Here is a 71,098-nt window from a genome sequence, read left to right on the forward strand (position 1 = left end):
CTTTTGTGATCAAGACAAGGTATAGAGAGTGATCGAACACACAGGCCTATACCTCTGCCACTTTTTGCTCATGCCCTTGGGCCCTGACGGGACCCACAAGGAATTCACCCTGGTCAGCTGTGGTCTCTAGACATAACTACAGATTCAAGAAAAATTAAAAGAATTATAAGAGCTAGGCTGGGCGTGGTGGCTCACGCCTATAATCCCAGCACTTTGGGAGGCTGAGGTGGGTGGATCACAAGGTCAGGAGTTCAAGACCAGCCTGGCCAACATAGTGAAACCCCATCTCTACAAAAAATACAAAAAAATTAGCTGGGCATGGTGGCGGGCGCCTGTAATCTCAGCTAGTCAGGAGGCTGAGGCAGAGAATTGCTCGAACCTGGGAGGCAGAAGTTGCAGTGAGCCGAGATCACACCACTGCACTCTAGCCTGGGCAACAGAGCAAGGCTCTGCCTCAAAAAAAAAAAAAAAAAAAAAGAATTTTAAGAGCTTACATGAATGCTACGGCAAAAAGAAAATCCTTCTTTAAAAAGGGGTATTTTTCTTCTCTCGCCAGGCGTCCTCGTGGAAGTGACATCGTCTTTAACCCCTGTGTGGCAATCCCTGACACACTGCCGTGATGCCCAGGGAAGACAGGGCGATCTGGAAGTCCATCTACTTCCTTAAGATCATCCAACTGTTGGATGATTATCTGAAATGTTTCATCGTGGGAGCAGACAATGTGGGCTCCAAGCAGATGCAGCAGATCCGCATGTCCCTTCGCGGGAAGGCCGTGGTGCTGATGGGCAAGAAGACCATGATGCGCAAGGCTATCCGAGGGCACCTGGAAAACAACCCAGCTCTGGAGAAACTGCTGCCTCATATCCAGGGGAATGTGGGCTTTGTGTTCACCAAGGAGGGCCTCACTGAGATCAGGGACATGTTGCTGGCCAATAAGGTGCCAGCTGCTGCCCGTGCTGGTGCCATTGCCCCATGTGAAGTCACTGTGCCAGCCCAGAACACTGGTCTCGGGCCCTAGAAGACCTCCTTTTTCCAGGCTTTAGGTATCACCACTAAAGTCTCCAGGGGCACCATTGAAATCCTGAGTGATGTGCAGCTGATCAAGACTGGAGACAAAGTGGGAGCCAGCGAAGCCACACTACTGAACATGCTCAACATCTCCCCCTTCTCCTTTGGGCTGGTTGTCCAGCAGGTGTTCGACAATGGCAGCATCTACAACCCTGAAGTGCTTGACATCACAGAGGAAACTGCATTCTCGCTTCCTGGAGGGTGTCCGCAATGTTGCCAGTGTCTGTCTGCAGATTGGCTATCCAACTGTTGCATCAGTACCCCATTCTATCATCAGCAGGTACAAATGAGTCCTGGCCTTGTCTGTGGAGACGGATTACACCTTCCCACTTGCTGAAAAGGTCAAGGCCTTCTTGGCTGATCCATCTGCCTTTGTGTCTGCTGCCCCTGTGGCTGCTGCCACCACGGCTGCTCCTGCTGTTGCTGCAGCCCCAGCTAAGGTTGAAGCCAAGGAAGAGTCGGAGGAGTCGAACGAGGATATGGGATTTGGGCTCTTTGACTAATCACCAAAAAGCAACCAACTTAGCCAACTTTATTTGTGAAACAAGGAAATAAAGGCTTACTTCTTTAAAAAAAAAAAAAGGGGGGTATTTTCCTTTCAAAATATAAATGATAACTAATGGATATCAAGATGTTGCAGGCTGAATAGACCAACTAAATGATAGAGACTGAAAAGGTGATTAAAGATTTAACAATGGAAGGGGACACAACCAGATAGATTCAGCTATATTCTATCTAATCTTTTAAGGCCAGATAATTTTGATGTTATTGAAACTATTTTGGCTCATAGAAAAAAATGGACATCTCTGTGATTCATTTTGTGAAGCCAATATGATTTTAATCTAAACCTATGACTAAAAGGAAGGGGCATATACCAGGCTTGGCTTAGAATATGAGAAAAAATTCTAAAATACTAGTAAATAAAATATAATATTTATCAAAAGAATAATAAGCGATGATCTAAAAAGTTTATTTCAGGAATACAGCTGTGTTCAATATCAGGAAATCTAGCCATATAATCTATGACAACAACAGGTTAAATAAAAAATAATATAATCATATCAATAGATGCTAAAAAGTATCTGATAAAATTTGGCAGCTATTCTTAATTTAAAATAGAGATAGATTTTTAAATTAATTACTTTTTAACTAATTTTAATTAATTTTTAAACTAATTTTAATTTTTTTAACTAATTACCAAATATACTAATAAAACTAATTGAAATATGGTTTAATTAAAATTAGGAACCAGATAAGGATGCTTACTATCAACACTGTTATTTGACAGTGTTAGAAAGTCTTCTAGACTTTCTAGCAAATTATAACATCACAAAATTAAGTAGGTGGTTGAGTCATCGAAAGATAACATATACCTTCCAGTTGGCAATATAATTGTATAAAATTTGAGAGATTTAGTAAGATACCTCTAGAATTAATAAGGAAATAAGCAAATGGGGAAAATAATGTATTCACAATGGAATGATAGCAGTAAGAACTGTAAAATGTTTGTGTATAAGTGTAACAAGAAAGATAACATCTTTACAAATAGCAGATTTATTTATTTATTTATTTATATGAGACAAGGTCTTGCTCTGTTACCCAGGCTGCAGTGCAGTGGCACAATTATGGCTCACTAGAGCCTCAACCTCCTAGGCTTAGTTGATACTCCCACCTCAGCCTCCCAAAGTGCTGGGATTATAGGCATGAGCCACCACTCCCAGCTAAGAACAGAATTTGACACAAAAACTGAACAAAACAGACATACCTCTTTTAAAAAAGTCTTACTATTAAAAAATTGATTATTTCAAAAGTAAATCCAATGCAATTACAAATAGAATAGTAACCTGTGTCTGTGTATGTGTGTGTGTGTGTGTGTATGTATAGAACAAACACAGTTTAAATAAAAGGTAAGTGCTTCAAAGTAGTCAAGGATTTTGTGTGTGTGTGTGTGTGCGTGCATGTGTGTGTGTGTGTGTGTGTGGACAAATTAACAAATAGCAATGATGTGCTTGCCACGTATCAAAAACTACATAGCAAATCAGGATGATATTGACACAAAAATAGCAAGTAAATTGGTAGAGTAGAATGGAGGATCCACAATGGATCCCATTATGGGCCACGTGCAGTGGCTCACACCTGTAATCCCAGCACTTTGGGGGGCTGAGGCGGGTGGATCACCTGAGGTCAGGAGTTCGAGATCAGCCTAGCCAACATGGTGAAACCTCGTCTCTACTAAAAATACAAAAATTAGCCGGGCATGGTGGCGGGTGCCTGTAATCCCAGCTACTCAGGAGGCTGAGGCAGGAGAATCACTTGAACCCGGGAGGTGGAGGTTGCAGTGAGCTGAGATCACATCACTGCAATCCAGCCTGGGCGACAAGAGCGAGACTCCATCTCAAAAAAAATTAAAATAAAATAAAATAAAATAAAATAAACAATATGCCTCGAAAGAAAGGGGATTGACATAGATGCTTTTAGAAAAGAAAGTCCGAAACCAATCATTTCATATTATTAGGTAGATAAGGACAGTCAGCACAAACATTTACGTATCAGTTACTCAAAAATTTAAATCTATGTTTTATTTTGTATGCTGTGCTTAAAGAATTGAGCATTTGTCTAAATCAGCCAACTAAAAGGTCAAAGAGCTTTCCTACAATATTAAAATATATTTTTTAATAGTCCCAAGGATAGTTGTAACCCTGTGCTATGGTTTGAATATTCGTGCCCCCTCCAAAATTCAAGTTGAAACTCAATCCCCAGTGCAACAGTATTAAGTGGTAGGGCCTTTAGGAGGTGATTAAATAATGAGAACAGAGCCCTCATGAATGGAATTAGCAACCTTATAAAAGGGTTGGAGGGAACTAACTAGTCCCTTTTTGCTCTTTCATCCCTTCTGCCATGTGAGAACACAACCTTTCAAGGTGCCATCTTGGAAGCAGAGACTGGGCCCTCACCAGACACGAACGCTGCTAGCACCTTGATCTTGGACTTCCCAGCCTAATAAACTAATATTGAGTCTCACACATAATGGGATCTATTTTTTTGTTTTTATTTTTGTTTTTTGAGATGGAGTCTTGCTCTTGTCATCTAGGCTGGAGCGCAGTGGCCCAATCTCAGCTCACTGCAACCTCCACCTCCAGGGTTCAAGCCATTCTCCTGCTTCAGCCTCCCGAGTAGCTGGGAATTAGACACCTGCCATCACGCCCTGCTAATTTTGGTATTTTTAGTAGAAACGGGGTTTCACCATGTTGGCTAGGCTGGTCTCGAACTCCTGATCTCAGGTGATCCACCTGCCTTGGCCTCCCAAAGTGCTGGGATTACAGATGTGAGCCACTGCGCCTGCCGAATGTTGTTTAATTGTTAACTAAGGCTTATAGCTTTTCTCTTCAGTTACAGTTTCTAACCAAGATGAAATGAACAAATATGGAGCTTATATTTTTCTGATTTTGTAGTTAGAATTATTTTAATATTTCAACATTGAGTATAATTATTAATTAGGCTTCTTATGAATGTTTGAAATTTCTTCCTATCCTTAGCTTACTAACAGTTTTATTTGTTTATTTTTGAGGCAGCGTCTCTGTTGCCCAGGCTGGAATGCAGTGGCATGATCATGGCTCACTGCAGCCTTGATCTCCCTGGCTCAAGCAAATCCACTCACCCCCACCTCAGCCTCCTAAGTAGCTGGGACTATAGGCATGAGCCAACACCCCCCACCTCAGCCTCCTGAGTAGCTAGGACTATAGGCATGAGCTAATTTTTGTATTTTTTTGTAGAGACAACGTCTCATTATGTTGTCCAGGCTGGTCTCGAACTCCCAGGCTTGAGAGATCCTCCCGCTTCAGCCTCCCAAAATGCCGGGACTACAGGTGTGAGCCACCATGCCCCATCCTTAGCTTACTTAAAATTTTAAAATGGAATTAGGTGATGGGCCTTGGTTGTTCATTGTACTATTTTTAAAGATTTTCTGTACATCTGAATATTTTGCAATTAAAAGCTGGAGAAAATTAGATTTATATAATTACAAAGGACATCAAGAAATGCTACAAAAACGCAATTTGATTTTTTGGTGCTGTCAGGAGTCTAGAGCCCCACAATTTGTTTTGGTTACAGTTTGTCACTGTGGGATAAATGATCCATTTAACTATTAAAGAAAAACAAATGTTACAAAAATGTTAAGAGAAGGCAGGGGGCCTGCCATGCCTGTTTGGGTTATAAGCAAACAGTCATTACCATCTGTTGTTTTTCCTTAGGGAGAGCAGAGATGCTGGAGGGGTTGGAGATGGCAGGAAATAGTTAGCTTAGATAAGGAATGTCCTTCTGTAGGAGACCATGCATCTTCTTGTCCTTGATTGTGCTTAAGAGCTCCATAGGTGCTCTCTGTCTAGGATGGTGGAGGCCACCTATGGAGGGTGGCTATTCCTTTGATTGGAGAGAGGAGGCAGCAGAATGGTTCCTCAGATAGACCCAGGGCAACTGCAACTCACAAGACCCTATAGAGTTAGCTGGACAGTGTCCAGCTGCCCTGAAAACAACAGACGGTGCCATGTGGGGATGTAGATTAAGTTCTGTTTGCAGTGGACCTGTTGGCCTCCACAGTTTCTCTCCGTGGATTAGTCTTTGCCTTGCATCTCACCCAGAGCCATTCCATCAGGACTCCGAGCACAAGGCAGGGAGGGACTCTGGAGTTTACAGAGCCCAGCTCTTTATTCTTCTGGGAATGAAGAGTTCATACCAATCTGGCACTTACAAAAGCATGGGCTTGGCCGGGCGCAGTGGCTCACGCCTGTAATCCCAGCATTTTTGGAGGCTGAGGCAGGTGGATAACCTGAGGTCGGGAGTTTGAGACCAGCCTGACCAACATGGAGAAACCCCGTCTCTACTAAAAATACAAAAAATTAGCTGCGGGGGTGCATGACTGTAATCCCGGCTACTTGGGAGGCTGAGGCAGAATTGCTTGAACCCGGGAGGTGAAGGTTGCGGTGAGCTGAGATTGTGTCATTGACCTCCAGCCTGGGCAACAAGAGCGAAACTCCGTCTCAAAACAAACAAACAAACAAACAAACAAAACAAAACAAAAACATGGGCTTTTCCAAGAGATGCAGTCTTTAAGACATAGGGCAGGCACATTTCCATGACACTGAAAAATAATTTGTGCAAAAGATTAGTTGTTGCTGACTATATCCAGGATATTTAGGCAATGGGATAGTTTCCAGAGTGCCACACGCACAGCACCTATGGATACCACCTCCGGATTCTGACCTTAATTTAAATCCTGACTCTCCCATTAATCAGTTGTATAAGTTTGGAAGCAAGTACCTTAATGTCTCGGTGCCTCAGCTTCCTTCTTGGTGGACTGGGTATTACAATAGCACCACCTAGCTCATAGAGTTTGCTTGGAGGTTGAAATAACATATGTAAAACACTTGGAATGGTACACGGTAAGTGTTTAGTAAGTGTTGACTGTTATTATTTTTCTTTTTGCTTTTTGTTTTTATTTTTAGAGATGGAGTCTTTCTTTGTTGCCCAGGCTGGCCTCAAACTCCTGTGCTCAAGTGATCTGCCTGCCTCAGCCTCCTAAGTAGCTGGGATTACAAGTGTGAGCCACCATTCCAGGGTATTATTATTTATTAGCATGATTATATTGTATCCTCTTTGATATGCCCCACACGCTCCTTATTTTCCAATAGCTCAGATACCTTAAACAGGCCCCAACTTACCTCGGGGCTGAGAAGCAGTTACTTACTCTTGGATTTTCCTGGTCACCCAGCTGGAGGGGGTTTCCAGGCTCCCAGGAGCTTCCTGCTTCTCTAGCCCCACCAAAATATTAAATTCTTAGATGAGAGGACTCTGACCCTTGCTTTTGGGTTGTGTTGGTGAGGTAGCAGCTAGTGAATCATCCCATGGATGTGGCCTTGGAGTCTCTCTTCCCGTCCTTTCCTCTTGAGGTAAAGGTGTAACTGTGGATAATGAGATTCATCAAGCGCAGCCACAGGCAGCCCCAGGGGGCCTGCTGGATTATTAGAGCAACATCCCTAACAAAGCCTTGGTACAAGCCATTCTGGGGAGACTTTGTGACTCTGTGTGCATCTAGTGCAGGCCTGGTGTATTTGGATCGCTTCCCAGTTTCTATGGAATTTTGAAACTTGGAATCCCGAGTATGGATCTGCTGAGGGAAGCTCCCCCTCTCTGGAGCGAAGTTGTGGGGATTCTCACGAGGCTCATTACAACCTTAAGATAACAAGGCCCCAGCCACTTCCAAATCCCTTGGCTGTTGATTGCTCTAACTTTAGGACTGGAAGTTTGCCCTTTTTCCCCCAGCTGCAGAGCACAGTAACTTTAGATGAAGTTTAATGAGTCTTGTTGAGGGCCTGAGGAAAATATGGCAGGCAAGGGCTGGGGCCACTGGGCTTATGGCCATGAGCAGGAGCCATGTGCACTGTGCGGTCAAGCTGGGCCAGGAGCTGCAGGGTAATTCCTCCTCTGCCCCTCCACCTCTTTATCCCCTGTGCTCATTGAGCTTGCTCCAGCCATAGAGGCCTTCTTGTTCTTCAAGCACATCACTAGTGCCCATCTCAGAGCCTGGGCCCCCAGCCCTGTGGCCTCTGCTCAGTGTCACCTCCATAGATGAGCTTTTCCTGTCTTCTGTTAAAAAGACCCCCCTCCTTGTTATTCTCTCTTCCCTTACTTTGCTCTACTTTATTCATAGCACTACCTGACGTTTTATTTACATATTTATATTTGTCTTCCCTACTAGAAAGAAAACTCCTTGAGGGCAGAGACTTTGATCTATTTATTGCGGTGCTGTTGTGCCCAGAAAAGTGCTTGGCATAAAATAGGTGCTGAATGAATATTTTTTGATCGGGTTAAAAAAGCAACATGCCTCTTGCCCCGTGGAGTCTGTCACAAATCAAGTAGCCTGTGGGGTAGGGCTGATAAAGACATGGGCACTTTTTGCAGCACTTTGAAGGGGGTTGGGGCATTCTAAACAGGAGAGCCTTCTAAAAATGGAGGCATGAGAAAACCAACGGTGAATTCTAGGCCAATTCCTGTCCTTCTGGGATGACTGGCCTCTCTCTGAGTGCTAGCACCAGCTAACTTAAGATGTTGTCAACAACTTTGATTGTTCCATGAAGACTAGCTTAATATGTTTCCATCCCTGGGCCTCAAGAATGGGCCCTAAATGCCTGGTGTGGTGGCTCACGTCTGTAATCCCAGCACTTTGGGAGGCCAAGGTGGGTGGGTCACCTGATGTCAGGAGTTTAAGACCAGCTTGGCCAACATGGCCACTGATCTTTATTAAAAATAGAAAAATTCCAGCTTACAAGGGATGTGAAGGACCTCTTCAAGGAGAACTACAAACCACTGCTCAATGAAATAAAAGAGGATACAAACAAATGGAAGAACATTCCATGCTCATGGGTTGGAAGAATCAATATCGTGAAAATGGCCATACTGCCCAAGGTAATTTATAGATTCAATGCCATCCCCATCAAGCTACCAATGACTTTCTTCACAGAATTGGAAAAAACTACTTTAAAGTTCATATGGAACCAAAAAAGAGCCCGCATCGCCAAGTCAATCCTAAGCCAAAAGAACAAAGCTGGAGGCATCACGCTACCTGACTTTAAACTATACTACAAGGCTACAGTAACCAAAACAGCATGGTACTGGTACCACAACAGAGACATAGATCAATGGAACAGAACAGAGCCCTCAGAAATGATGCCGCATAGCTACAACTATCTGATCTTTGACAAACCTGACAAAAACAAGAAATGGGGAAAGGATTCTCTATTTAATAAATGGTGCTGGGAAAACTGGCTAGCCATATGTAGAAAGCTGCAACTGGATCCCTTCCTTACACCTTATACAAAAATTAATTCAAGATGGATTAAAGACTTATATGTTAGACCTAAAACCATTAAAATCCTACAAGAAAACCTAGGCAATACCATTCAGGTCATAGGCGTGGGCAAGGACTTCATGTCTAAAACACCAAAAGCAATGGCAACAAAAGCCAAAATCGACAAATGGGATCTCATTAAACTAAAGAGCTTCTGCACAGCAAAAGAAACTATCATCAGAGTGAACAGGCAACCTACACAATGGGAGAAAATTTTTGCAACCTACTCATCTGACAAAGGGCTAATATCCAGAATCTACAATGAACTCAAACAAATTTACAAGAAAAAAACAAACAACCCCATCAAAAAGTGGGCAGAGGACATGAACAGACACTTCTCAAAAGAAGACATTTATGCAGCCAAAAAACACATGAAGAAATGCTCCTCATCACTGGCCATCAGAGAAATGCAAATCAAAACCACAGTGAGATACCATCTCACACCAGTTAGAATGGCCATCATTAAAAAAACAGGAAACAACAGGTGCTGGAGAGGATGTGGAGAAATAGGAACACTTTTACACTGTTGGTGGGACTGTAAACTAGTTCAACCATTGTGGAAGTCAGTGTGGCGATTCCTCAGGGATCTCGAACTAGAAATACCATTTGACCCAGCCATCCCATTACTGGGTATATACCCAAAGGACTATAAATCATGCTGCTATAAAGACACATGCACACGTATGTTTATTGCGGCACTATTCACAATAGCAAAGAGTTGGAACCAACCCAAATGTCCAACAACGATAGACTGGATTAAGAAAATGTGGCACATATACACCATGGAATACTATGCAGCCATAAAAAATGATGAGTTCGTGTCCTTTGTAGGGACATGGATGAAACTGGAAAACATCATTCTCAGTAAACTATCGCAAGGACAAAAAACCAAACACCGCATGTTCTCACTCATAGGTGGGAATTGAACAATGAGAACTCATGGACACAGGAAGGGGAACATCACACTCCGGGGACTGTTGTGGGGTGGGGGGAGGGGGGAGGGACAGCATTAGGAGATATACCTAATGCTAAATGACGAGTTAATGGGTGCAGGAAATCAACATGGCACATGGATACATATGTAACAAAACTGCACATTGTGCACATGTACCCTAAAACCCTAAAGTATAATAAAAAAAAAAAGAAAAAAAAAAAAAAAATAGAAAAATTAGCTGGGCGTGGTGGCGGGGCGCCTGTAATCCCAGCTACTCAGGAAGCTGAGACAGGAGAATCACTTGAACCTGGAAGGCAGAGTTTGCAGTGAGCTGAGATCATGCCACTGCACTCTAGCCTGAGTGACAAGATCGAGACTCTGTCTCAAAAAAAAAAAAAGAAAGAAAGAAAAAGAAAAAGAACGAGCCAGGTGTGGTGGCTCATGCTTATAATACTAGCACTTTGGGAGGCCGAGGCCGATGGATCACCTGAGGTCAGGAGTTCAAGACGAGCCTGGCCAACATGGTAAAACCCCGTCTCTACTAAAAATACAAAAATTAGCTGGGCGTGATGGCAGGTGCCTGTAATCCCAGCTACTTGGGAGACTGAGAAGGGAGAATCGCCTGGACACAGGAGACAGTGATTGCAGTGAGCTGAGACTGCACCAATGCACTCCAGCCTGGGTGGCTGAAAGAGACCCTGTCTCAAAAAAAAAAAAAAAAAAAAAGAGAATGGGTCCTAAGGTGAGATTGTTACCGGAAAGGAGCCCCGATTCAGACCCCCAAGCGAGGGTTTTTAGATCTCACCAAGAAAGAATTCAGGGCAAGTCCATAGAGTAAAGTGAAGACAAGTTTATTAGGAAAGTAAAGGAATAAAAGAATGGCTACTCCATAGACGGGGCCAAGGGCTGCTGGTTGCCCATTTTTATGGTGATTTCTTGATTATATGCTAAACAACAGGAGGATCTCATGCCTCCCCTTTTTAGGCCGCTTAGGGTAACTTCCTGACGTTGCCATCTCATTTGTAAACTGTCATGGCACTGGTAGGAGTGTAATAGTGAGGATGATCAGAGGTCACTCTCATTGCCTTCTTGGTTTTGGTGGGTTTTGGCCGGCGTCTTTACTGCAACCTATTTTATCAGCAAGGTCTTTATGACTGGTATCTTGTGCTGACCTCCTCTAATCCTGTGACTAAGAATGCCTTAACCTACTGGGAATGCAGCCCAGCAGATCTCAGCCTTATTTTATCCAGGCCCTACTCAAGGTGGAGTGGCTCTGGTTCAAACACCTCTGACAAGATGAAGTATGAAGGATGGATGCTCAAGAATATAGATTTGACTTCAGTCAGACAGGGCCAATCCCTGCTTAAAGCACACCTTCCACTTGGGCATCTTCATGCTTTAGCTCTTCCCATTTCTCCTAAAAGGAGTCCTCTTCTCCTCCTCCCCCTTTCTAAGATCCCCCTTTTCAAGATCTAGTTCAAATTCTTCTTTTGTGAAGCCTTCCCAGCCATCATGGGGAAGAACTCCTTTAAGTCTCCCTCCTTCTTCTAAACTCCTTTGCATCTTACTGTTCACAACATTCACAACATTTGGCCACGAATTGTTTTGATACAATTTAAGAAACTAACTCCAAAGTCTGATTTATTTGGTCTACAAAAGTCACCCTTTCCTTTAGTGCGTACAATTACTAGACTCTAAGCCCTCATCATGATCAGCCACTGCAACTTTAGCAGTCTTCTGGTTTCCCTCACATGTAACCATCAGCGAATGCTTACATTTCCTGCAGATCCCTGCTGCTTCTGGGGTTCTGCTGGTCACTTCTGGCTACCTTGTGGTGAGTTTCTCCAACTGCTCCTGTTTTCCCCGCCCCTCGCCATACCAAGTGCGGACCCACCAAAACCAAGATGGCAATGAGAGTGACCTCTGATCATCCTCATGACTACACTCTTACCAATGCCATGACATTATCTGCCGAGTATGTCAGGCCCACTGTAACGCCTGTTTCGTTGAAAGCTTTGGAATAACAGGAGGGGATTGTGTAGGAAAGAGGGAAAAAATCCATTGAAGGAGATATAGGAGATTATTGTTCTTAAAGTCCACCAGCCATTCATCTGGACAGGGTATTTCGTTTTTTCTCTCCCACTGCTCATTCCTCCTTCTGCTGCCACATTATCATGAGACTTATCTTCTGCCATGGAGTGTCTTTGCTCATGTCTGTCACTGTTCCATTTGCTACGACCCCCCTGCCAGGTGCTGGACCCTGATCAGGAGGCCCAGTGAGAAGGGAAAACCCCATGGCGGCCCCAGACTCACTTCTCAAGACACATCCTAACCTGTAGAGATGGATCTCTTCCCACAGTGCAAGCCATCTCAATGTCATGAAGGTGAGCTGTGTAGCTCAGCATGGTCTTTAGCTACTGAGAATATGATTTTGGCTTTACTGCCATAAAGCCATTGAAGTGTTTCTCAAAAACAAACAAACAAACAAATAAACAAAGTCTCCTCCAAAAGTGGAATCAGAAAATTGCTGGTAATTTAAAAAACAACTTTCCCTGGCTTCTTGACATTACATTTTCAAAAATATAGATGCTCAAGCTCATTAAAACAGTCTAGTACATTTTTTTCTCCCTTAAATATGTTGTATTACATCTTACAAAAATTAGCAGGCTCATAAAACATCTGGGAGGAGAATGGTAGTGCCATCCAAGGGAAGGCCGGGGACCTGCCTTTGTCTCTGAAGGCTCACAGTCTGGGGCTGGGTGGGTTGTGTTTTGAGGAGTCATTAACAAAAATATTCTCAAGAGTGACATGTTATTAATTTGGATGAGAAATAAGACTGTTAGACTAAAATGCTCTTCCCAGTGTATTCACAACTCAGCCCTCTTTTCCTTAGTCTGAACCTTGCTGAGATCCCTTTGAGCCTTTGGAAAAGAAAAGTGTCATATTTCATCTCAGTCAGTGGATGTTTAGTCTGGAGAAGTCTCGGGAAACAAGCAGTACTTTGGCAGGGAAAAAACGTCCCCCAGTCAGTCTGCCTGTCAGGGAATAGGCAGTGGTTTGTCCGCTGGATGAGCCCAAAGTTATCCAAAAGAGAGGGACAGCCACTCCCTGGATAAATTCCTTCCTGGAATGGAGCTCCCCCAGGAACTAGGAGGCAATGTCAACAATGAGGTGTGCTTCCCTCCTCTTCCACCAGGAGTCTGCTACCAGCTGAGGAAGGCACCGTAAACATTGCAGAAGGTTACAGATGCCCAAGAGGTGCTGTCAGTAAGTGCTGGGGTACTTGCTAAGAATTTAGAAATGAGGGATATGGATGGTCCCAACTAGGAGGCTCTTAACCTTTTCTGGGTCACAAAGCCGTCTGAAAATTTGACTCTTCCCACCTCCCTCTCAATCTATGTAGACACACAATTTTTTGTATAATTTTGTTTGTTTGTTTGTTTGTTTGTTTATTTATTTATTTATTTATTTAGATGGAGTTTTGCTCTTCTTGCCCAGGCTGGAGTGCAACGGCGCGATCTCAGCTCACTGCAACCTCCACCTCCCGGATTCAAGCGATTGTCCTGCCTCAGCCTCCTGAGTAGCTGGGATTACAGGCATGTGCCACCAAGCCAGGCTAATTTTGTATTTTTAGTAGACATGGGGTTTCTCCATGTTGGTCAGGCTGGTCTCAAACTCCCGACCTCAGGTGATCCGCCCGCCTCGGCCTCCCATTACAGGCATGAGCCACTGTGCCCGGCCTTTTTTGTATAATCGAAGAACAATTCTGAAGCTAGAACACTCTGAAGCTTCTGCTCTAGACTATAAATGCCTGGAGGGCAAGGACTGGATTTGTTCTCTAATGTGTTCCAGCATCTACCAAAAGTGCCTAAGATATAGGAGGTGTCAATGAATGTTTATTAAGTGATAAGATGCAGACGTGCCCGTCAGCCGCTGCAGAGTCCAGGCTGAGGTGTGCAAATGCCAGTGGCATCAGTGTCTCGAGGTGCTTTGAGGCTGGCAGTACTTGCATCCCTGGCACTATTTTTCTTTTTCTTTTGAATTTTTTAATTTTTTTTTTTTTTTTTTTTTTTTGAGATGACGTTTCGCTGTTGTTGCCCAGGCTGGAGAGCAATGGCGTGATATCGGCTCACTGCAACCTCTGCCTCCCAGGTTCAAGGGATTCTCTTGTATCAGCCTCCCGAGTAGCTGGGATTACAGGCACCCACCAACATGCCTGGCTAATTTTTGTGTTTTTAGTAGTGACGGAGTTTCACCATGTTGGCCAGGCTGTTCTTGAACTTCTGACCTCAAGTGATCCACCCTCCTCAGCCTCCCAAAGTGCTGGGATTACAGGCACGAGCCACTGCACCCAGCCCGGCACTATTCTTCTTGACATTTAGGGCCAGGGCTGATGGAATGTGAAACCTTCACTCTCCTAACCCACTGGTCCTGACCTAATCTAGTGAACTGAGATCCAGGACACAGGTGTCGACCTAAAGGACAAAAACTGAGACAAAATTAATATAAGTAGGGAGTTTACTTGGGTCAGATTTCAGGACTACAATTTGGGTGCATAGATTCAGGTTGCCCTGACTATATGCTGAGATTAGTTAGCAGCAGTTACATGTGAGTTTTTAAAGAGGCAGTTCCTAAGTCGTTTGCCAAGAAGTTACATCAAAATATCATAAGCTATTAATTAGCTATACATTGTTCTTTATTTCACAAATGCCAGGAACATGAAGATAATAGGCAAGGCAGCTAGTCAAGACCAAAACACCTTTAAACACTTGCCCCTGGTCATGGAGATGGTGGGGGACAGTGGGCGTGACCGAGGTCCCACACTCATGTCTCCCTGGGCCTGATAAATTTTGCATGCCTCACAGAGCTCAGGCTGCTTTCAGCTGTTTTTCTTTTCTCACAGGGAAGAGATGAGGAATGACACTTTGAAGGTTCTTGCATTGCTACTCAATATTTGCAGTGACTTTGATATCAATTGCGCCTAAATGCCTCTCTGAATTCAGTCATTCAGCTGTGCTGCTTTTACTGAGCATCTTTGGTCTACCGTGTTCCAGAAGGGTGCTTGATGGATGTTGGGGGCTGAGACACCACAACAGCTGGTCTTGGTCACCTCAAGGGTCTCAGCCACCACTAGTCAAGGAGCCAGGGGCCACTGTTGCCATTGGCACTTCTAGAAACCACAAGCCTGCTACTATGCTGTGAGTTCAGACAGGTATGTGACCTTAGAGTAAAATGGACTATATCCCAAAGTATTACAGACATTCATGAAAAAGATCCTCCAATCCACCAATATCACAAGCCCACATGCTCACTGATTTTCCACCCTACCAGGATGGCAGACACACATTGCGCTTAAGGAACTTTGTCTGAGCACAGCTCACCAGTTCAGAGTCCTTCAGCCCTTGTGGTGAGTTCCCTCTTGGGGGCTCCATAATCTTTTCCTGCAACCTAACCTCAGACTACAGGCACTTGCATACATCCGACCTATTTTTATGTCCTTGAATCTAAATGAGGATCAAAGTTCCAGTCCCTTTTTACCCCTGGGAGAATCCTAATTTTTAACCTAATTTGGTATATGCAAATAGATATAAAGGGACTCTTCTTATCTCTATTCACTATGGAAATGGAGGCACTAATGTAAGCAGATGTTCTGATGGGTGGGTTCAGGAAGCATGCCAGTGGTGCCAGGCTGGGGATGGATGTTTTCTGCTCTTCTCAGCCACACTGGAACCCCAATTCTTGCCTAGCCAAAATATGCTGCTAGTCTTGCTTAGTAATAGACACTTAGCCTTAAAAATTTTTTTCCAATGACTTTTCCTTCACTCTCGTGTTTCATAACCTTTTCCTAGTTTTTGGCACTGCTGACATACCTACATCTTGGATTTCTCCTCCCCTGCTTGCTAATCCTGTACCATTGGCTTTCTGTTGGTTTGCTTTCTTACTACTCTTTCTCTTGTTCCCAGTGGTGCCTCCTTCTCCTGCCTTTTAACTGAAGGCTTTCACTGAGGCTCTATTCCCATTTTCTGAGATGAGGGCTCAGCATGTTGCCCAGGCTGGTCTCAAACTCCTGGGCTCAAGGGATCCTCCGGGCACAGTCTCCCCAGTAGCTGGGATTACAGGCATGAACCACAGCACCCGGCCCTTTTTTTCCCTTTTCTACATAGACTTCTCCAGAGCATTAGGTTTCCTACCTGTTTGCTTACTTACTCACCCACTCCTTATTCAGTTTTTTATTGAGTTTCTCTTATGTCTCTGTTATGATATTGGGCACAGGGAATACCACGATGAATAAAATCTAGTTTCTACTTTCAGGGAGTCATATAAATGGATAAGGCATAGCCTGACCCAGTACCTGGCTCTTTCTACTCATGGTCTGGTGGTACTCATTGCCCTCTCTCGAAAGGCTAAGGCTTGATTTTAATCTCACATCTTCCATGAATCCTGTGCCTGTGCCACTAGCTTTCATTGATTTTCTTCTCTATACTGTTCTGGTCAAGACAGCTGGAGTTTTTACCTTCAAAGTTTTGTTACCTTGGGTGATTCATTTGACCTGTGTTGGACTTAACATCCTTCTGTGACATGAGGAGGTTATAGCACTAGGGTCCTTCCATCTTCGAAATTCTATTTCTATGATCATATACAATTGTGGGGAGGGGGACATGGCTAATATAGAACATCAATTATATAGTGGAACTAGTACTTAAAAAAAAGCCAACTTATGAGTGACATCCTCATGAGAGTTGCTAGTACATCATAAAATTGTTGGTTGGGCCTAGAAAATATTCGTCCTTGTTGCCTATTATAATTAGCCAGTTGCCAGACCCATTACCACACTCAATTAAGGGAAGGCAGACATGGGAGTAGCTGGAGTTATAGCAGAATAAGGTTGACAGCCTTAAACTTTCTGGCAGTGTTGTCCTTGTACAGAAATTGTCCAAAGGTCATTGACCTTTATAGTGAATTTGTGCCTTAATCTATAAATTTATGAATGTCACTTATGTTAAATAAATTTCTGTAGAGCTAAAGTTTGTTTGGATCTTAAAAATAACTTTCTGATTAGAAATGAAGCAGGCAGATCACAAACTCAGGAGATCGAGACCATCCTGGCTAACACGGTGAAACCCTGTCTCTACTAAAAATATAAAAAATTAGCCAGGCGTGGTGGCAGGCGCCTGTAGTCCCAGCTGCTCAGGAGGCTGAGGCAGGAGAATGGCATAAACCTGGGAGGCGGAGCTTACAATGAGCCGAGATCGTGCCACTGCACTCCAGCCTGGGCGACAGAGCGAGACTCCATCTCAAAAAAAAAAAAAAAAACACAACAAAACAAAAAACTGAGGCTTACTCAAACTAGTTGACTAAAGTGGTGTGTGTGTGTGTGTGTGTGTGTGTGTGTACGATTGTAGGACGAATGCATCAGGCAGTCTCTCATGGGCATCCAAGAGCAGGAACAAGGCACACAAGAATTGAAACAAGAAAGTCAGCAGCTCAGGCTGCCACCACACTTTCCAGTGGGCCCGTGTTCCCTCAGTCATTACTTGTCTCTGAGTCTAAGTTACTGTTACACTTTTCTTTGAAACAAGGTCTCTCCTATCACTGATGGTTTATTTGCTCCCCTATAACTTCAGCTTAGGAATCACTTTGGTTTGCTATGGCACCTACTTCAGCCCCAACTCTACACAACTTTTCAGAAAAGTACCCACCAGCATCTTACTAATTAGTCTCTGTGTTTGTTAGAGTTCTTATGACTGCAGAAGACCATAATTCAAATGAACTTAAGAAAAACAGAATTTTTTGGCTTGTCCAATCAGAAAGGATATTGTTGGCAGGCCTCAGGCATGACTGAACCAGTCATACACAACACTGTCCAAATTCTATCTCTGTCTCTTAGCTGCATTTCCGTTGGTGTGTTGTCCTCATGAATCCAGACAGCAGAAAGTCTCTCTCCGTGCAGCAGTGGAAGGGCGAGGCTGGGTATGGCTACTGGCAGCTCAGGGTTACATTATGACAGCTTTTGAGCCCAGAGGAGAGAGATTTTCCTAACTCTGCTCCAGCATATGGATTCTAAAGGAGGGATTCCTGGCCTGACTTGGGTTGGATGGTCACTCTTTGGATCAGTCACTGTGGTTGGGTGATGGATATTATAATAGATCGTGTTCCTTTTTGTGAACTTTGACTTTATATTGTGATACTATATAGTTCCATTAGAATCACATGGTTTGTGTAATGGGGAAGGAGCTGCTTCCCAAAAGGGAATGAGGTAGTGGTTAGTAGAAGAAAATAAGAAAGAATGTTTCAAACAACAGGTGTCTACCATAGTTTCTGTGCCTCTTGGTTCAATTTCTTGAGGAAATCTGCTGCGTTTATCCCTGCCTTTGGCTTAGTTTCTCCTGGGTTGTTTGCCTACTGTGACCCAATCAGATGGGTGGCCAACTCATATGTAGGAACGCTGCACTTAAGGATCTGGGTGGGGAACACAATGATTGACCTATCTACCACAATAATATAAAAATAAGAAAGTATAGGCCAGGCGCAGTGGCTCACGCCTGTAATCCCAGCACTTTGGGAGGCCGAGGCGGGTGGATCACAAGGTCAGGAGATCGAGACAATCCTGGCCAAAAGGCTAAACCTCCTCTCTACTAAAAATACAAAAATTAGCTGGGTATGGTGGTGCATGCCTGTGCTCCCAGCAACTCAAGAGGCTGAGGTATGAGAATCACTTGACCCTGGGAGGCAGAGATTACCGTGAGCTGAGATGGCGCCACTGCACTCCAGCCTGGGTGACAGAACGAGACTTGGTCTCAAAAAAAAGAGAAGCTGGGCGTGGTGGCTCACACCTGTAATCCCAGCACTTTGGGAGGCCAAGGTGGGCAGATCGCCTGAGGTTGGGAGTTCGAGACCAGTTCTCCAGAGATGGAGAACCCCATCTCTACTAAAAATACAAAATTAGTCAGGCGTGGTGGTGCATTCCTGTAATTCCACTACTCAGGAGGCTGAGGCAGAAGAATCACTTTGACCCAGGAGGCGGAGATTGTGGTGAGCCGCGATCATGCCATTGCACTCCAGCCTGGGCAACAAGAGTTAAACTCTGTCTCAAAAAAAAAAAAAAAAAAAAGGATGATGTCATGTATACTATTTTGCAACACTCGCTTTTTACTTCATTGTCTATTCTTCTACAACGTTTGTGACTTGAACTAGGGTAATGGGGATGGTGATAAGTGGTTGGATTTGACATATATATAAAGGTAGAGCCAGTGGGATTTGCTAATGAATTGGGTATGAGATGTGAGAAAAAGAAATTGCTGAAATTGTTAGATACTATTGCCTATTCATGGGGGTATATGATGTGAGATTGAAATTAGAAGCTTTTTGGACTAAAATTCATATATACTGAGCAACTTTTGCTTTTCCAGTTAGGCAGTATGGGGATTCCAAAATAATTTTATGAAAAAAATCCCTGTTCCCAAGGAACTTAAAAATCTGCCGAGAAGCTAAATAACCACAAATGAAATGATGAAATATATGGCAATAAAAATGAGTCACACACCACAGCATGACTGAATTTCAAAACTATGAAGTTGAGAAAAAGATGTCAGACACAAAACAAAACCTATTAGATGATTTCATTTATATAAATTTCCAAAACAGGCAAAACTAATCCATGGTGTTAGAAATCAAGATAATGGTTACCGCTGGGATGTGGAGAGGGAGCTTGAGAAGGATTTCTGGGGTACTAGTACCATTCTATTTCTTCACCTGGGTGGTGGTTACATGAGTGTGTTCACTTTATTGATAATTCATTGAGCTTATGATTTGTATACTTTTCTGTACATGTGTTATATTTAAATTTAAAAAGGTTAAAAACCCTCCAGTTCTACCCTGTGGATTCCTGACTCCAAGTGCAAGAAAAGGATATCTAAAGAGGGAGAGCTTAGCTTAGGCTTGAGGAAAAGGGACAAGAGTAGGGCCTAGAGACTAGGTGGTGGAGAAGATGGTCCCAATGATAGGACACTTCAGGCCCGAGTGTGAAGTAAGAAAGTGAGGGCCAGCGTGGGGCGCAGTGAATAGAGTGGCTCAGCTGAAGTGAGAGATGCTCAAGGTGATGTGTAAGACGGAAGCTGAGGCTGGGCGGTAATTCGGGGGAGACTGGGATTAGGGGGTCTTGAGTGCCAGGCTATGCAGTGTGGGACCTTTTGTTTCACATAGTGCAAGGTTACTGAAGCTTTGGCATATTGATCACAGTGTATTAGGATGTTGAAGAGGAGGGTCCTGGGTAAATGGAGTGGTAGGGGTGGATGGAACTGTCACAGTGGGGCTGGAGAGGGGGTGGATGGAGGACTGTATGCTGTGAGGCTGTCTGAGATAGGCCTGGGGGTGTTGATCTTGGCTAGTGTTCTGCCCCCAGTTCTTGTTAGTGTAGATGTTTAGGTTTGCATCCTTTCCTAAGTGGGCCTCAGAGGCATCAGACTCAGGCTTGGTGTTCAGGGACAGCTTTGTAATGTACCCCTGAGGATTGCGCCATGTTTGGATCTTTCTCAGAAAGTGCATGCTCTCACCAGAGCCAATCCCACCCCACCCCTCCCAAGTGGGGTCCAAACATGGGACCCTTCTAGAGTATGCCCCCTTCAGCCCTGACAGTGCAGAGTCTGTTGGCAGCAACGCAAGCCTCAGCGCCCAGCATGGAAGCCTGGGGCAGCTGTGTGGGCAGGATATGCTGGGAGCCAGCCCCCTCTACCTTATTTAGGCAAATGTGAGTATTTCTGAATCCTCCCGCTGAACCCCTTCCAGCTTACTGACTCCTCTGTAGAGTGCAGATGGTGGAGGACAGGAAGTAGTTTCTTCATTTCCAAGAATCCTGGGCAACCGAAATTCCCATGTAGAGAAGCATCTTCCCTTTGTCTTCACACTTTGTAGCCAACCAGATATGCTGTCCAAGGAGAGAATAGTTGATTAAGGCAGAAGCATGGGCCTGATGAGATGTATTCCAGAGCCAGAAGGGACAGTATTCTTCCCTCTAGGGTGGATGATCAATATCTCAGTAGGGACAGGGAAGATAAGGTTTGTTTTTTTCCAGTATTGCAGAGTAGGAGGGGTTCTAGAAAATAAAGCAATATGGTGTTTTATGATTTCACACATCATATGAATTATCATACATTGGTTCTTCACGATCCTTGGCAATGATCCATCATATGAATTATCTTATTTTCCATTTTGTGCTTCTTAACCTCATGAGAAAGATGAGGAAAAGAGCATTATGTGCAGATAGTATGAAAAGGGAGGCAATTTTTTCCAGTCTCAAGAATGGTAAAAGGCACATGTGGGACTTGAACCCAGACTCTTGGCTTCAAGTCCAGAGTTTTCTGTATGCACCAGCTACCTCTCAACAGGATTTGACTATCCTGCAGTAACCCTAGAGGAAGTTTAGTCCTTGGGATGCTTGGCCTGCCAGTCTCTGAAAAAAATATGATGGGGATGGCGGTGGTGGTTGTGCATGTTGGGTTGAGGGGACAGAGGAAGAGGCAGGTTGATGGTTGTTGTCCATCAGGTAACACAGTGTTTCTTTTCCCATTTTCTCTGGAATCGAGAAGCAACCAGAGGACTGGGCTGAGCAGAAGACTGGAGAGGGTGCAGGAAAGATGGTAGCAGGAGAGGGGAACAAAGCACCGTCCAGGAGCTTGGTGGAGAGTGCCCCTTTTCTCTCCCCAACTGGATCAGATTGTGTAGACAGTGTGAGAGGTACAGCTGGTCAATGCTTAACCGAAGGTGACTTCCTCACACACTCAGGATTAGGGCCAGAGGATTTGTAGACCTCTCTATGCTGGAATCGATGTCATACCTTGTAACTTCCTCAGCAGTGTAAAACATCCAACAGGTACCTTCCAGCTGTTTACAACATGAGTGTATGCTCATCGAGCAAGAGGTCACAGCTAGGGCAGCAATCCCTTCCCACACGAGTTGGGAAGGGCTCATTTCACCTGTCAAACACTGCTGCTCTCATGTGGAATGCACTGTGGCTTTTTGGTCAGGATAATTACCGTGGAAGATCCTAGGTGGCAGCAAATCCCAGGTGAACAGACTGAGCTGTGGAGGTGGCACAAGGCAACCCCAGCCAAGGTGAGTGCAGACCAACCGTTTGGCATTTGGGGGCTGGCTGGGAGCAGCAGTTCCTGTTACAATCTCAGATGTGTATCTTTGCCTTCATTAAGCTTCTTGATATTTCTGATGTAAGGAAATGATTTTCCAGTGGGTGCAGTGGCACCTTATGCAAAGATATATTTTGAGAATTAAATGAATTAAGTCTTGATCCCTCATCTTACCATTTCCAGATTTGGTGACCATGTCCAAATTCATCCTCCATACTATTCTTCTAGATTTTACAGACTCTGCATATATCTACATTTAGTAATTGCTCTCTCTCTCTCTCTCCCTCTGTGTGTGTGTGTGTGTGTTTCTGCCATGCCAGGGGTCAGGGCTTCTTCTTGGGGCTGTGGCCTTTCCTCCTGCTCCTTGGCAATGATCCATGCTACAGCATAGATGAACCTTAAAAAATATTATAGTAAGTGGCCTACACCTGTAATCTCAGCACTTTGGGATGCTAAGACAGGAAGATCACTTGAGCCCAGGAGTTCAAGACCAGCCTGGGCAACATGGCAAAACCCCTATCACTACAAAAAATACAAAAATTGGCCGGGCATGGTGGCGTGTGCCTGTAGTCCCAGCTACTTGGGAGTCCGAGGTGGGAGGATCACTTGAGCCTGGGAGGTCGAGGATGTAGTGCATTATGATTGCACCACTGCACTCCAGCCTGGGTGACAGAGTGAGACCCTGTCTCAAAAAATAAGAAAAGTAAAATTATTTTCTAATTAAAAAAAAAATTAGGCTAGGCGAGGTAGCTCACGCCTGTAATCCCAGCACTTTGGGAGGCCGAGGTGGATGGATCACTTGAGGTCAAGAGTTCGAGACCAGCCTGGCCAATGTGGGGAAACCCTGTCTCTACTAAAAATACAAAAATCTGTTGGGTGTGGTGGCAGATGCCTGTAATCCCAGCTACTTGGGAGGCTGAGGCTGGAGAATCTCTTAAACTGGGGAGGCAGAGGTTGCAGTGACCAGAGATTGCGCCATTGTACTCCAGCCTGGGTGACAAGGGTGAAACACCCTCTCAAAAAAAAAAAATCATCCAGGTGTGGTGGTGTGCACCTGTAGTCCTAGCTACCTGAGAGGCTGAGGCAGGAGGATCCCTTGAGCCCAGGAGTTTGGGGCTGCAGTGAGCCATCTTCACGCCACTGCATTCCAGCCTTGCTGACAGAGCAGGACCCTGTTTCTAAAAAAAATTTAAAAATAAAAATAAAGAAAATATTATAGTTAGTGAAAGAAGCTAGACACAAAGGACCACATATGGTATGATGATTCATTTATATGAAATGTCCAGAGTAGGCAAATCTGTAGTCAGAAAGTAGAAAACCAGTTTCCAGGGAATGGAGGAGGGATCATTAAAATATCCTTAAATCTGCCGGGCATGGTGGCTCGCACCTGTAACCCCAGCACTTTGGGAGGTCAAGGTGGGCAGATCACGAGGTCAGGAGTTTGAGACCAGCCTGACCAACACGGTGAAACCCCATCTCTACTAAAAACACAAAAATTAGCCAGGCATGGTGGCACACGCTTGTAATCCCAGCTTACTCAGGAGACTGAGGCAGGAGAATCGCTTGAACCCTGGAGGTGGAGGTTGAAGTGAGCTGAGATCGTGCCACTGCACTCCAGCCTGGGTGACAGAGTGAGACTCCATCTCAAAAAATATATATATATATTCTTAAGTTGATTGTGGGGATGGACACACAGTTTAGTGAATACACTAAAAGCTATTGAATTGTATACTTTAAATGGGTGGAATGTATGATACTTGAGTTATATATCAATAAAGCTGTTAAAAAAGAAAAGATCCTTGGCAATGCAAATGTGGTGAGTTGTCTGGAGAGACTGTCCGTGTGCCAAGGCTACAGGAAGGTAGGGCAGGTCGTGAGGACAGGTTCTGTGCAGGAGTGGCTGATATTCTGACTCAGCTTAGGTGGGCAGAGGTCAACTCAGTCCTCAGGATTTCTGCAGTCCTCTTCCTATTATTATTCTTGTTTTCCCTAGCCCAATCTGTATTCTTCTTAGTCACTGGTAATTATGTGGCCTCTGCTATCCAGAGTCCCTCCTAGGTATTGAAGCCCTATTTGACCTTGTCCTGGAATCTATCAGTTTTCCTGGTAGTTGGTTTGCTTTCCAGGCTAATGGCCCAGGACAAATATCCATGAAAAAACTTTGCCATCCCTTAATTTTTCCTCTGTTTCTGTGATTTCCCTGAAATCAGGTTTCTTCACATCTCTTTTAGACTGAAAGCTGTGCAAGGGCATGCAATTTTTTGCCATCTCTGCAACCTTTAATCAATCGCAGGCCCCACAACATAGTTGGTACTCAATATGTGTTTGCTAATACACATTTTCAATCCAACTATATATATATATATATATCCTTTTAGGATAAGTTTCTTTCTTTCTCTTTCTTTCTTTCTCTTTCTTTCTTCCTTCCTTCCTTCTTCCTTCCTTTTTCCTTCCTTCCTTCCTTCTTTCCTTCCTTCCTTCTTTCTCTTTCTTTCTTTCTCTTTCTTTCTTCTTTCTTTCTTTCTTTTCTTTCTTTCTCTTTCTTTCTTTCTTTCTTTCTTTCTTTCTTTCTTTCTTTCTTTCTTTCTTTCTTTCTTTCTTTCTTCTTTCTTCCCTCCCTCCTTTCTTTCCTCCTTTCTTTCTTTCTTTCTTCCTCCCTCCCTTCCTTCCTTCCTTTCTCTCTTTCTTTCTTCTCTCCCTCCTTTCTTTCTTCCCTCCCTCCCTCCTCTCTTCCTTCCTTCCTTCCTCTTTCTTTCTCTTTCTTTCTTTCTTTCTTTCTTTCTTTCTTTCTTTTCTTTCTCTTTCTTTCTTTCTTTCTTTCTTTCTTTCTTTCTTTCTTTCTTTCTCTTTCCTCTCTCTCTTTCTTCCCTTTCTTTCTTTCTTTCTTTCTTTCTTTCTTTCTTTCTTTATCTTTCTCTCTCTCTCTGTCTCTCTTTCTCTCTCTCTGTCTTTCTTTCTTTAGAGTCTCACTCTGTCACCTACGCTGGAGTGCAGTGCTGTGTGATCATGGCTCACTGAAGCTCCTGGGCTCAGGTGATTCTCCTACCTTCGCTTCACAAGTAGCTGGGACAACAGCTGCATGGCACCATGCCTGGCTAATTTTTGTATTTTTCATAGAGGCAGGGTTTCACCATGTTGCCCAGGCTAGTCTCAAACTCCTGACTTTAAGTCATCCTCCCACCTCGGCCTTCCATAGTGCTGGTTACATGCGTTAGCCACCATGCCCAGCCTAACTTCTTTTATATAAAAGGAATATTTGTTCAGTGTAAAAAAAAATACTGAAAATATCAAGAAGAGGCCAAGTGTGGTGGTTCATGCCTATGATCCCAACACTTTGGGAAGTAGAGGCAGGAGAATCACTTGAGCCCAGGAGTTTGAGACCAGCCTGGGCAACATAGCAAGATCCCATAGCTATGAAAAGTAATGGCAAAACTGCAATTACTTTCGCACCAACCTAATAGCTGGGCATGGTGGCATGCACCTGTGATCCCAGATTCTTGGGAGGCTGAGGTGGGAGGATCATTTGATCCAGGGAGGTTGAGTCTGAAGTGGGCTGTATGCTACCACTACTGCACTCCAGCCTGGGTGACAGAGTAAGACCTTGTCTCCAAAAAAAAAAAAATTCATTCTCACTGTTGGTTGAGCTGCAGTTTATTCATTACTTTATTGTATAATATTCAACTCTGTGAGCATATCATGATTTACTCTCCTGTCTTTGGACATTGTTCCCTCCTTCCCTTTTTCCCCCTTCCTTCCTCCTTTCCTCCCAACCCCTCTTCTCTCCTCTCCTCTCCTCTCCTCTCCTTTCCTCCTCTCTCCTCCCCTTCCTTCCTTCCTTCCTTCCTTCCTTCCTTCCTTCCTTCCTTCCTTCCTTCCCTCCCTCCCTCTCTCTTTTCCCTCCCTCCCCCTCTCCCCCTTCCCTGTACATATTCTTGTTTGTCTCCTCGGGCATATGTGCAAGTTTCTCTACCTAGGAGTAGAATTATTGGGTCACAGAGTATGTGAATGTTCATCTTTACAAGGTCATGACAAATTATTTTCCAAAGCAATTATATAAATTTACACTCCCACTAGCAATGTAATTTTTTTAAGTCTCCACATCCTCGTCAACACTTGTTATTGTCATATTTTTGCTTCTTGACAATATAGTGGATATAAAATGGTATCTCGCTAGTGTCTTAATTTATATTTACTTAATTACTAATGAGATCAAGCATCCTTTTGTACATTTATTTTTCCTCTTTAATGGAGTTCAGGTAGCATGTTTGGCCCATCTTTCTATTGGATTGCTTATCTATTTCTTACTGCTTTGTATGACTCAAAATGTTAATTACTTGAGTACTAAAGTTTGTCCATTATCTATGGCATAAATATGTTCTTCCTGTTTGTGATTTGCCTTTAACTTTATTTGAAGGATCTTTTAATAAACAGAAATTCTTCATTTTAATGTAGCTTAATTTGTTAATATTTTCTTTTCTGTTTAGCACTTTTTTGGGTCTTATTTAGTAGGTTCTTTTCTACTCTGAGGCCAAAAACAACATTCTTCTATCTTTTCTTCTAAAAGTTTGGATTTTTACACAAAAGTTTTTTGTCCATCTGGAGTGGATGTTAGTGTCTGATATGAGACTGGGAATCAATTTTACTTTTTCCCCTATGGACAAGCAGCAGTACCAGCTTCTTTCACTTCTGACACATATCACTGCTCCACATCTGTGTGGGTCTGTTTCTTGGCGCTGTATTTTGTTCCATTGGTCATTTTTATGTATATTTGTGCCAATGCCATCTTGCCTTAATCATTCCAGTTTTATAAGTCTCGATATCTGCCAACACAAGCCCCTTCCCTGACTTTCTTCTTCAGCAATGTCTTCTTGGCTACTCCAGGACCTTTGCTAATTTATATCTCTCCCCCAAAATGGCATCACAATGTCATTACAAGTTTATAACTTGCTTTAAAAACACTTTTAAAACCTAATAATAATAAATACTTAAATAATGCTTAAAATAATGCTTTAAAACTTAATAATACATTTTGAATGTTTTGTCATTTATATGTTACTGTAAAATATAATTTTTAATGGCTACATAATGTGTGATTTCTTAAAGGTACCATAATTTGTTTCTTTCATCCCCCGTTTCTGGATATTAAAGTTGTTGCCAAATTTTCATTATTGTAAAACATTCTGTGGTGAATATTCTTGTGGCAAAATCTTTTTAACATATCCATGACTGCTTCCTCAGGATGGAAGTACAATTTCTGAATCTAAGAATTTGCTTAATTTTAAGGTTTTTGATACACATCACTAAATTATCTTTTAGAAAGTTAATATGAACTATATGACAGTGTAGGTCTCAGGACACCCACCCTTGCTAACAATGTACATTATTATTTTCAAAAACCTTGTCCATTTTGATAGGCAAATAATTGAAAGCCAAGCTAAACTTGGATTACGTGTCTAGCTGGCAGTCATCATGTTCTATGTTCATATTTTTCTAGTGAGCAGCCATGGGGTTTCATCCACTGAACACTCTCTTAAGTGTTATATCCCTTTGTTCTGTTAGAAGAATTGAGCCAGGCCCACCAGGCCCATGGGTAACTGGACTGCAGCGGTGACTGAGTTTGTTCTGCTGGGGTTTTCCCTGAGCAGGGAGGCGGAGCTGCTGCTCCTGGTGCTCCTGCTGCCCATGTTCCTGCTGACTCTTCTGGGGAACCTGCTCATCATCTCCACCATGCTGTCCTGCTCCCGCCTCCACACCCCCATGTACTTCTTCTTGTGCAACCTCTCTATCCTGGACATCCTCTTCACCTCAGTCATCTCTCCAAAAGTGTTGGCCAACTTAGGATCTAGGGATAAAACCATCTCCTTTGCCGGATATATCACCCAGTGCTATTTCTACTTTTTCTTGGGCACAGTTGAGTTCCTCTTGCTGACAGTCATGTCCTATGACCGCTATGCCGCCATCTGCTGCCCCCTGCGTTACACCACCATCATGAGACCTCCTGTTTGCATTGGGACCGTTGTGTTCTCTTGGGTGGGAGGCTTCCTGTCTGTGCTCTTTCCAACCATCCTCATCTCCCAGCTGCCCTTCTGTGGCTCCAATATCATTAACCACTTCTTCTGTGACAGTGGACCCTTGCTGGCCCTGGCCTGTGCAGACACCACTGCCATCGAGCTGATGGATTTTATGCTTTCTTCCATGGTCATCCTCTGCTGCATAGTCCTTGTGGCCTATTCCTATACATACATCATCTTGACAATAGTGCACATTCCTTCTGCAAGTGGAAGGAAGAAGGCCTTTAATACCTGTGCTTCCCACCTGACCATAGTCATCATTTCTAGTGGCATCACTGTGTTTATCTATGTGACTCCCTCCCAGAAAGAATATCTGGAGATCAACAAGATCCCTTCGGTTCTGAGCAGTGTGGTGACTCCATTCCTCAATCCCTTTATATATACTCTGAGGAATGACACAGTGCAGGGAGTCCTCAGGGATGTGTGGGTCAGGGTTCGAGGAGTTTTAGAAAAGAGGATGAGGGCAGTGCTGAGAAGCAGATTGTCCTCCAACAAAGACCACCAAGGAAGGGCTTGCTCTTCTCCACCATGTATCTATTCTGTAAAGCTCCAGGGTTAGAAAGAGAGGAGCTGCCTTAGTGAAAGAGTGAGCTAGCTAAGGAACTCTGAATGGTCTATAGTGGAAAGACTGACTGTGGAGACCGAGACTTGAACTCTGGCCTTGGTTTTAACTTTAATCTGTGACCGCAGCTGTGTCACCAGCCATTCTGACTCTCAGTACTCTCAGCTGAAGTGCAACAGGGCTGGACTTGATGATCTCTAAGCCCCATCCACACTGAAGATTGTAAGAATTGAAGGGCTGTGCAGCCTATTTCCTCCTAAAGTCCTAACATGTTTGGCCCCATTTCTTTATGGATCCCGAACACAACTGTTCTATCAGCTTGACACGAAGTCCTTCCTGAACTTCTCTGCGTGGACCCTCTTTCTTTCCATACTCTGCAGGATCTTTTTAGAAATAACCTTCATTATTCTCTAATCCACTATCATATCCTGTAATCCATTTTTTTTTCGGAGTGGGCATTTGCAATGATTGTGATGGGTGTATGTCATCTGTGTTATTTAATAACATTGCTTTCTGTAATAGAACATGTTCATAATATCCAATATGCTCATGTCCTTATGTAAGACATGGCCCTGTTCCCCTAGCCACTAATGATTGATCCATGGATGGATAATCTGACTGAAGGCATAACCCATCACCTGCAGGGACACTTGCACACCTAAGAGACTGGCCAATGACCTATGACCTGTGTGGCTTGGCTGGACCAGACGAGCTGTGCAAACAGATACCACTTTTTTGAGAAATTGAAGCAAAAATCACAGAGATTATTCCACACAAGAGCGATGCTTCCCCTGGAAGCAGAAATAGGCTTGGTGGCTGGAGTGGCCACTTTGGGTACCAGGTACAAGCTGATGAATAATTAGAGGAAACCAGTCTGCCCCTCAGAGAGAATGGAGTTGATATATAGAGAAAAACATAGAAAAGACAGATGACAGCCCACTTACAACACAAAGAGCCCTCTTCTCTCATGACTTCCTAGGCCGAGAGCTGGTAGAGTTTTGATTCCTATTCCTGGATTTGATGTGTTTTGCTTGCACCTGTAAATCAAATCCCTTTCTATTGAGCTATCTTGAGAAGCTCTTAGATTCTTGTGACCAAAAAGCAGCTTGACTGCAAAGTTCATTATCTCTCCACAAGGCATAGCTTCTCCCCTTTTCTGGCTCCATACACCTGGTAAGAATCTGTTTTGTTTTTGTTTTTGTTTTTGTTTGGGACAGAATCTCACTCTGTCACCCAGGATGGAGTGCAGTGGTGCAATCTCAGCTCACTGCAACCTCCGCCTCCTGGGTTCAAGTGATTCTCCTGCCTCAGCCTCCTGAGTAGCTGGGACCACAGGCGTGTGCCACCATGCCTGCTAATTTTTGTATTTTTAGTAGAGATGGGGTTTCACTGTGTTAGCCAGGATGGTCTTGATCTTCTGACCTCGTGATCTGCCCACATCGGCCTCCCAAGGTCCTGGGATTACAGGCAGGAGCCACCGTGCCCAGCCAAGAATCTGTTTTTAACTGCACTCCTAGTCTGAATTCTTGGTGCCCAAACACTGTCTGGGATGCTTATCTGGCCCCACTCTGGGCCTATGGTTCAGCTCAGTGCAAACCAGCTTTTCAATGTCATCAGAATCTCCGAGGTTTAATTTCTTGTCTTGCTTGGCCACCAGTGCTGTGCTGCAGCATCCACTTTGTTAAATTAACCCCTATGCTCTGCATGGAACTGGTCAGAAGGACACATGCATACCTAAGGAACTGTTGCAGAGTTCTGTGGACATAAATGAAGACCACTCAAATGAGCACAGATGCCACTTATTCAGTACTAGCTATATCAGGGGAGTCAGCCACCATCACTTGCATTTGGCAGTCAAAGGCAGGCAGGGGAGTGGAAAGCTTCATAGTAGAAAAAAAGGGAAAGGCCCGGGTATCCCCTGACTGGAGGATTTTGGCATGGGGAAGCTGGAGGTGAGCTAACTAGTGTTGTGGGAAGTCAGGGACCCCAAATGGAGGGACCGGCTGAAGCCACAGCAGAAGAACGTGGATTGTGAAGATTTCATGGACACTTATCACTTCCCCAATCAATACCCTTGTGATTTCCTATGCCTGTCTTTAATCTCTTAATCCTGTCAGCTGAGGAAGATGTATGTCACCTCAGGACCCTGTGATAATTGCATTAACTGCACAAATTGTAGAGCACGTGTGTTTGAGCAAATATGAAATCTTGGCACCTTGAAAAAAGAACAGGATAACAGCAATGTTCAGGGAATAAGAAAGATAACCTTAAACTCTGACTGCCAGTGGGCCAGGCAGAACAGAGCCATATTTCCCTTCTTTCAAAAGCAAATGGGAGAAATATCTCTGAGTTCTTTTTCTCAGCAAGGAACATCCCTGGGAAAGAGAATATGTGCCTGGGGGTATAGGCCTATAGACGGCCCCCCTGGGCATGTCCGTCTTTTATGGTCTATAGACTATAGGGGTGAAATAGACCCCAGTCTCCCATAGTGCTCCCAGGCTTATTAGGAAGTGGAAATTCCCACCTAATAAGTTTTGGTCAGACCAGTTGCTCTCAAAACCCTGTCTCCTGATAAGATGTTATCAATGACAATGGTGCCTGAAACTTCATTAGCAATTTTAATTTCACCCCAGTCCCGTGGTCCTGTGATCTCACCCTGCCTCCATTTGCCTTGTGATTTTCTATTACCTTGTAAAGTACGTGACCTCTGTGACCTACACCTATTCGTACACTCCCTCCCCTTTTGAAAGTCCCTAATAAAAACTTGCTGGTTTTTGCAGCTTGTGGGGCATCACAGAACCTACTGACATGTGATGTCTCCCTCGGACACCCAGCTTTAAAATTTCTCTCTTTTGTACTCTGTCCCTTTATTTCTCAAACCAGCTGATGCTTAGGGAAAATAGAAAAGAACCTATGTGACTATTGGGGCAGGTTCCCCGATAAACTAGAAGCAGGACATCTTAGGGGATTGGTTTGGGAAGCATATTTGGCCTTCTGTGATTGGTCTTGAGTTTGAAAGAAGAGTGGAAGGGGAGGGGAGCTTCAGAAAACAGGAAAGTGGGCAATCACGAACAAGTCTTGGCCATTCTGGGCCAAGTGCTTCAGAGGTTTGGTTGTGGTTTGGCTTCCCTTGAGGGTCCCTTCGGAGTTTCTGAGTCAGAGTTCTGTTGTTATATATGATCTGGCTGTTGTCCACTTTTATATTCAGTCTCTCAGTTCTTATAAGCTTGAAATTTCATATAACATTTTTAAGTCTAAGCAGAAGGACAATCCTCCCAAAGTGGAAAACCAGATCCCATGAGAACAGATGATGAAAGGTGAGCTCAGGTAAACGGAGCGTTGTTGGGGATTTGCAGGCCAGGAATGGGAGCTGTAGAAACTGAGGACGTCTTGCGTGTGCCAAAGACTCTGCTTCTTTGAGTGGACCCCAAGCCCCAAGATTTAAACTCTTTGGCTAGTAGGGCTTGTGAGGACACCTTGTGCCTCTAGAGGAAGCCCACTGTTACTGTACATCTGGCAAAGCAGTTAGGCTATGAGGCTCAGTCTTCTATGGAGATTTCTATGAGTCTCTAGGATCAGATTAGTGGAGAGGAAGAAGCTAGACCTCTGTGATTCCCTGTGTAAGACTCTGAGATGGCCTCAGAACTCATGCTTTCTCTACCAGAAATGTTTCACTTAAAACATTTGGGAACTCATAGACTCTCTCAGAAGTCTTTCGAACCACTGACCAAAAGCTTCTAAGTTTGGATTTAAAACCAGCAACATACGTCCAAGTTTCCACTGGTGAACCCTTAGCCTAGCAGTTCCATTCTCAGCCCACAGCAAACACTTCCTTCTTATAGACCTTTTCAGGCTTTGTGGGGTTGATGTGTTTGTTTGTCTGTCTTTGTTAGGGGTGGCAAATATTTGAGTCTCACAGCACCAAATATGTTAGCAGTGGAAGGCATCTGAGCTAACAGAGGTGAATCCATATGGGTCTGCAGCAACCTCAATTCTTGTCTCCTCAGAAGAAAGAATTTGACTGAGGGGCATAAGATGGAAAAAGAGACCATGGGAAGTTTCAGAGCAGGTGTGGAAGTTTATTTAAAAAGGCTTTAGAACAGCAAAGAAAGGAAAGTATGCTTGGAAGAGACCCAAGCGGGCACCGAGGTAAAGTGCAGTGTTTAACCGAGATCCTAGGACTTTATAGGCTGGCCCCTTTCCTGTGATTCCTCCCTTAGGGTGTGCTGCCTGCACATGCAGTGCACCCCTTACCCTTGGGAAGTGAGCACACACAGTGTGTTTAGGAAGTTGTACCCATGCCCAACTGAGGCTTTCTTCCCTTTTCCGGTGGAGTGCCCCTGGAAGGTCATACTCCGCCATTTTGTCTCTTAATGTGCATGTCCAAAAAGTTGCTTCTTCCTGGCATCTGCATTCAATTAACACTTTAGTGCAACAGGTGTGGACCCTCAGGATAATGGCCTCTCCCTGGCTGCCAATTTATCGCTTTTAGAGAGGCAATGTGACAAATGCCGAACCATCACCTGACATTCCTAGTGGGTGGAGGATAGCCCTCTCCTGCCCTGTTCATGCTTGACTGCCTGTAACATCTTCCCCAAGAAATAGCAAATCCCTTTCAGTGCAGAAGATTGGTTGACATTAACTTGGGGATCTCCTACCCTTTCTCCCAGAAACCTACATTAGTGTTTCACATACCAGATATGCTCAGTAAGTATTTACTAAATAAAGTGAAAATATGTGCAGTTTAGCAAAAGTCCTTCTTGAAAATGTAAATTTTAGCTTGGATTTGGGTTGGGGTATTCCCACTAAATAAAGCAGTCCAGCCCCTTAGAAAGGAGGAAGAAGCCTGCAGGCACTAGGAGGACCCCCTGAGGGGCAGTGAACATCAGGAAATGGTAACGGGTTCAGATAGAGGGAAAGGGGTATGAGGGCAAAGTTCATCTGCTTGCACACTTTGCCTTAGCTGTCTGTACTTCCTCCCACTTCTACACTCATTCTAGTTCCAAGACCAAGTGGGAGGTAGCTTCTGCTGTAAACTCCTTAGAAAACAGAGCCTTAAAGATGGCCAGTGGTCCAGTCGCAGAAAGTCTGGGGATTGGGGGAGCATGTCAAAGTGTCACAGACCTCTCTAGTCTATGACGTGATTTTTATTCTTTAACATATCTGTGGCCTCCACAGCCTGCATCTGCCTGTGGCCTCCATTTACTCTCCCAGTAGCTCCAGAGAGTTTCTCCAGGATGTAGCCGGGGGTGGCCTTGGCTTCTGAAGGTGTACAAGGCGGTCTGACACTCTGTAGCTGTTGGGAAATAGAATTAAAAACAAAATCTATTCCCAGACCAGAAAACTGCCCCACAAAGGTAGAAAATAAATAAAACAGTTTTATTATTGAATAAGCATTAAACCAGAATATAATGCTCATCACAGGCAATTTTCTAAAAAGATTGCAAAGACAGAAAGAAATTTCACCCTTGTATAAAGACATTAACAAAATTAATTGCATACATTTTCTCAAGATAAACAACAACTAGTCCTCAAGTAAAAGGACTTGACAACCCCACTTGTCACACACAGTTTGTCCTCAGTTCATTTGGTAATTGGGGTGAATCATCTGTTCTATCTGATTTGCTTTGTCAGAAGGAAAAATAAACTTTACATATCTTTATAACAGGAGGTAGTTTAGGAGCAAGAGGTTCCTCCCTCCCACCAGGACTGGGACACACAGGTGCTATCTTCCTTGATGATTTCAAAGAGATATTTCCCAGGTCCTTAAGAAAGACATTCCTGGGTTGTAATGCTGTTCAGAGGATTAGTTAACATTTAAAAAGTTTTATTTATAGTTCAAAGAGACAGAGAAAGAACTCATATATTTTTTGAGGTAAATGTGTAAGGAAAGGGAAGAGGGAGAAGTTTCTTCCCTTATTTTCAGCAGAGAGAAATAAGCCACTTATTTTGAATTTGCACTTGCCATTACACAGCCCTGAGGCTTGGAGGAGGAGCGGGAGACATTCTGCCAATGCTCTTTGTGTCCGCCTGCTTTGCAAGTTTAGGTGTATGTTTGTTCAGGATCCCTACAAAACAAGGTGAGCAGACCTGATTCCCGTCTGAGGGGCCTCATTCCCGAAACTGACATCATAGGTGTAAACCAAAGTTACAATCAATTTTGGAAAACATTTTTGTTTTTAATATTTTTAATTATGAAAATCCGCATTCACTGTAAAATTTCAGCCAGTATAGAAGTGTATAAAGTAAAACACGAAAAGTCCTGCCAGCCAATTCCATTCTCTAGCAGTCAACATTGTTAAACATATATATATATATATATATATTTTTTTTTTTTTTTTTTTGAGATGGAGTCTCACTCAGTCACCCAGGCTGGAGTGCAGTGGCATGATCTCAGCTCACTGCAATCTCTGCCTCCTGGGTTCAAACAATTCTCCTGTCTCAGCCTCCTGAGTAGCTGGGATTATAGGTGTGAGCCACCGTGCCCAGGCTAGTTAAACATATTTTATGCTTAGAATATATATAATATATATACATTCATATTCACACATATAACTTTTGTTTTACAAAAAAGAAGGCATTATGTGAATTGTCTGCAACTTGATTTTAAAAATCTTTCCATGTCAATACTGTCAACAGAAAGAGTCAAACTGTAGAATAATTGAAGAGATTTATGCTGAGCCTAATGTGAGTGACCACGGCCTGTGATGCAGCCCCAGGAGATCCTGATGAAATATGCCCAAAGTGGTCGGGCTACAGCTTGTTTTTATTTTTTTTTTAATTTTTTTTTATTTTTATTTTTTTTGAGACGGAGTCTTGCTCTGTCACCCAGGCTGGAGTGCAGTGGCGCAATCTCGGCTCACTGCAAGCTCCGCCTCCCGGGTTCACGCCATTCTCCTGCCTCAGCCTCTCTGAGTAGCTGGGACTACAGGCGCCCGCCACCACGCCCGGCTAATTTTTTTGTATTTTTAGTAGAGACGGGGTTTCACCGTGGTCTCGATCTCCTGACCTCGTGATCCACCCGCCTCAGCCTCCCAAAGTGCTGGGATTACAGGCGTGAGCCACCACGCCCGGCTTGGGAGACATAAGACATCAACCAGTACATGTAAGATGTGCCTTGGTTTGATCTGGAAAGGCGGGACAACTCAAAGCAGGGAGGCAGTTGAGGGTGGAGGCATTGAGGAGGGTGGGGACGAAGAAGGGCTTCCGTGTCAAAGGTGAATTTAAAGATTTTCTGATTAGCAATTGGCCGAGAGTTTATCTAAAGCCCTGGAATTAGTAAAAGGGGGTGTCTGGGTTCAGATGGGTTGTGGAGACTTATTATGCAGATGAAGTCTTCAGGTAGCAGGCTTCAGAGAGAAGAGAACCTGTTTCTTATCAGACTTAAAGAGACAGCTTTGCAGGGCCATTTCAAAATATGTCAAAGCTATATATTTTGGAGCAAAGTACTTTGGTTTCTTCCAGGGCCTGCTATCTTGGTCTGCATATTGTTATCTTATTGCTACCAAGAATCTGTGCTGTCTGTCTTAAGGTATAAGACTGTTTTAATGTTAATGCTGGTCAGCTGTGCCTGAATTCCAAAGGGAGGAAGGTTTAAGGAGGCATGTCTGACCACCCATTCTCATCATGGCCTGAACTAGTGTTTCAAGTTTACTTTAGAATGCCCTTGGTCGAGAGGAGGGGCCCATTTAGTTGGTTCGGGGTGCTTAGAATTTTATTTTTGGCTTACAGTACCCATAAAATTACATAATTCATTTTTAGATGTCACATTTATAACCAATGAACACACATTTCTTCTATTTTGTTACTGGTGCTAAATTTTTTTGGCATAAATTCCTATTAGGACTCATGGCTAATAGTGTATGACCATTTTAAATTTCAGTAATTATTTTGATAAATTCTGCCAAGTTGCCTCCAAAAATGTGGTAACAATTTCCTCTCCCACCAACATTGTATAAAAATATCCATCTTCTTCACAATTGCCATTACTAGCTATTGTCAATCTTTAAAATGTTTGTCAACCTGCATGTAAAAAATAGTGTCTTATTGTTATGTATTTCTTCTATTGCTAGTGAGGTTGAGTATCTTCTCATATGTTCATTGGTCTTTTTTTTTTTTTTTTTTTTTGAGACAGAGTTTTGCTCTTGTCACCCAGGCTGGAGTACAATGGCAGGATCTCGGCTCACTGCAACCTCTGCCTCCCCGGTTCAAGCAATTCTCCTGCCTTAGCCACCCGAGTAGCTGGGATTACAGGTGTGCAGCACCATGCTCCGCTAATTTTTGTATTTTTAGTAGAGATGGGGTTTCTCCATGTTGGCCAGGCTGCTCTTGAACTCCTGACCTCAGGTGATCCACCCACCTTGGCCTCTCAAAGTGCTGAGATTACAGGCATGAGCCAACACACCTGGCCTCTTTTTTTTTTTTTTTTGAGATGGAGTTTTGCTCCTATCATCCAGGCTGGAATGCAATGGCATGATCTCGGCTCACTGCAACCTCTGCATCCCAGGTTCAAGCGATTCTTCTACCTCAGTTTCCCAAGTAGCTGGGATTACAGGCACCTGCTAACACCCCGGCTAATTTTTGTATTTTTAGTAGAGACGAGGTTTCACCACGTTGGCCAGGCTGGTCTCGAACTCCTGACCTCAGGTGATCCACCCACCTTGGCATCCCAAAGTGCTAGGATTACACGCGTGAGCCACTGGGTCCGGCTTCATTGGTCATTTGTACACTTGATCTGAGCCAAAAGGCCGAGAAGCAATCATTCATTGGTCATTTGCATATCTTCTGTAAATTACTTATTCATATTTCTTGCCATGTACACAAAAATAAAACATTTATTTTTCTGCTGGGTTGCTTTTCCTTTTCTGATCACTTATTATAAACTATTCTCATTGCTTATCAAAAAGCTTTATTTTCCCGGGCGTGGTGGCTCGTGCCTGTAATCCCAGCACTTTGGGAGGCCGAGGAGGGTGGATTGCCCGAGGTCAGGAGTTCGAGACCAGCGCCAATATGGCAAAACCCCGTCTCTACTAAAAATACAAAAAAATTAGCCTTGCAGGGTGATGTGCGCCTGTAATCCCAGCTACTCAAGAGGCTGAGGCAAGATAATTGCTTGAACCTAGGAGGTGGAGGTTGCGGTGAGCAGAGATCGTGCCACTGCACTCCAGCCTGGGTGACAGAGTGAGACTCTGTCTCAAAAAAAAAAAACAAAAAACTTCATTTTGCATACCCTTCAATCCTGCAATCTTACCTCAAGGAAGGAAATAATTGGTCAAATATGCAAATATGTACATACAAGGGACTTAGCACACATTGTTTATAACATACAAATATTTGGAAGCAATTTAAAATCCAAGAATAGAGAAGCAGATAAATGAATTATAGTAAATCCACACAATGGAAGAAGATGCAACAATTAAAAATGATGATATATTTCTATGGATTCTATATTTATTGGTGTAGAAAGAGATTTATAACAATAAAGTTAAAAATTTTTATAAAGCACTTAGTATGCTCTCATTCTGGTAAATATACTTTATATATAAATAACATATATATCATCTGAAAGAATATATATTCTAATGTATTTAACATGGTTATTTGTGGGTAGTATAATTATAGATTTTTAAAAAAGTGTTTTTAATTTTGTCTTATTTTTGTACAATTAAAAATTTTTGTTTACATTTAAAAAAAGGAAAAATGTTCTTAGAATTGAACCCAACACTCAAATCAGGTTACAGTGAAACCATTGTGTCCCCCAGTCAATGCAGGGAATGAGACCTAGCTTTCCATTAGCTTTTGGGGCAGCTTCATTCCTTTACTGCCACAAACAGAGCTTCTAGCCCACTAAAACCTTCACATTGGTTTAATCTTTTCACATTAACTGCCATTGCTTTACTAGTTTGGTTCATTTTTTCTTTCTTTTTTTTTTTTTTTTGGAGACAGGGTCTCACTGTGTTGCCCAGGCTGTGGTGCAGTGGCTACACACACGCACAGGCACAATCACAGAGCATTGCAGCCTTGAGCTCCTGGGCTCAAGGAATCCTCCTGCTTCAGCCTGCCAAGTAGCCGGGACTGAAAGTGCACTCCACCATGCTGGGCAAGGTTCTTTTTCTTTTTTCTTTTTTTTTTTTTTTGAGACGGAGTCTCGCTCTTTCACCCAGGCTGGAGTGCAGTGGGTGATCTCGGCTCACTGCAGGCTCCGCCCCCCGGGGTTCACGCCATTCTCCTGCCTCAGCCTCCTGCGTAGCTGGGACTACAGGTGCCCGCCACCACGCCTGGCTAATTTTTTGTATTTTTAGTAGAGACGGGGTTTCACCGTGTTAGCCAGGATGGTCTCGATCTCCTGACCTCGTGATCCGCCCGCCTCGGCCTCCCAAAGTGCTGGGATTACAGGCGTGAGCCACCGCGCCCGGCCCAAGGTTCTTTTTCTTTCTTTTTTTGTAGAGACAGGGTCTTACTCTGCTGCTCAGACTGGAGTGCAGTGGCACTCCATAGCTTCATAGCTCACCACAGCCTTAAACTTCCGGGCTCAAGCAATCCTTCTGCCTCAGCCTCCCGAGTAGCTAGGACTACAGTCACATGCCACCATGCCCAGCTAATTAATTTTTTTTTTTTTTTTTTTTTTTTAGCTATGGAGTCTTGCCATATTGCCCAGGCTGGTCTTGAACTCCTGGGCTCAAGTGATCCTCCTGCCTCAGTCCCCTAAAGTGCTGGGATTATAGGCGTGAGCCACCACACTTGGTCAAGGTTCATTTTTTTCATGTGAAAGACTTGACATTCATCTCTGCCATCAGTTTGATCATATCAGAAAACAACCTGCGCAGTCGCTTTCTGATTGCTGAAGCCTCTTCATTATTCCTCAGCAGGACCCTTTGAGAAACAATTGAAACTTCATGTTTGAGAATGCCCTGTCCCTTTTAAGCACTCTAGATAATTTTCCTTGGAACATTCTGAAATCTGACTTCCTGAAATCTGTAAAAATTACATCTGACAATCTTTTTTCAACATTCTAGTAAATGCAATTGTGAGTAGAACAAGAATTTACTAGGTGCTCTGCTTCTGGCAGAAAGAGACTCATGTCGGTGTCCTGATTCTTGGAGACCTCTGGCACTACTGTAACTTGCTTTTGATGTTTTGCAGTCTGAACTAAGAAAGCAGCATCTGTGTCCTCCAATTATCTTAGTATCTATTCCTGTTTGTTTCTCCTTTTATCCCCATCCAAACATTTCCACCTTCAGTTCTGTGGTTTCCTTTTTGACATACACGCTATTGTTTTTTTTTTTTTGTTTGTTTTTTTTTTTGAGACGGAGTCTCGTTCTGTCGCCCAGGCTGGAGTGCAGTGGCGCGATCTCGGCTCACTGCAAGCTCCGCCTCCCAGGTTCACGCCATTCTCCTGCCTCAGCCTCTCCGAGTAGCTGCGACTACAGGCGCCCGCCACCACGCCCGGCTAATTTTTTTTTATATTTTTGGTAGAGACGGGGTTTCACCGTGGTCTCGATCTCCTGACCTCGTGATCCGCCCCCCTCAGCCTCCCAAAGTGCTGGGATTACAAGCGTGAGCCACCATGCCCGGCCCATACACGCTATTGTTGAGTCCCTTCAATTAGATTCACTTCCTCTGAACAGCGTTATCTTTCCACGGTCTCCTCCAGTCATGGGATCCACATGACTGACTTATTTATCTTCTCTTCATAAAATTCAAGTTCCTCTCCCACTCTGGTCTTCTGTAATACAGCCAGCACTCCCCAAACTTTAGGATTTTAATAATATTAATTACAAATACAGGAAAAAATTCTAAAATTGATATGTTTGGAAACAAAAATGACATTCCCTCTCACCCCCAAACAATTGTAGAATATCAGCATCTTTTTATAAAATAACAATAGCTTAATCCTGAAAAGGTTAGAAAGAATATAATTTCAGAATTTAAAAATACTAAAAAAAAAAAAAGGCACTATTTTGTTATGAACCAGAAATACTTTATCATGGACCAGCTCCAGTCTGTAGATCTATGTAGGAAGCCACTGCTATAATATATGGTTTTGCAGTTACATTTGGACACTTTCCTTGAAAATTTTAGAAAGTACATGATGACCAGTTTTTGTGTCCTCATAATTTATCAGAGGCCCATAAATCTATCATAAGTTGTGAGCCCTCTCAAAAATTCTTTTCCCAGACACAACACATGTTGTCAGCTGGTCAAACTGACAAGATGAAAATATCACCTGTAACGCCATATCCTTCAGAATCCTTTTCAGCCACTAGCATGTCCCGGGTTTCTTCTGGTTATGTATGATTTGATCTCATATTGCTATAGTTTGGATATTTGACTCTTCAAATCTCATGTTGAAATTTGATCCCCAATGTTAGAGATGGGGCCTAATGGGAGGTGTCTGGTCATGGGGCAGATTCCTCATGAATGGCTTGGTGCTGTGTGTGTGGTTATGAGTGATTTCTTGCTCTGGTAGTGCCTGGGAGAGACTGTTTAAACAAGCCTGGCACCTCACTTGTCTCTCTCTTGCCTGGGCTGTCTTGTCATGTGATCTCTGCACACTCCAGCTCCCCTCACCCTTCCAGCATGAGTGGAAGCTTCCTGAGGCCCTCACCAGAAGCAGATGCTGATGCCATGCTTCTTGTACAGCCTGCAGAACTGACAGGTTTTCTTTTCTTTATAAATTACCCAGCCTCAGGTATTCCTTTATGGTAAAACAAACAGACTAAGACACATATATACCAACTAAAATATATGGTTGCTGAATTATCACAAACTCTCCATTAGGCCTCAGAATATTCCAGGAAGAAGAAGCATCAACCACCAGTAAGGTGAGGTCTGCAGATCTCCTAGGCCTTTAGCAGAGTCACCAACCAAGAGAATGGGGTCCTCGTGGGTTGGGGAACAGACTCTGTGCACCTGCTGACATCTGTTAATCCTCCTTAGTATTCTGTCCAGGAATGAGGATTGTCTTTCCTCCTTAACCCTAGTGAAGAGTGATACTTAGCAGGATGACGACAAAGATCTTTCTAGCGTAACACTGCTGAACTTATACTATGAAAAACAGTCAATATTATTATTATTATTGTTATTATTATTATTTTGAGACAGAGTCTTGCTCTGTCGCCCAGGCTGGAGTGCAGTGGTGCGATCTTGGCTCACTGCAGCCTTGGCCTCCTGGGTTCAAGTGATTCTCCTGCCTCAGCCTCCCTAGTAGCTGGGATTACAGGTGCCTGCCACCACACCCAGCTAATTTTTGTGTTTTTAGTAGTGATGGGGTTTCACCATGTTGGCTAGGCTGGTCTTGAACTCCTGACTTAGCGACCTGCCCACCTCGGCCTCCAAAAGTGTTGGGATTACAGGCGTGAGCCACCGTGCCCAGCAAAAAACAGTCAATATTATAATAGCAAGAGAGGAGATGGTTTATCTTGAGATATTTCACCAGGATAGGGTTGACCCCCAGAATCTCAAGTGTCTTTCTTGCTTCTGCAAGATAGACCAGGACCCTGAGGAAGGACAGAAAAGGAAGGGAGACTGAGAGAAAGGACCCTCCAGACCTCATCTGAGGACTCTGTATGAATTGAAAAGTCACAAAATGAGAAAAAATGTTGTGCACCATTCATTGGACATTGTGTTTATCAGTTAAGAGTAGGAGTCTTAGGCTGGGCGTGGTGGCTCACATCTGTAACCCTAGCACTTTGGGAGGCCAAGGTGGGTGGATCGCCTGAGGTCAGGAGTTCGAGACCAGCCTGACCAATATGGTGAAACCCCGTCTCTACTAAAAATACAAAAATTAGCCGGGCATGGTGGTGTGTGCCTGTGGTCCCAGCTACTCAGAAGGCTGAGGCAGGAGAATTGCTTGAACCTGGGAGGCAGAGGTTGCAGTGAGCCGAGACTGCACCATTGCACTCCAGCCTGGGCAACAGAGTGAAAAAAAAAAAAAAGATTAGGAGTCTTTTCTCTCTGGCCATGAACTGTACCTCAGGGTCATGGATCAGAATGGAAAGAGGTACTCATCAAGATTTCACCACCCTTTTGGAAATGAAACCAGACTACATTTTTAGCACACATACTTTGGTGTCTATACCGAGGAGGAAGTTAAATTTAGCACATTTGCTGCTAGACACTGAACACTGCAGTACCTCCTGGGTCTTAAGTTGAGTCACAGTCCTTATCCTTAGTGTCTATCTGTGGAATCTCTCCTTTTAAACTGCTAGGCATTTGAGGAGCCTGGATTTATGGTTTGAACTGTCACCATAAATCCTTAGTGCCCACCCAGAAACTGTGCTGAGTGGGTAGAATGTTCGTAGTAATTTCTTAGTCCCACCTAGTGGAATGTTAGGAATGTTCCTGTCAGATGGGGTGTGTGTCTGCGTGCTGGCTTGTGTCCATGCGTGCAGACCATGTAGTATAAACAGGGGACTCTGGGTGACCTTTCTCAGACTCTTCTTGCATCTGCTCCTGAATAATGTGTTTGCCTCGTGTTGAGCTGGAAAAAGCAGATCAGCAGGTTGTGCTGCCTCCAAAAAAAAGGTGATTCTGGAGCAAGCAGAATGAACTCTCAGGGGCACAGGCCCTACTCTACCCAGCCTTCTGGGTCAAATGTCAGAGACAGAGTCCCTTATACCAGTTCCTGCAGATATGGGGCACCAGAATCTCCTAGGAATGTGTTTAAATGCAGATTTCATGGTCGGACTCCATTCAGGTTAACCAAATCAAACTCTGGGGAATACAGTTCAGGAATCTATATTAAAAAAAAATACTCCCAGGTTGTTTTGTTATGTGACTCGGTTGGTAACCACTGCCTCACTTGGCCCATTCTTCAAGAAGGTGGTAGGGTCATGCAGTGTTGATATTAAGTAAGTCTTTTAGATTTTACCTCCTAAGCATCTTCTGCATTTTCCCCCTCTCTGTGTCCATTAGCCCCTAGCCAAGTCCAAACTACCAGCAACTCTGGCCTGGACCAGTGCAGCAGCCTCAAAGTTCTCATCCCCCTCTTATCTGAACTCCACAGAGCAGCCAGAATGGCTGTTTCAATCTCAGGCTGATTTTCTCACACTCCCTACCCCATCCTGACCCTCATTCATTTCCTTCCATTGCTTTTTAGAATGAACACAACATTCTTCATGGGGCCAGAGGATCCGCTGAGCTGGTCCCTACTGATCTCACCAGACTTCTCTCCCAGCCACCTGCCTGTGCAGTCGCCCCTCTCTCCAGACATTCCTTTCCCTTCCCTGGTCCTGCCTTCAGGCACAGCTGCCATCACTTCTGCAGGAGGTTTTCTCAATTCTCACGGGTAGCACTTTAGCGATTTTACATTGATTTACATAACATTTTGACTAGGTGCATCTCTCTAAGTGAACTGGAATTTCTCACAAAGGCAGACACTATCTGTTTCTTCACTATTATAGCCCTAGTGGTTGGCATGTAGTAAGCGCTAAATACCTGCCTTCTCCTCCCTGTAACAATCCTCAGAGAAGACACAGGGTCCTGAGATGGGTCAGAACTTTGTAATTATATTCAGGAGGAGTTCTGTCTATTCATTCATCATGACATTGCAGTATCATGTACTTTTTTTTAAATTTATTTTTAATACATTTTCAATCAGCCTATGCACATGGAATATGCGCCATTTAGAACCGTGGAATTCTGGGCCCAGCTGGACTCACCCAGCACAGAGCAAGCACTGTTAGCAATGTTTTGAACACTTTTTTGAATACTTGGTATATCTCACTTCCCGTGGCTTAATGAAAACAAACATTTATTGAACATGAACTATGTGCTAGATGTGCCCTTTGTCTTTATGTTGCTTATGGTCTGGGGAGGAGAGACATTAAACAAGTAACCACAAGTTTATAAGTTTTACAAAAGGGGCAGATGATATGCCACGGAGATGCAGAACAGAGGGGTCCGAGTCTAGTTTAGGGAATCAGGGGAAGGCGTCTCTGCATAAGGAATATTTGAGCTGAGATCCAGAAGATGAGAGGAAGTTAGAGCAGGATGCAGGGAGCAGTACATGTGTGGGCTTCCCTTGAACTTAGGAAGAAAGGGTGTTTAATGGGCAGCAGGATGTACTAAGCTCCACCTCTCTACTGTGAACTGGGGCTTGCCCCATCCACACTGTGGATCTCGACTCCTCATTTGTCATGAGTGGTTGGCTGAGAGGGCCTGTGCTGACCTGGACTCTGGGCTGGGTCTAGCGGGCAAATGCCACACTAAAAGGAGAAGTAGTCATGGGTAGGCAGGCAACCCTCAGGACTCCCTTCTCTCAGGCATCACACAGGCTGTTGTGAATTCAGCACCACCAGCGCTCTTGTCAGAGCAATTTTAAACACCATCCCCACCGGTAATTTTTACTCATTTCTTTATTAATATAGAAAAGGAGCCCAGGGCAGCTGGACCAGTAGTACAAAGCACCAGGAGTTAATACCATTCTGGTGAAAGGGTTGGTTTTACAAAAGTGAAGGAGCAGGCAGGAGCCGCCAGGTTCTGAGGCCAGGCCCAGCCTACTGCCCAGAACCCCTGAAACGGCTCCCTGGGAGAGAGCTGACAGATGGGTCAGGAGTGGATTGAGCTGGAAACCATGGGGACAGATAGCAGAGATAGAGGGTCATGCAGTGGGAACCACCCAGTGGCTGATAAGGACAGGGAACTGGCGGCTGGAGGCTCCCCACTGGGCCATGGGCAGGGGCTTGCAGATGGCCTCAGCTCTGGGGGCAGGTAGAGAAACTGCAGAGACTGATGGGCATGGAGAACCCAGACATGGCCCGGGGGCTGAAGGGCCTTTCCACCCTCTCTTCACCAGGAGCCACCTTTGCTCTATACTACATGTGGGGCTTCAGGGCCCAAGGCACAGGGGAGGCTCAGAGGCCTCCAGTTGGGAGGAAGATGGGGCAAAGAAGGAAGCACTTGAGTGTCCCTAGCTTAGGCAGCCAGGGATGAGACACAGGCAGGACAACAGCACCCCCGCATAGTGGGGCTAGAATGTGGGGCAGGGACGGGCTTATCCTCAGCCAGTGACTAGGACCAGCCCCATGGCAATGGTGCCTGTCTCCAGCCTTAGCAAATCAAGTGTGCAACAAGCACAGGGTGTCAGCAGACCTGGGCTCTAGCCTTACAAGCTCTGCCAGAACTTGAATCACACAAGAGCTGTATCACCATGGTCCAGCCATGTCCTGCCTTGCCTGTTTCTTCCTCTGTCAATGAGGCCTTTGAATAAGACCTTCTAGGTCATGAAAAGGACTCTGCAGGTGAAGGGAACTCCAGGACCTGCTCTTGGCAGTTAACCAGACCCTGGATGGAACTGGTATGGGATGGGGTGAAGTGGGGGATGGAGGAGGAAGGTGTTTTTGCATGGAACCTATCCCCACAAACACTGCAGAGCGAGGAAAGGCCACTGGAAACCCTTCTTTGCCCAGAGGAAGAAAGGCCGCAGAGAGAGTGAATGTGGCTTGGTGCAATCCCTTCACATCCTCCACCATCTGGGTAACACTTGGCAAGGAGTGGACGGGTGGCATTGTGCAACCCTTTATGTTCTTCCCCGGGGGTGGCACTCAAGGCCTCTTGTGGCCTTCAGCTTTCAGTGTGGGGTCAAGAGTGTTCTTTTCACTGTCGTCCTGTTCTGGGAAGAGCACAAGACTCTGCCTGGCTGGCACATGTTAGTTGGTGAGGAAAGGACAGAGTGGGTGAGTAAGCAGACAGGGAGGCAAGAGTGACTCTCTGGCTTTCTCCTCTTCCTCTTCAGAGAGCGGCTCAGTCAACTGAGTCACAGATCTCCTCCACCACAGCATTGAAGATGTGTGGCTGGTCAGCATAGACATGGTGAGAGGCACCCTTAATCTCCTGTGGAGAGAGGACCCGCAGGGGTGGGATGGCCCTTTATTCCTGGTGCTATTTCTTTTCCCCTTAGACTTGCTTGCCTGCCACCCATGAGCTCTTATCGGAAATAATGCTCCATCTTTCTTGCTTGGATCTTGGTATTTTCCTTTGACAGCCAATGCTTTCCCATTCTACTTATTTGATGAACATTCACTATGTCTTTCCTTCCATGTTAGCCCCACCACTGATCTGCTCATTTAATCCAAAGTTCCAGTAAATCTGGGCCCATGGTTAGCACCCAGCCTCATTAAGCACACTCATTGGCACATGGCGGAGAGGGGTAAGAAAAAAGGGGAGGAGGTGTGGTGGAGAGGCTTCATGGCAGCCTCTACTATTCACTCTACTGCCCATGGCTCTGGTTTTGGGGTAGGAACTATGTGGGGGCTGGAGCCAGCAGGTACCTGGCTGCTAGACAACAACCAGCCTTTTAGCTGAACTGGGCTAAAAGTAGGAAGCCCCTAATGAAGATATTACAAAACCAGCACTTTGGGAGGCCAAGGCGGGCGGATCACCTGAGGTCGGGAGTTCGAGACCAGCCTGACCAACATGGAGAAACCTCGTCTCTACTAAAAATACAAAATTAGCTGGGCGTGGTGGTGCATGCCTATAATCCCAGCTACTCGGGAGGCTGAGGCAGGAGAATTGCTTGAACCCGGGAGGCGGAGGTTGCAGTGAGCCGAGATTGCACCATTGCACTCCAGCCTGGGCAACAAAAGCGAGACTCCATCTCAAAAAAAAAAAAAGATATTACAAAGAGAGTTTCCAAACTTCTCAAATCTACTGCTCTATCTCAGTCTGTCCATTCCTCTTTCTCCTTGATTACCCTTCTCTACCCCAAGGCTGAGAGCTGATTGACTCTCAGTCATCATTTCCATTCTTTGGGTTGTGCAACATACCATGTCTCGGACATAGGAATCTGGCCGCTGCATCTTCACCTTTTTTCCTGTACTGGTATCTATCCAGGTGTCAGACCCATAGATCATGGTGATGGGCACATCTTTTCGAATCAAGTGAATCCGCTCCAGCATAGGGCGCCGGGCCCAGCCAAAGGACTCCATCATGGCTTTGAATGCTGTCTCACCACTGTCAAAAGCAAAACAGCAATAAACTTCACAGCAGAATATGTCAACTTGTTGGTCTCTTCAGAGACTGAGGCAGAATCTTAGTCATGTTTGTATTCCTGTCAAAGCCCCACACTGGGCTCATTAAATATTGGTAAGATTAGGGGATGACCAAAATTCCAGAGGCCTCCCATCACAGAAGAGTTTGGAGGAACACTTGTGAAAAACCCCACGGCAGTACGAACTGTCCAAGGATCTGAGAATGAAATGGGTTATTATTGACTCAACAAATATTCTCTGTCATGCCCTGGACTGGGAAAGGGGACATATGAACAAGAAAGGCAGGGTGCTGTCCCTCCTGGAGCTCACACACTTTCAGCTCATGTGTTAGGGAGGTAGGCATTAAGTAACTAATCATTTGATTAATTGTTATTTAAAATTTCTTGGGCTGGGCACGGTGGCTCACACCTGTGATCCCAGCACTCTGGGAGGCCGAGGTGGGTGGATCATTTGAGGTCAGGGGTTTAAGACCAGCCTGGCCAACATGGTGAGACCCTGTCTCTACTAAAAGTACAAAAATTAGTGGGGTGTGATGGCGTGCTTCTGTAATCCCAGCTACTCAGGAGGCTGAGGCAGGAGAATTGCTTGAGCCTGGGGGACAGAGGTTGCAGTGAGCCAAGATCATGCCACTACACTCCAGCCTGGACGACAGAGTGAGACTCTGTCTCAAAAAAACAAACAAACAGCCAGGCATGGAGGCTCATGCCTATAATCCCAGCACTTTGGGAGGCCGAGGTGGGCAGATCACCTGAGGTCAGGAGTTCGAGACCAGCCTGGCCGACATGGTGAAACCCATCTCTACTAAAAATACAAAATTAGCCAGGCATGGTGGCGCATGCCAGCAATCCCAGCTACTTGGGATGCTGAGGCAGGAGAATCACCTGAACCCAGGAGGCAGAGGTTGCAGTGAGCCGAGATCGTGCCATTGCACTCCGGCCTGGGCAATGAGCAAAACTCCATCTCAAAAAACAAACAAACAAACAAACAAACAAAAAACAACAACTTAAAATTTCCCAAGAAGGATGAAAAGGTGGTTGAGTGCTATGAAAACACACACTGGGGATTTAGCCTGTTGGGGGTCTAGAGACAGGGTCAGAAGTTCATCTGAGGTGAACGCTTAAAAGTGAGTACTATAGTAGTAAAAAGGGCTTCCTGAGAAGACTCTGGAATTAAAAATCAGTCTTCCAAGGGCTGGGGGAGCAGCAGTTTCTGTTAAGCAAGGAACAACAAATGCCAATGTAATCTATTTCACTTCCCGGTCATTTGCTCAGGTAGAATGAATTGAGGCCGTATCATGAGGTGTCCACAAGGCTGGGGCAGAGCCAGCTTTCTGGGCTGGTCTGCAGCTTCTGCTAGAGATAGGGCAGGCTGGGGACACTGCTGCCTCCTAGGCTTGGCCTGTTTAGTACCATTAGATCTCCATTCTCTTTTACACGTACAGATGAATGGGAACCTGAGTTCTGCCAGGCCATCAGAAATAGATAATTTTTCCTTAAGATACTGCAGCATGGCAGAAAAAGCATGGAATTTGGCGTCAAATGAATTCAAATCCTCAGCTGTGTTTTCTCAGCAAGTCATGTAACCAGAATATACTTTAATTTCCTCATCTATAAATGTAGAGTATTATACCTACTTCACTAGGACATCATTAGGAAAATAAAAATATATACAAAGCCCCTAAGTTTAGGTGAGGTGAAGTAGATACCCTCAAACATGTTGGTCAAATTTCATGTTTTCCCAGGAAATGATAAGAGTTACCATGAGCTTGTCAGTGTTACAAAGTCAAAAAACACAGGGAGTTAGAAAATTGAGTGATGGTATTTGGGGGTGAGGGAGCTGGTTGTCGCTGATGTCACCTGTGCTTCCTCTGGGACGCAAATGAATTATAAACTTACATACTCTGTGGCTTAGGTTGGGAGGACATTGTACAGAACTAGGTCTGGGATGGGGAAAGTTCTGGGGAAAGGGCTAGGGCTGGGCCTGTGGGGCTTCAGGTGGGTATGAGATGGGCACTGAGCCCATGGGGGCTGAGAGAAGGGCCAAGGGCAGGAAGACAGGGGAACCTGATTTGACGGCTGAGCTGGGAGTTTCTATACTATTGTTTGATCAGGGTTCTTCAATTAGCTAAGCTCATGTGGAATGCTGGACAGACAGCTCATACACTGCCCAACAGCTGTCGGAGTTGGAGGTTAATGTTCAGACAGTATTGCTGGAATGCAAATCTCTGCCCTTCTCATGGCTTTGGGCTCCCAATAAGTGACTTGGACAGCCCTAGAAAGGAGTAGGGCAGTAAGCTTGCCTTTGCGGAGATACCTCCCAGCAGCTCGGGGTGTCACCAACATGGCCTCGTGGTATCAGCCAGTTGCAGGGCACTTCCACATAAGAGGATCACCTCCCTGACTGCCTTGCCATCCACGTTGCCCAAACTGCAGGTAGGTAGGCTTGTGGGGCCTGCTGTGTAAATAAGCAGCCCCAGATAGGAACTTTTCAAAGTTCTCAAGACACCCCCAAATCTCCCAAAGATGCAAATAAATTTCTGTCTCAATGATAAGGCATTTCAAATGCACATAATTAAATTTTAAAATGCATGCTCTTTCATTGAGAAATTCTATTTGTAGTAATGTATTCAACAGATACAGTCACATGTGTGTACAAAGGAATATGTACATGGAGGCCCTCTGAAGACATGGCACATGTGCTATTTTAGACTAGAAATAATAAGGAAATGTAGGGACTACAGGCCCAGGGCAGGAGACGACTTCCTTTCCTTTTGAAAAATATCATGTTTTTGCTAATTATTTTTGACCTAAAAAAAGAAAAAAAATACCATGTTTGTATCACTTTTTCAGTTAAAAAAATCTTTTAAAATATTAATATTTTCCAGACTCTTGCTCATCAGGCCAATTGCATACCTCTAGGGAACAGGGAGGGCCTTCCTCTAGAGATGGGCAGCATGTTTAATTAATCTATTATCTTCTGTATTCCTTTGTGTCTATCCCTGGGGAACTCTCTGGAAATGATCAGGCTTGCTAGTGCCTGTGTTTCCCTAACTGAGTCAGAGCTTTGTTGAAGAAGAAATAAAGCCCAGAACTCTAGCAGGTAAGAGTTTTATCTCCTAACAACTGTCTGCCCCAAGCTGGCCTGGGGAGTGGCCCTCACCTGGGATTCTGTGCGTTGCAATGGTAGATATACTCTGATATGGTATCATCTTCGAAGAAGTCTGCAAACTTGCGTTTGAAGTCTGGCCGGAATCGCTGCACCAGGCCAGGCCCTGGGAGAGGATAGAAAAACACAGAGAGGCCAGTTTGGGAGGTGGGGCAGGGAAGACTCCTGCCTGTGTATGTTTTAAGAACTTTAACCAAATCTTATTTCTCCTAAGGGTTTGTTTGCTTTATTCATTTAACACTACAGCGGCAGAAAGAGTGCAGGAATCTAATGGGAAGGTCCAGGTGACTTCAAATCACAAAGTCAGCTCATTACCAAAGAATTTAGAGACAGTCTAACAACACTGAGGAGCCAGGTTATTTTCAGCTCAATGAAGCCCCGAGATCTTTCCCTGCAAGAATCACAAGCCTTCCCCATTGGAATCCATGGCTGAGATGCTTTTCTCTTACAGCCTGAGCTATGTTCTCTTTCTCCCAGACACCCTTACGGCCTTTTAATCTACTGATGGTAGCGGATGGAACTAGACCACCTCCCGAGAGCGCTCTCATTTTCAGGCCTGTATTAGCATATGTGGAGAGGTGAACTAAACACAGTCGACTCAGGGCACTGTTTTACAACAATCTGTTTGTTTCACCTCATTATGGTATACATACATGCAACAACAGACTGTAAAAATGAGGCCTACTGATCAACTTCTGATCCCTGATCTCTCTCTTTCTCTCTGGTCTTCTCTGTTTATGAGAAGCAAGAGGAAGGTAAGAAGGGGCTGGGTTGGGGGTCCCATGAGGATCTGCATGGGCCTGGCCCTCCCTCCTGCACAGTCCTTCATGGCTGCTGGCCAACTTCCCCAACCATGATAGCTCTGATGCTCCTGCATGAGCCTGGCCAGAGGTGAGAAGAGGGGAGAGTAGCTTGAGCAGATCTTCTTTTTGGCAAAGGACTATAGACTCTGTTGGAGACCACGGTGCTGGGAGCTTCTGCCCACTTACTCTCCTTTGGCACCCGTGTCTTGGTACCCTTCCTCTCTCTCAGAACTCCTAAACTCCTATCTCCTAATCCAATGCTTTTTTTCTTTATCTGGACTCATTCTGTTTTTCTTGAAGGACCTAGAGAGATAACTCTTACTTAGCCATCAGCAATTAACTCATAATGATTGGCTATTGAATATTACTATGTAAGCACAACCATCAGTACAAGACAGGCATCACCAATCTTTTCCATAAAGGAATCTGCTTTTCACTTCATCAGAGTGAAAAGCTCCTCAGCGGAGAAGGGTGCTGGCAGTGTGAGGTCAGAAGGCTGGAGATATTGATACTATTCATTATGGCTAGCTCCCCATGGTCCTCTACCTCCTTTTCTCCCTTTTACCCACAGAATTTGCTGACAGCTACTAAGTGCTAGGCGACACGGAGCAGGCGAAGATGTGGTGCTTGCCTGGACAAGTGCATGGTTCAGAGGGGCTTGCCTGCCACTGTGGGTTATGTTGGAGGCTTTGGTTCTGACCTCTCCCTGCTGCAGGTGTTGGGTGAACAACAGGGATGGGATCCGTTGGTTACCGGGCATGAATCACCAGCAGGTTTTCATGAAATTTCACACACATTGGGTGTGGTGGCTCATGCCTGTAATCCCAGCACTTTGGGAGGCTGATGTGGATGGATCACTAGAGGCCAGGAGTTCAAGACCAGCCTAGCCAACATGGTGAAACCCTGTCTCTACTAAAAATACAAAAATTAGCCAGGTGTGGTGGGGTACACCTGTAGTCCCAGATACTCAGGAGGCTCAGGCAGGGGAATGGCTTGAACTCGGGAGGGGGAGGTTGCAGTGAGCTGAGATCACACCACTGCACATCAGCCTGGGAGACAGAGTGAGACTCTGGTAGCTATTCTGCTCCACCTGTTCCTGGCAAAGGAAAAGCTTTTCCCATGCCGATGAAGGGAAAAAATACAAAAAACAAAAAACAGGCCAGGCATGGTGGCTCACGCCTGTAATCCCAGCACTTTGGGAGGCCAAAGTGGGCGGATCACGAGGTCAGATCGAGGCCAGCCTGGTTAACACAATGAAACCCCGTCTCTACTAAAAATACAACAAATTAGCCGAGCATGGTGGCGGGTGCCTGTAGTCCCAGCTACTCCGGAGGCTGAGGCAGGAGAATGGCATGAACCCGGGAGGCGGAGCTTGCAGTGAGCCGAGATCGCACCACTGCACTCCAGCCTGGGTGACAGAGCGAGACTCCATCTCAAAAAAAACAAAACAAAGCAAAACAAAGCAAAACCAAAAACCTTCTCAAACCTTGAACAAAGTGATCTGGTTCAGATTAACAGCTTTAAATAACAAAGCTAGGCCCATTTCTACTTTTTAGGAATAAGTGGGAAAGACACTATGGGCCTTCTAGGACGTCATAGCCTTCCTTTAAGGAGATACTACAGGCTACTCACCCCAGGGCCCAGCTACTCGAAGAACAGCCAATGGATTGGAACGTCCTAGGAGAGATGCCACGGCTTTGACCCAGGTTGGGGGTGCACGGATCTCACTGGGGTTAGTTGGTCGGAGGGGAAAGCCCCATGGGTCCACCAGGATGAGGTGTTTAACTCTATGTTAAAGGCAGAAAGAGGAGAAGACACATTATATTCTCTGGTAGTTGCCATAGCCCCTTAAATCGCCTGGGAATGAGAGAACTTTGGAAATGAATACTGGAAAGTTCCCAGTAAGGCCAGGAATTAGGTCACGAGGGTTGGAGGCATCTCCTTATTACCTATCAGGGTACTTGATTGAGTAAGAAGTGGCCAGGAATCCTCCCAAACTGTGCCCCAGGAGGATCATGCTGGGGATCCCCATGGTCTCCCGCCATGTCTCTATCGATGTCACAAACTCATCCTCAGCCCCCTCCGGGTCCCTTGGGAATGCTGGCCTTGAGCTTCGCCCGAAGCCAAGCAGATCGAAGGTGTGCAGTGTGCGGCGGGCACTCAGTGAGTCCATGTTGAGGATCCAGAGGCCCACGCCACCCCCAAAACCATGCACCATCACCAGGGGGGTGCGGTCCTTTTGCTCGGGGCTCACAGTCACCGTCCAGATCTTATTCTGGTTTGGGAGGGATACATATCTGGCCAGGAACTTATTCTGGAGACCTGGGGAGGAAAGAATCCCATGGTAAGTCAACAAGTGTTTCCTGACGGCATCATCATTTTGCCTGGACTACCATTCTTCACATTCTCTCCATTACCCAACTTCCCTCAGCTCCTTCCTCTCACAACCCTCTGACCACTGAAAACAACTCTCTCCTTAACCAAACTTTAGGCAAGCCCTTCTGAGCCCTCTTCTTGACTAGGCTTTGACCTTGGCCCCTGGCCTGTCTTCCAAATGTCTAGCTCAGTCTTAGCAAGAATCCTGCTAAGTCAGGATGAGTAAGTCATACTACGTCAGTTAGTAAGAATTCCTTCATACCTGATCAAGTTCCTCATCCCTCACCTTTGACCTTCCTTCAGCAATGATCCTGTTAAACTGGTTTGAAAAGAACTCCCTTTATCTTTGATATCTCCTCAGTAATTTTCTATCCACTGACGCCCCTCACCCTGCTGCTTGGTTATAAATCCCCACTAGTCCTTACTGTATTCAAGAGTTGAGCCTGATCTCTCTCCCCTATTGCAAGAGTCTTGAATGATCTTTACCAATTTGATCTGTCAGAATCACTTTTTCTTTAACACTACACACTCTAAAGAATTCAACCCCAATCACATTTACAGACCATGTAGTCTGTACATAATAAGCGGGACCGTCTTATCCCTTGAAACAGTGTGCCCAGCTCCCTTTAGGCCCAGGTGGCAGTGACACCACCAACCCCACAGAGCTCTTGCATCCATTGCTCTTGAACCTGTGTGTGCTTGGGGCTTGATGGGTGGACAGAACTGTGGTCCAGCCAGTTGGAGGGAGTGATGAGTGCGGACAGCGCCTCGGGTGAGAGACTGAGGTGCGGCAGTGCTTGTTCTGCTGGTGTGACAGCAGTCTCCCGGGAAGAGCTGCCTGGGTGAAGCAGCCTGGATCCTGGACAGAGGCCTGAGAGCTCTGGCTGCTGTTTGTCTGTACTTACTCGGGCCCAGAAGAGAAAGGGTAGCTATGGCTGGGGCAGTAGGGGTGTGGTGAAGATCATATGGGAAATATGGGAAGAAGTGGCTTAAGGGGCTTGTTTGAGCGAGTGGCTGCTGCTGCTAGTGGGATGCCCTGCTGCAATATAACAGTGCCGATGACAGCTGGTCTGCAAATTACAAACTGCTGTGGTAACCAGATAGATGGGGGGCCAAAATCAGGTAGAACGCAGGAATAGTAATATCAGAGAGAATGTAAGATTGCTGGCCGAGGGTCTGCAGGTGGTAAATCTAAGAAGTACTTGTGTGGTGAGAAGAGAGAAGGAGACAAGGAAGAGAGAAATGGGGGAGAAGGAAGGAGGAAGGGGAGAATATACGTGTTTGTGTGTTAGCCGGCACTGGCATAGGGTTTGAGGTGAAGTTGCAGGAAGTGGCAGGAACTATCCACATGGCTAGGGAGATGGTGAGGAAGCACTATCATCGGATATGGTGCCGTCTGTATGCACCTCTTCTCTCACACAACTGACATCCTTTCCTCCCACCCTGTACACACTGTTAATTAGGAATCAGTGGGCTCAATGTAGCAGGCTCTGGGAAGATCCTGAATCCTTCTTGGGCCCCATGAGGGAGGTGGGACAAGCTGTCCATTCTACTTACACTGGAGGATCCTGGCTTCCACATTCTTCAGCTGAGACATGGAAGTGGGGCGCCACGTGGGCAGCCAGCTACTCAGCCAGCCTTGAGGCCTGGGAGGAGGAGACAGAGACACTCATTGGCAACATTGGAAGGAAACATTGATGCTCTTAGCCTTGCTGAGAGTTACAAAAGTGTTCTCAGGAAGCAGGGTGTTTCCTAGCCTCGGGAGACCTGCCCCCCATGGCAGGCAGCAGTTCCCTAGAGGCCTGATAGACTGTTTCTTTTTGGTAAATGGGTATTAACAACATGCCCCTTGTTTCAATAGATATTCAGAACATCCTGTATATAATACTTTAGAGTTTACAAAGCCCTGTCACATTTATTATCTCACTTCAGCTTTCTAATTTCTCTTTGTTACTGATTATCATAATTTATGTTCAAGGAGATTAAAGGGAGAGGCATCTTTTAACTAATGTTTCAGTTATCCTTTGCTGTCCCCAGTACTAGCTGTTCCTTAACAGTAGGACAAATTCCCATGTCATCTGCCCTATTGGCAGGGCACTGGTTGGTGTTTATGTGTGCCCTCTTCCAAGCCCCTAGAAGTGTGGAATACTGTGTTGTGCCCAACTGATCTCTCAGGTAATCAATCAGTCCAACCCATGGAGATGGGGTAGGCAGGGAGGAGGAGGTGAGAGACCTGGATTCAAGGTCTGTTATGGTTCACTGACAGGACACAGGTTCCCTCTGGTCTTGTTTTCTAGATTGTAAAATGAGTAGAAAGCTCACCTATGTCCTCGCCTCCCATGACATGCAGTAAAACAGATAACTCATCCTGTTTTCTCCTTCACACCCAGGGACCTTAAGTCATTGCAAAGTAGAGGTTAAAAGCACCAGCTTTGGAATTACACACACACACACACACATACACACACACATACACACACCTGCTGGACCTGAATCATAGTGTTATCATTGATGTGCAGAATGGTTTTGGCCCATTAAATAACCTGTCTTTGAGCATCTGTATATATGTAAGGACACTTGTAAGATGCCCAGTACAAATGAGATGCTCAATGACTGACAGTTTGTATTATTCCTTGTTAACCCCATATGATATTTCTCTTTTCTTGAACTCTACCTGAGTTACAGGACTGATATCTACAGCTATAGGAAGGGCCTGTGAACACTGGTGTATTCAAGGTAGGGCACTATAAGGGGGAGTGACGGGAACTATTACCAAATCCCCTTGGCACACACTGGGCATCCTGATACATCATTTGAAGCACAGAATTTTAGATTAGGATGTTTCCTTAGGAATCATCTAGTCTAGCCTCCGTATTTTACAGATGAGCGAACTGATGTCCAAAGAGGTCATACAAGTTAGAAAAAAAGAACCAGAACTAGAACCCCTTATCTCAAATCCAGGTTTCTCTCCCTGAACCTTCCAGCCTCAGCTTTTCAAGGTCATATACAAATATTCACAGAACATAACCACATTTTTATATTTATGTCTGTTTTCTCAAGGGAGGTGTGATCTAAACTCTGAAGGCCAGAGTTCCAATTTTAGCACTGTCACTTACCAGCAATGTGACTATGGGCACATTATTTAGCTTTTCTGTGTCAGAGCTTCCTCATCTTTAAAAGGGAGGCAATAATATCTACCTCATAGGGTTGCTATAAAGATTAAATGTGTTAATGCATTTAAAGCACATAGAATAATGCCTAGCACAAACTCCCAATAAACTATCTTTCCTCCCAGCTAAATCATAAGTTGTCTACATTCCCAGTGTTTTGCAAGTAGCAACTCTCAGTGGATGTTTGAAGTTTGAAAGAAAAACTGGGGTTGCAGCTGGGAGTGATACATCAATGGTTTTAGCCAGATGAGAGTTGTCAATATCAATCGATCTAATCCTAGGGAGACTCAGAACCCTTTTAATATTCTACTGGAATTCCTTGTAGGCTTGAAGCACGGGGACCAAAACCACAGGATTTTGCCAGCCTTAAGAGACAAATTTTCTCTCTAAATCACAAACTGTGACAAGTCAGATCATAACACCTGGATCCCACATTGTCCTGTTACTGTACAAAGCAGAGTTCAGGAGAAACGTTACCCAAGGAACAGCATCATGGACTGCTCAGCAGAGAGACCTTGGTGGGAGAATTACTTTGCTTTCCTTCTTCACCAAAAATGTTACAAGTAAAGCAGTGGAAATGGTGCCTGGCACACTGTATGTGCTCAAAACTATGAGGGAGGTAAGAGCTGGGGTGGGAAATTGAGGCAAGGAGCAGAAAAGACATTCAGCCATGAACTTAACCTGGCTAGGACGGTCTCTGTCAACTTGCCGGTGGTGAAGCACAGGGGTTCTGTGCTGGGAGAGAATCCTGTTCTAGACCTCTGTGATCTTGGGCAAGTCTCCTAATTTCTATGGACACCAGCTTCTTCATTTTTAAAAAGGAGCTGAACTACCTGCATGTCCTCCAGCTCTAATATTCTGTCTCCCTAAGTCCTTTAAAGCATTGCAAATTTCCTCTTGGAAAAGTCATCTTAGAAAGTAAAACGTTCCCCTGGACATTTCTTTCAAGCCCATCAAGCTATTAATTATGGTCATAAAGTTAATTAGTTTCCCGGACTTCCAGTTCTACAGGTCTGAAAAACAGGATTACTGGGTCCAGGAAAGGCCCAGTTCTGGTGAAACGAAGGCTCGGCTGGGAGCTGAGTCATTCTTCTCGTAGCAACTTTTTCTTACTCCTATCAGATTGCGAACTGCTAGTCACACCACCTACAGGTGGTATCCCAAACCTGATGCCCTTGAAAGAGTGGTAGCAAATCCCAATAGCTCTAAATCTGAAACCATTGCATTAAAGATGTTGTTATGATTATTAAAAGCATTATCAACTAGGATCACATGCGGCTACGTGTCTCGGTGGGCGACAGCTAAAGAAACTTGCGAGCCCGTTGTTCCACACCCGTTTCAGCGCGGTGGAGACCTCTCCAGTCTCACCACACCTTCTCTTTGCCGGGCGGAGGGAGGAGGCTCTCTCCATCCCCGCGACCGCCGTTCTGGGGCAAGTCGAGACGAGCACGCCTGGCTGCTACCTCCGCACCCGCGTCCCACAAGCTTGCTTTCGGGGATCTCACACATCAACATGGAATCTCTCCAGAGGCCAGAGGAGAATGAGGGGCACTCGCGAGGACTAAGGTAGAAAGCCAGGATCCCCGGGCTGCGGGCGAGCGCTTCTCCCATGGCTTCCCAGGCTCAGCCGCTGCCTCTTCTGGGCAAATGCAAAGCAAGCAACGCACCCACCCCCCGCCCTCCCCGCAGGCCGACCTGGAAAAGGAAGGGCGGGAAGGTGTCTACAACTGTTCCTCAGCCACAGACAGTCCCAGGATCATGGCCCAGAGAGAGAGAGAGAAAGAGAGAAAGGGACAGGATTAACTCACTGCTGCTCCAGATCATCGGCCATAGTAAACAAGCCTTGCCAGGTCCTGGCGAGCCCGCCCAGCGCCTGACGCCAGCACCAGCTGACCCGGGAGGCCGCGGGGAACAAGGGGGCGTGGCCGCGCAGAGGGCAGGGCTCGCGGCGGGCCGGCGGTCGGGACTCAAACTCTACAACTTGGTTTGAGCTAGTGGGGCCCTTGCTATGTTTTCAATCACTGGCATGTGTGCCGGCAGAGATGTCTCTGACGGTCTCAGAATAGGACAGTAATCCTGGTCATACATTTGGGGGAGTCCTTGCAGGAACTCCAACAGCCCTCCGTTCTCTCGTAACTAAAAAGTGATAGAACTACGCCTGCACGCTCGCACCCACTCTTTGGGCTTCCCATTATAACTGTGTCCTCTTGAAATCGACCCTTGTTAATGTTCCTTCTAATAAGAGGCTTAAATGTTTGTGGAGACAACACCATTGGTTGAATGCTCCTACAAAGGGCCTGGATGCCAGATTTCCAAACTAAAATACAGGACACCTAGTTAAATGTAAATTCCAGATTTAAATAAAGCAAATAATTTTTTAGAGTAAGTATGGGCCATGCAGTATTTGGGACATACGTAGGCATCCTGTATTTTCTCTGGCAAACCTAAACCTATGTGACATCTGCCAAAATGGGCATATCTCTGCTCTGGAGTTGACTCTGACCCCAACCTATTTTCCAGGGAAAATATAGCTCAACTCCAGGTCACCCTCAGTTTGGAGGATGACAGTTGAAGGACTCACCAATAAGGCTAGGTCTGCTTTCGGTATGTAAGTGTGGGGACAGGGAGATAAGGCTGGCTTGGCCCAGAGGTCCTGAGCGCACTTCAGTTTGCTCAGCAGAAGAGCTACATCTTGAGGCTGGCCGCTGAATTTGCTTGTACTGGTAAACAGGGCCTGACCTCCCTGGAACTGTCAGATTTCAGATCATCCCCTTAGTTAAAACCAGGCTAGGGGTGGGGCGCAGTGGCTCACACCTGTAATCCCTGCACCTTGGGAGGCCAAGGTGGGTGGATCACTTGCGGTCAGTAGATCGAGACCAGCCTGGCCAACATGGTGAAACCCCATCTCTACTAAAAATACAAAAAATTAGCCGGGTGTGGTAGCAGGCACCTGTAATCCTAGCTACTGGGGAGGCTGTGGCAGGAGAATTGCTTGAACCCAGGAGGCGGAGGTTGCAGTGAGCCAAAATTGTGCCACTGCACTCCAGCCTGGGAGACAGAGTGAGACTCCATCTCAAAAAACAAAAACAAACAAGCAAACAAACAAACAAAAAAAACAGACTGGGGAGTGGTGGAGGATGGGTGAGAGAATGCTGGTGCACAGGGGTTTATCAAAGCATTTTTCTTTAGCCTTCCTGCAGGACCCAGATGATGCTAAGATTTCTTCTTTGTTGCAACACAGTGTTAAGCTGATCATTATAAAGACTTAACGTTTAGGAGAACCAGCATTTATAGAGTTTAGGGGCTTAGGAATTTTCCAGATGTGGTACAAAGTAGTTCAAATAGCAGAGGACTTGTCTCTTTCATGCAACCTTTTTTTTTTTTTGAGACTGATTCTCACTGTTACCTAAGCTGGAATGCAGTGCCATGATCATGGCTCACTGCAGCCTTGAACTCCTGGGCTCAAGGGGTCCTCTTGCCTCAGCCTTCTAAGTAGCTAGGACTACACGTGCCCAGCTAATTTTTTTTTTAGTTTTTGTAAAGATGGGGTCTTGTTATTTTGCCCAGGCTGGTCTCAAACTCTTTGGCTCAAGCTATCTTTCTGCCTTGGGCCCTCAAAGTGCTGGGATTACAGGGGTGAGCCAACAAACTTGGCTTCGTTCAATCTTTCAACAAAGCATAGTGGTTCTAAACTTCAGTATGCATAAGAATCATCTGGTGGATTATTAGAAATTCAGATTTCTGGGCTGGGCATGGTGGCTCACGCCTGTAATCCCATCACTTTGGGAGGCCGAGGCAGATGGATCACGAGGTCAAGAGTTTGAGACCAGCCTGGCCAACATGGTGAAACCCCATCTCTACTAAGAATACAAAAATTAGCCAGGTGTGGTGGCGCATCCCTGTAATCCCAGCTACTCAGGAGGCTGAGGCAGGAGAATTGCTTGAACACGGGAGGAGGAGGTTGCAGTGAGCCGAGATCATGCCATTGCACTCCAGCCTGGGGGACAGAGCAAGACTCCATTTTGGAAAAACAAAAAATTCAGATTTCTAGCGCCTACCCTCTGAGATTCGGATTCAGCTGGTTTGGCTTGATGCTAGAAAGCTGCATTTTTAGGAAGCACCACAGATACTGGTGCTCCATGAGACTCACTGGTTAGTTAGAAGTATGGATTCTGGAGTCATGAAGCCTGGTTAAGTTCAGTATTTGCTTTGCCACTTATCCACTGTAAATCCTTGGCCAAGTTATTTAGCATCTCTTAATTTCTTCCTCTGGCTTGTATCTTCTGAGAACTAACCAAGATAATTCAAATAAACATGTGGTACACTTGTTTGTGCTACGAATATTACTTATTTTTGTTGTTGCTATTATTCAATGCCAAGAATTATGTTGAGCACTAAAAATACAATTATCCAGCCTGGGCATCATAGCAAGACTCTGTCCCTACAAAAATGAAAAAAATTAGCTGGGCACGGCAATGCACACCAATAGTAACAGCTACTCGGAAGGGTGAGGCAGGAAGATCACTTGAGTCTAGGAGTTAGAGGTTACAGTGAGCTATAATCCCACCACTGCACTCCAACCTGGGTGAGAGTCAGACTCTGTCTCTAAAAAAAGAAAAAATAAATAAAAGCAATTATCAAAAGGAAATAAATAACCTGCTCTAGTGGTAAACAAAGACTTTCTATCTGTTGTTACCCTTCTTGGCTTTGCAGAGCTGATAACTTTGTATTCAGAGCTCAGCTCAAACTTCCCCTCATCTGAGGCATTTCTTGACCACAGGATATAAAGACAGCCCCCCATCACTCTGTCACATTACCCTATTTTTATTTTCTTCATAACACATAACATTATCTGAAATTATCTTGCATTGTTTTTACTCATTTATTATCAGTTTCCCTCCACTAGAGACTAAATTTCCTGGGGGACCCTCTCTGTCTTGTTATCTGCTGTGCTCCCAACACCTAGAACAAGGTGTGGTAGAGTAGGCACTCAATATTTGTTGGGTGAATGAAGAAAAGTCTAGTGAAGAGGCAGAAGCATAAACAATTACCTATGAAACAATATGCTATGTGTCAAAGGCTTTGGGAGCTGCATTCTAAATTGTACCAAATAGGAAATTCCATACTGTATCACTCCCAGACAGGACAATAAAATCTCCCACTTTTCTGAAAACCTGTAAGTTGTGAGATTTTTTGAGGCGAGGACGACAGCACATGAACTGGTATTAGATCTCTCTAGACCATTTCTCAGGAGGCAGTGCAGAGAAGTGTTTGTATTTTGTTTTCATGTGTGAAGTTAGCTTTAAAGTAGAGGTTTCTTGGAAGTAGGAAACTTGAATGGATGGAAAATGCCTTTGCTAACCAAAGTTACTACAGTTTTTAAGGGATCCCCAGTGCTGACATATCTCAGGATTAGGATGGATCTGCTAGAATTATAGAGTAAAGAGGACTCTCGGAGCCTACTCTAGGCAGGCCTCTGGGGAGAAAATGTAAGTTATTTTTTTTCTCCTTATCATCAGGACAAAGCACACCATGAGCAAGTATGAGACTCCAAGTGTGGATGGAAATTAATTTGACACATCTGAAACCATCTTTGCAAAATTATGACTGAGACAGTGAAAGAGATCTAACTTAACCGACTCCATCTCGCTTCTAACCAGGTTGTCCTTGTTCATTCCTGGGCATAGGCTGAACTAACTTTGGGAGAAACTCAGTTTATATAGTTTGTGGTTTGTGACAGATAACAGCCCTTTCCTGGGGCTGACTTCCTTGTTGCCTGGAGACTAGATTGCCTTTGTAAGACTAACATTAGCCATAAGATTGGAAATTATGGTTTGGGAGTCATGCAGCTGGAGGCTACAAGATTCTGACCCTCCCTAGACTGCTCCTAAGATCAGTGTTTGAGATATTTGGCGGCCCCTGCACTTGATGGATCAGCTGGTACCACTCAGATTGATGAACTGGCTCATCTGATCTTGTAGCGCCCCCCATCCAGGAACTCAGTGCAAGAAGACAGCTTTGACTCCTTATTATTTCATCCCTGACCATCAGGACTCCTGGCTCACTGGCTTCCCCAACCAAGTTGTCCTTAAAAACTCTGATCCCCGAATGCTTGGGGAGACTGATTTGAGTAATAATAAAACTCCGTTCTCCTGCACAGCTGGCTCTGTATGAATTACTCTTTCTCCATTCTAATTGCCCAGTCTTGATGAACCAGCTCTGTCTAGGCAGCGGGCAAGGTGAACTCCTTGGGAGGTTACAAATCCTCTTTCTATGACTGTAAGTCATCATTAAGTATTCCAAAAGTAGGTGGAGCTGACAAACTGATAGCTCAGGCCTGGCAGCTATAGATTATTCTTGTTTCAAATGGGTATCACTGCCATTTGAATAAACTGTGAACAAGGTATAGCTCTTTGATTGAACATAGAAATGAGTGGAATAGCTCATAAATTGTTCTGTCCATGACAGCCACTAGCCACAAGTGGCTACTTAGATTTAAATAAAAGCCAAATAAAATTTCCTTAGTCACATTGTAACCAAGTATCACCATTTTTCTAAGAGATAATTTAATGATTTTTTAAAAAATCTCTCTTCTTTTCCCCCTTCTCCTTACTTCCTCTTTAGCTCTTTAGAAATGCAATTGTAGCCTTTTACCTCCTCTTTACTGGACACTCCCTATAGGGCAGGTTCATCTAACTATGTGCTTAGAAGCTCCAGAGAGGAACTCTCACCCACCGGGAGGCTGCCTTGAGAGACAACAGTCCATCTACAACCCAAAGTATGCCTGCTACAAAGCTTTCTCTTACCTGAAGAGTTTTGGCCACTTTTACAACCCAGTCCTGCCCACAAAAGGCACCAGCAGTCACCGTCCAGTAGATAAGGCACTGAAGGTAGTATGCAGACCCCCCAACCTCCCCTGTGTGCCATTCATGCCAGGATTCCATGTCCCATTTCAAAAGCACCCTCTTTCTGCTCCAAAAATGAAGTGGTACCCTTAAGGCAGAAAACCTATACTTCCTCCCCTAAGGTAGCTTTGGAATAAAATATCATTTTCTTTATACCAGATCTCACTCTTCTTAAGTGGATTCTGCAAGCAGCGAGAGAGTGAATCTGCATTTGGGTTACAACACTAACTGTAGTTTAAGTGCTCAATAGCCACATACGTCTAGCAGTTACTATACTGGGCAGTGCAGAGACATTATCACAGAAGATTCTATTGCACAGTGTTGCTCAGGCACTGATGATTTCAGCCCCATGTTGTGGTGAGTGATCTGCTCTTGGAAAGGACAATATAGTGGACTCACTTTTGGTTGCCAGCAAGGGGGCAAAACTGAGGCCTTTTTGAGACTCCCAAACAGCTAGGAGGGAGGGAAACCAGACAAAGGAGCTGAAAAGTTGTTCCACTTCATCAGAAACTGAAAGGATGAAGGGATATGGGTTCACTGAAGATATTTACTGCTTTACTAGGACTTGATCAGAAACTTGATACTTTAAAAATTTGACTTTGTGCTGTTTGCAACTTGATTCTCCTTAAATTTTTATTTCTGAAAATAATAACCTGTTTTATCTGTTCTATTAGGAAACAAGGAGAGAGGGTTTTGGTCACACTGGGGCCAAAGTTTAGAAGGTAGAGATGATATATGCAATAGTAGTAAACAGAAGCAAAGGCGGGAATCTTAAGGCAAAAGTGACAATGCAAGGGAAAGGAATTGGAAAAGACATTCTTTTCCATGCGGAGATTTCCTTTAGAAGAGTTATTTTCTACTCAAACTTTGGAGGATTTGTGTTTCTTTTGGTCAATAATGTGATTTCTTTTTGTAGAGAGATGTATGATGTAAAATCATGGACCTTGCCCTTAAGGGAAACCTCTTGCTCCTCCGCTCTTCCATTGTTTTATGATATTGAGTATTTTAGTAACGAAACCCCTAAAGTATACTCTGACTTCAGTTTCAGCTTATAAATTAGATCTGCCCTTTAAGAGCCATTTGAGTTGCAGTCCCTCCAGTGCTATCTTTTGCATACCCAAATTATTGGGGGCCCTGTAGTTTGGCCAACTTTTAATCATTCAGAGAAATAGGAGAAGCAGACATGGTTAATTACTAGGATTAACGATAGTTAATAAGAGCAAACATTTACTGAACATTTACTGTCTGCCAAACACTATGCTAACAGCTTAATGCTTAACATTATCTCATTTAATCCTCACATAATTTCAATGAGCCAGGTATTGTTATTTCCGTTTTATAGAAAAGGAAAATGAGACTGTCAGACTGAATAACTTGTTCCAGATTAGACAACTAGTAAACAGCAGAATCAAGGTTCAAACCTAGGAATGTCTGATTCTAGAGATTGCACTCTTATCCACTACTCTGGACAAGAATTTTTAACTATATTAATATTCTGATATAAACTAATTGAAATCTACACTAGTGTTAGCAATTTCCTATTGACAGATCAGTTAAAAATGTTTCAATGATTATAGAATCATAAACCGAATAGAGAAGTCGGCCTTTTCTTGCTGTTTTAAGTAGTTCAGAAAAGCCCTAGTGTAGTATACTGGTGTGACTAGCGGGTCTCAGAAACAAATGCATTCAATAAGTGCATTTGATGTTTTTCATCTCTTCTTCTTCTCTCTTGTGAGAGTTCCTGGGGAGATCTTAATGACGATAGTTGACATGGATCAAAGGCAGACAAAACATAAGGGGGAAAATACTGGATGGAGCCTGGCTGATGGAACAGAAACTCCCTGAAGAATCCACACCTGAATGATTAAAAAGCATCAGCCTAGCCTGTAAAGTTTGAAGTTGAATATTCGTGAGGAAGCTACCCTCCTACTTGTTGATGAGGCAGAGAGAAAGGTTCAACTTGTCAGAGAAATTGATGCCTCCTGCCATATTATATTGAAATAGGAACCAGCTTGTTATCCACTCTCTTTTTTTTTTCCTTCTCAGCAACATAGGTTTAGGCTGAACTTATGTTCATATAGCTGCACAAATCTCCACGGGGATGAATATAAATCTATCTATTCAAATAGACTGTAAAGGTTTCTTAGGTTATTTCTCTTCTTTTAGAACCTAAGTAAGGCTTTGATTACCACTGATAATACATTTGTTAGTTAATGTGTATAGAGTTTCCAGTCTAAAGGCAAATAAAAAGTGAAAAGGGGCCGGCGCGGTGGCTCACTCCTGTAATTCCAGCACTTTGGGAGGCTGAAGAAGGCAGATCACCTGAGGTCAGGAGTTCAAGACCAGCCTGGCCAACATGGCGAAACCTCGTTTCTACTAAAAATACAAAAATTAGCCGGGCGTGGTGGCAGGTGCCTGTAATCCCAGCTACTCGGGAGGCTGAGAAAGGAGAATGGCTTGAACCCAGGAGGTGGAGGTTGCAGTGAGCCGAGGTTGCAGTGAGCCGAGATCGCACCATTCATTGCACACCAGCCTCGGTGACAAGAGCAAAACTTCATCTCAAAAAAAAAAGTGAAAAGGTAGGAACGCTGTTGTTCACCTGCTGTTTTAGGAATTTTGCTCACGTACAGTTCAAATTATTAAGAAGCTGAAAATAAAGTACCTGGTCATGTGTGGAAAAACTTACAGCTAAAAGGTGAGATGAACTAGGTCTAGAAGGTCGGATTCACGTGAAATTACAAGGGCAACGAAAGCCAGAACTTAGTTTTTTTTTTTTTTTTTTTTTTTTTTTGAGACGGAGTCTCGCTCTGTCGCCCAGGCTGGAGTGCAGTGGCGCAATCTCGGCTCACTGCAAGCTCCGCCTCCCGGGTTCACGCCATTCTCCTGCCTCAGCCTCTCCGAGTAGCTGGGACTACAAGCGCCCGCCACCACGCCCGGCTAATTTTTTGTATTTTTAGTAGAGACGGGGTTTCGCCGTGGTCTTGATCTCCTGACCTCGTGATCCGCCCACCTCGGCCTCCCAAAGTGCTGGGATTACAAGCGTGAGCCACCGCGCCCGGCCTCAGAACTTAGTTTTTTAAAAAAAGTTGAAACGGGCCGGGCGCAGTGGCTCATGCCTGTAATCCCAGCACTCCGGGAGGCCGAGGCGGAAGGATCACAAGGTCGGAAGTTCGGTACCAGCCTGGCTAACATGGTGAAACTCCGTCTCTACTGAAAATACAAAAATTAGCCGGGCGTGTTGGCGCGCGCGCCTGTAGTCCCAGCTACTAGGGAGGCGGAGGTTGCAGTGGGCCGAGATCGCGCCACTGCACTCCAGCCTGGGCGATAGAGCAAGGCTCCGTCTCAAAAAAAAAAAAAAGTTAAAACCCTCAAAATAATCCCACTTGTTAAAATACAAAACCTGAAACCATTTCAGTTTCTTCTGCAAAATGAGTTGGAGAGAGTAGGGTTGAACCAGGCATGCTCTTTCGGGCCTTTCGACGCTGACATCCTGGGATATTACACCAGGTTCAAGATACCAGCTTGCGGAAAGAGAGCTGCTAAACTTGACCATATGCTTTTTGCACGATATTCGACCGCTATCCCTCCCTTCACCAGCTCTTTTAAGGCTGCAAATATATCTGATTCACGTGAGAGTCCTTACAAGTTAGTACAACGTCGGGCCCCAAGGAGGCGCCCAATAAATGCTGGCATTGCAGGGCCAGATCCCGAGTTCCAGTTCAGAACCCTGCAGAGGTCAGGCTTCCTCCCTGCCTCCCGCCCCTCACCACACCCACTCACTCCCCCAAGTAATTAAGTCTAAACTGGGGCCTGCGCAGTGATTGGCCGCGCCGGGTCTCACTGCGGATGAACTTGACTTGTTCCAATGATCTGTGACAGACATCTGCAGACAGCGCCCTTAACAGAATTAGGGTCAGGTTGGTATCAAACCCCAGGAACGCCAGGCATTGCCTCAAAGTAGATGCAAACCGTTAAATCTTCCAGGACTCAGAAGGACCAGAGAGAGCTGGAACCCTCTGGTTAGCTACGCGGTCCCCAGTAAAGCCTATTCTCCTCTTCCTCCCAGTGTGTCTTGTTGCCAGAGCAACTGTGGGCGTCACCGAGCTGACGGGCGGAAACAGAACAAAAAGAGTACACGTCCCCAGCTCATTGATAGGGCCATTGCGCAGACGCATTAACTTTTCTGAGTTGTAGTTGGGACTGTTGATGCAGTCCGCGTCTGCGCATTAGTTGTTACGCGCCCTGGCCTGCCTCAGCGCCTGCGCAAATTGGCATACCGGGGAGGGCGGAGTTAGGTCACGAGGGTGCGCATGCGCAAACAGCACATCCGGTGTGGTCGACGGGTTTTCTAAGAGTTTGGGGCGCGCGGACCGGAGTACCTTGCGTGCAGTTATGTCGGCGTCGGTAGTTTCTGTCATTTCGCGGTTCTTAGAAGAGTACTTGAGCTCCACTCCGCAGCGTCTGAAGTTGCTGGACGCGTACCTGCTGTATATACTGCTGACCGGGGCGCTGCAGTTCGGTTACTGTCTCCTCGTGGGGACCTTCCCCTTCAACTCTTTTCTCTCGGGCTTCATCTCTTGTGTGGGGAGTTTCATCCTAGCGGGTAATGGTTCTATAAGTGATCATAATAATAATGTGTTACTTTGGTGTGCTGCTTTTGTTTTCATAGTACTCTATATCAGACCACCGCCCCTTGAAGTTATGAGAAGAGCCTGCATTGCCCTTTTTTTGGGAATGGGGAAATTGAGGCTCAGAAAGCTTAGATTGTATGCCTAATACCAAACGGCTCCGTAGGAGTTGGACTTAAATGTATAAAGAAACCACCTTCGTGCTGCTACTCCACCTGGTGATCCACTTCACTTAACATTGGTCCGGGGAAAACCCTATTCCAACTTTAACTTAGGTTTAACACAACTCTAAAATTAGTAGACTTTTCAGATGAAAAACCCAACCTTGAATCATCTCTGTCATCTTGGCCCAATCACTACCAATCTCCGGTGAAATGTTTCAATGAAAGTGCAAAGAATATAAATACTGGTGCTTTTCTTGTTGAATCATCCTTTACTTGATTTTGCCTTTTAGCTGCTACTACTTTTTTTCTTGTTGAGGAAGCTGTTATTTCACTGTCCTGAACCCAATTTTTGTTCACATAATTCTATTTTAGCCTTATTTTTCCTTTTGATTCCAGGATTTGGTAACCTTGTAGACTGCTATATTTAGCGAGAACTGTCTCCATCAGTGTTTGTCAAAATCTGACTTTTCTTGCCCAACGGGGATTCAGTGAATACTGAAAACAGGCGTGGCCTCTATCACTGGTGTCACCTGCTATGACTTTGAAAACATGCCAGCATTCATGGTTTCTTTTCAGTGTGATCATCCGTCAGGTCATCAGTTGTATTTTCAGTCCAATATGAGGCATTATGGTAAAAGCTTTGGGGATACATTAGGCACATGTTTTTTATCCTTAAAGAGTTTATGGTCTAGTTGGGGTACAGACAAAATACAGTATTGGAATTGTCTGGAGGCCTGGCACAGTGGCTGATGCCTGTAATCCCAGCATTTTGGGAGGCCGAGGTAGGCAGATCACTTGAGGTCAGGAGTTCAAGACCAGCCTGGCCAACATGGTGAAACCCCATCTCTACCGAAAATACATAAATTAGCCGGGCATGGTGGCGCACGCCTGTAATCCCAGCTACTCCGGAGGCCGAGGCAGAATCGCTTGAACCCGGGAGGTGGAGGTTGTAGTGAGCCGAGATCGTGCCATTGCACTTCAACTTGGGTGACAGAGTGAGACTCAGCCTCAAAAAAAAAAAAAAAAAGTCTGGAGACAGTGGTGCTGTGCTTAAAGTTACAGACACATAGAATGCTTTTTATACATTTGCATTGCTAGTTCTGGCACACCAGAGATACTTCTCAAAATTTAAAACAGGCCTGAGGATCTAATGACGTGTACTGAAGTTGCAGATTAGCCTTTTGATTGGATATTTAGTTACCATCTTTGACTTTTGTCCTAGATGACCAAGACCTGGTTGTCTGTGGTGGCATCCTTGTCTTCAGGATGTGTTAACCATTATCCGACCAGATACACTACCCTCTTTGCTCTAAGTATTCTCCACCACCCACCCACCACCCTGTGCCACAGTACTAAATGTTTTTATTAGCCAGCCTGGAGAAGGAACCTTGATGAGAACTTCTGATTAATTTTGTTTGATGCTTTTGTTTCCAGGTCTGGAAGGGTAGGAGCAAGGCAGGGTCTGAAAGCTGATTTTAAAAAAGATGCCTTCTCCACGTAGAAGTCACCCTGCCTTTATAAGCCTCTAGGGTTTAGAATGATTTTTCATGGATGCATTGAAGAATGTGGTTTGCTGAAGAGTGGGCATGGACTAGAGTTATAGATTATCAGTGTAATAAAGCCAGAAGGTTTTTTGAGCAAATGACTTTCGCTTATGCCAAGACCTGTTTTTGAGCTCGTTGTGGCTGAAATTGAATTGGCAGACTGGACTGCCTTTCTCCTCTCCAATGGGAACTAGGTGGCTTGTCATTGAAGAAAAACCTAGTAAAAGGGCATATTAATAATGGGGCCAATAAGGGGGATTAGGATTTCCAGATATATTAGATAACAGGTAATAGAGCTAGAGAAATGAAAGCAACTTCAGGAAAAGAAGGGATTCATGATACTTCTTAGTTGCCACAGAAGGGTATGATTTACCCTTCTTTTGACAGCATTGACTTTCCTAAATCCTGGCTCTTCTGCCATTTGTTAGCCGAGATCATCAACTGGAGACTGGTTTTAATGGGAAATCTGGACGCTTATCGTTTGTTTTGATTGTTGGCAAAGGTAGCCTTGTTCCTTTTTATGGTGCTGGGGTTTCTAACTTTCCTGTGGAGTTTCCTATTGCAAGAGAATGGAGGAGTCCAGTGAGCTGGGAGAGAGGGAAATGTAGGAGATACTGTTGAAGGATTAGGTAGTGCTGGGTGCTAGATGTTTGAATGCCAGGCCAAGGAATTT

At 44.8% G+C, this 71,098-nt stretch overlaps 3 protein-coding genes and 1 pseudogene across 7 annotated transcripts in view; 3 read left to right on the forward strand and 1 right to left on the reverse strand.

The window, feature by feature from the left end:
* The first annotated feature begins 604 nt into the window (after window positions 1–604).
* Window positions 605–1,650, forward strand: LOC134731419 (large ribosomal subunit protein uL10-like; annotated as a pseudogene).
* Window positions 1,651–21,754: 20,104 nt separating this feature from the next.
* OR6J1 (olfactory receptor family 6 subfamily J member 1) lies at window positions 21,755–31,524 on the forward strand. The gene is made up of 2 exons (XM_055294573.1): window positions 21,755–22,016; window positions 27,605–31,524. The coding sequence occupies exon 2, from the start codon at window positions 27,632–27,634 to the stop codon at window positions 28,673–28,675; it is 1,044 nt and encodes a 347-aa protein (XP_055150548.1). The 5' UTR covers window positions 21,755–22,016; window positions 27,605–27,631; the 3' UTR covers window positions 28,676–31,524.
* Window positions 31,525–45,018: 13,494 nt separating this feature from the next.
* ABHD4 (abhydrolase domain containing 4, N-acyl phospholipase B) lies at window positions 45,019–68,084 on the reverse strand. 5 transcript variants are annotated; one of them, XM_055291884.2, is made up of 7 exons: window positions 68,059–68,084; window positions 55,572–55,660; window positions 53,588–53,960; window positions 53,271–53,425; window positions 50,830–50,941; window positions 47,446–47,632; window positions 45,019–46,513 (listed from the first exon to the last, which is right to left on the reverse strand). In XM_055291884.2, exons 2-7 carry the CDS (start codon window positions 55,609–55,611, stop codon window positions 46,424–46,426), a joined length of 957 nt encoding a protein of 318 aa, XP_055147859.1. In that variant the 5' UTR covers window positions 55,612–55,660; window positions 68,059–68,084; the 3' UTR covers window positions 45,019–46,423. The 5 variants fall into 5 exon arrangements, with proteins under 5 accessions (XP_055147859.1, XP_055147858.1, XP_055147860.1 ...); XM_055291883.2 differs by lacking the exon at window positions 68,059–68,084 and adding an exon at window positions 58,993–59,115; XM_055291885.2 differs by lacking the exon at window positions 68,059–68,084 and adding an exon at window positions 58,880–58,902.
* A 283-nt stretch (window positions 68,085–68,367) lies between these two features.
* Window positions 68,368–71,098, forward strand: part of DAD1 (defender against cell death 1) — a 24,125-nt gene continuing 21,394 nt past the window's right edge. Inside the window, exon 1 of the mRNA XM_055291886.2 lies at window positions 68,368–68,692. Within this exon, the coding sequence (XP_055147861.1) occupies window positions 68,482–68,692 (211 nt within the window). The 5' untranslated portion in view covers window positions 68,368–68,481. The remainder of the gene's footprint in view (window positions 68,693–71,098) is intronic.

Source organism: Symphalangus syndactylus, chromosome 9 (genome assembly GCF_028878055.3).
Source record: "Symphalangus syndactylus isolate Jambi chromosome 9, NHGRI_mSymSyn1-v2.1_pri, whole genome shotgun sequence".
Taxonomy (NCBI): Eukaryota; Metazoa; Chordata; class Mammalia; order Primates; family Hylobatidae; genus Symphalangus; species Symphalangus syndactylus.

Coding starts and splice junctions, on each gene's coding strand:
- ABHD4 (XM_063609432.1), bottom strand. CDS start 59,015: ATGGCCGATGATCTGGAGCAGCA. Junction 55,661..58,992: donor GCCGATGATCTGGAGCAGCA/GTGAGTTAATCC, acceptor TCCTCCTCCCAG/GCCTCAAGGCTGGCTGAGTA. Junction 47,633..50,829: donor TGCAACGCACAGAATCCCAG/GTGAGGGCCACT, acceptor TGCTTTTGACAG/TGGTGAGACAGCATTCAAAG.
- OR6J1 (XM_055294573.1), top strand. CDS start 27,632: ATGGGTAACTGGACTGCAGCGGTGACTGAGTTTGTTCTGCTGGGGTTT.